Here is a 72,089-nt window from a genome sequence, read left to right as displayed (position 1 = left end):
TCCCTAAAAGGGTATATAATATTCAAGGTGCACATAGGGTCATTCAGAATAACTTCACACACCCGCTACTGTGCATTTCCAATCTAATTCTGTCACTAAACCCATACCTGTCACCCAGCGCCTAAATACTAGGCCTCAAATTTATATCCCGCTGAATTTGAATACAATACATTGGGCCAAATAATATATTTGTTGTTGTGGTGAACCATAACAATGAGAAAAACATCTAGTAAGGGACGCGGACGTGGACATGGTCGTGGTGGTGTTAGTGGACCCTCTGGTGCTGGGAGAGGACGTGGCCGTTCTGCCACATCCACACGTCCTAGTGTACCAACTACCTCAGGTCCCAGTAGCCGCCAGAATTTACAGCGATATATGGTGGGGCCCAATGCCGTTCTAAGGATGGTAAGGCCTGAGCAGGTACAGGCATTAGTCAATTGGGTGGCCGACAGTGGATCCAGCACGTTCACATTATCTCCCACCCAGTCTTCTGCAGAAAGCGCACAGATGGCGCCTGAAAACCAACCCCATCAGTCTGTCACATCACCCCCATGCATACCAGGGAAACTGTCTCAGCCTCAAGTTATGCAGCAGTCTCTTATGCTGTTTGAAGACTCCGCTGGCAGGGTTTCCCAAGGGCATCCACCTAGCCCTTCCCCAGCGGTGAAAGACATAGAATGCACTGACGCACAACCACTTATGTTTCCTGATGATGAGGACATGGGAATACCACCTCAGCATGTCTCTGATGATGACGAAACACAGGTGCCAACTGCTGCGTCTTTCTGCAGTGTGCAGACTGAACAGGAGGTCAGGGATCAAGACTGGGTGGAAGACGATGCAGGGGACGATGAGGTCCTAGACCCCACATGGAATGAAGGTCGTGCCACTGACTTTCACAGTTCGGAGGAAGAGGCAGTGGTGAGACCGAGCCAACAGCGTAGCAAAAGAGGGAGCAGTGGGCAAAAGCAGAACACCCGCCGCCAAGAGACTCCGCCTGCTACTGACCGCCGCCATCTGGGACCGAGCACCCCAAAGGCAGCTTCAAGGAGTTCCCTGGCATGGCACTTCTTCAAACAATGTGCTGACGACAAGACCCGAGTGGTTTGCACGCTGTGCCATCAGAGCCTGAAGCGAGGCATTAACGTTCTGAACCTGAGCACAACCTGCATGACCAGGCACCTGCATGCAAAGCATGAACTGCAGTGTAGTAAACACCTTAAAACCAAGGAAGTCACTCAGGCTCCCCCTGCTACCTCTTCTGCTGCTGCCGCCTCGGCCTATTCTGCTGCTGCCGCCTCGGCCTCTTCCTCCGCCTCTGGAGGAACGTTGGCACCTGCCGCCCAGCAAACAGGGGATGTACCACCAACACCACCACCACCACCTCCGTCACCAAGCGTCTCAACCATGTCACACGCCAGCGTTCAGCTCTCCATCTCACAAACATTTGATAGAAAGCGTAAATTCCCACCTAGCCACCCTCGATCCCTGGCCCTGAATGCCAGCATTTCTAAACTACTGGCCTATGAAATGCTGTCATTTAGGCTGGTGGACACAGACAGCTTCAAACAGCTCATGTCGCTTGCTGTCCCACAGTATGTTGTTCCCAGCCGGCACTACTTCTCCAAGAGAGCCGTGCCTTCCCTGCACAACCAAGTATCCGATAAAATCAAGTGTGCACTGCGCAACGCCATCTGTGGCAAGGTCCACCTAACCACAGATACGTGGACCAGTAAGCACGGCCAGGGACGCTATATCTCCCTAACTGCACACTGGGTAAATGTAGTGGCAGCTGGGCCCCAGGCGGAGAGCTGTTTGGCGCACGTCCTTCCGCCGCCAAGGATCGCAGGGCAACATTCTTTGCCTCCTGTTGCCACCTCCTCCTTCTCGGCTTCCTCCTCCTCTTCTTCCACCTGCTCATCCAGTCAGCCACACACCTTCACCACCAACTTCAGCACAGCCCGGGGTAAACGTCAGCAGGCCATTCTGAAACTCATATGTTTGGGGGACAGGCCCCACACCGCACAGGAGTTGTGGCGGGGTATAGAACAACAGACCGACGAGTGGTTGCTGCCGGTGAGCCTCAAGCCCGGCCTGGTGGTGTGTGATAATGGGCGAAATCTCGTTGCAGCTCTGGGACTAGCCAATTTGACGCACATCCCTTGCTTGGCGCATGTGCTGAATTTGGTGGTGCAGAAGTTCATTCACAACTACCCCGACATGTCAGAGCTGCTGCATAAAGTGCGGGCCGTCTGTTCGCGCTTCCGGCGTTCACATCCTGCTGCTGCTCGCCTGTCTGCGCTACAGCGTAACTTCGGCCTTCCCGCTCACCGCCTCATATGCGACGTGCCCACCAGGTGGAACTCCACCTTGCACATGCTGGACAGACTGTGCGAGCAGCAGCAGGCCATAGTGGAGTTTCAGCTGCAGCACGCACGGGTCAGTCGCACTACAGAACAGCACCACTTCACCACCAATGACTGGGCCTCCATGCGAGACCTGTGTGCCCTGTTGCGCTGTTTCGAGTACTCCACCAACATGGCCAGTGGCGATGACACCGTTATCAGCGTTACAATACCACTTCTATGTCTCCTTGAGAAAACACTTAGGGCGATGATGGAAGAGGAGGTGGCCCAGGAGGAGGAGGAGGAGGAGGAGGAAGAGGGGTCATTTTTAGCACTTTCAGGCCAGTCTCTTCGAAGTGACTCAGAGGGAGGTTTTTGGCAACAGCAGAGGCCAGGTACAAATGTGGCCAGCCAGGGCCCACTACTGGAGGACGAGGAGGACGAGGATGAGGAGGAGGTGGAGGAGGATGAGGATGAAGCATGGTCACAGCGGGGTGGCACCCAACGCAGCTCGGGTCCATCACTGGTGCGTGGCTGGGGGGAAAGGCAGGACGATGACGATACGCCTCCCACAGAGGACAGCTTGTCCTTACCCCTGGGCAGCCTGGCACACATGAGCGACTACATGCTGCAGTGCCTGCGCAACGACAGCAGAGTTGCCCACATTTTAACCTGTGCGGACTACTGGGTTGCCACCCTGCTGGATCCACGCTACAAAGACAATGTGCCCACCTTACTTCCTGCACTGGAGCGTGATAGGAAGATGCGCGAGTACAAGCGCACGTTGGTAGACGCGCTACTGAGAGCATTCCCAAATGTCACAGGGGAACAAGTGGAAGCCCAAGGCCAAGGCAGAGGAGGAGCAAGAGGTCGCCAAGGCAGCTGTGTCACGGCCAGCTCCTCTGAGGGCAGGGTTAGCATGGCAGAGATGTGGAAAACTTTTGTCAACACGCCACAGCTAACTGCACCACCACCTGATACGCAACGTGTTAGCAGGAGGCAACATTTCACTAACATGGTGGAACAGTACGTGTGCACACCCCTCCACGTACTGACTGATGGTTCGGCCCCATTCAACTTCTGGGTCTCTAAATTGTCCACGTGGCCAGAGCTAGCCTTTTATGCCTTGGAGGTGCTGGCCTGCCCGGCAGCCAGCGTTTTGTCTGAACGTGTATTCAGCACGGCAGGGGGCGTCATTACAGACAAACGCAGCCGCCTGTCTACAGCCAATGTGGACAAGCTGACGTTCATAAAAATGAACCAGGCATGGATCCCACAGGACCTGTCCGTCCCTTGTCCAGATTAGACATTAACTACCTCCCCATAACCATATATTATTGGACTCCAGGGCACTTCCTCATTCAATCCTATTTTTATTTTCATTTTACCATTATATTGCGAGGCTACCCAAAGTTGAATGAACCTCTCCTCTGCCTGTGTGCTAGGCCTAAATATATGCCAATGGACTGTTGCAGTGGTGGCTGACGTGAAGCCTCATTCTCTGCTATGACATGCAGACTGATTCTCTGCTGACATGAAGACAGATTCTCTGTTACGGGACCTCCCTCCTCTGCCTGGGTGCTGGGCCTAAATATATGCCAATGGACTGTTGCAGTGGTGGCTGACATGAAGCCTGATTCTCTGCTATGACATGCAGACTAATTCTCTGCTGACATGAAGCCAGATTGTCTGTTACGGGACCTCTCTCCTCTGCCTGGGTGCTGGGCCTAAATTTATGACAATGGACTGTTGCAGTGGTGGCTGACGTGAAGCCTGATTCTCTGCTATGACATGCAGACTGATTCTCTGCTGACATGAAGCCAGATTGTCTGTTACGGGACCTCTCTGCTCTGCCTGTGTGCTAGGCCTAAATATATGCCAATGGACTGTTGCAGTGGTGGCTGACGTGAAGCCTCATTCTCTGCTATGACATGCAGACTGATTCTCTGCTGACATGAAGCCAGATTGTCTGTTACGGGACCTCTCTGCTCTGCCTGTGTGCTAGGCCTAAATATATGCCAATGGACTGTTGCAGTGGTGGCTGACGTGAAGCCTGATTGTCTGCTATGACATGCAGACTGATTCTCTGCTGACATGAAGCCAGATTGTCTGTTACGGGACCTCTCTGCTCTGCCTGTGTGCTAGGCCTAAATTTATGACAATGGACTGTTGCAGTGGTGGCTGACGTGAAGCCTGATTCTCTGCTATGACATGCAGACTGATTCTCTGCTGACATGAAGCCAGATTGTCTGTTACGGGACCTCTCTGCTCTGCCTGTGTGCTAGGCCTAAATATATGCCAATGGACTGTTGCAGTGGTGGCTGACGTGAAGCCTCATTCTCTGCTATGACATGCAGACTGATTCTCTGCTGACATGAAGCCAGATTGTCTGTTACGGGACCTCTCTGCTCTGCCTGTGTGCTAGGCCTAAATATATGCCAATGGACTGTTGCAGTGGTGGCTGACGTGAAGCCTGATTCTCTGCTATGACATGCAGACTGATTCTCTGCTGACATGAAGCCAGATTGTCTGTTACGGGACCTCTCTGCTCTGCCTGTGTGCTAGGCCTAAATATATGCCAATGGACTGTTGCAGTGGTGGGTGACGTGAAGCCTCATTCTCTGCTATGACATGCAGACTGATTCTCTGCTGACATGAAGACAGATTCTCTGTTACGGGACCTCCCTCCTCTGCCTGGGTGCTGGGCCTAAATATATGCCAATGGACTGTTGCAGTGGTGGCTGACATGAAGCCTGATTCTCTGCTATGACATGCAGACTAATTCTCTGCTGACATGAAGCCAGATTGTCTGTTACGGGACCTCTCTCCTCTGCCTGGGTGCTGGGCCTAAATTTATGACAATGGACTGTTGCAGTGGTGGCTGACGTGAAGCCTGATTCTCTGCTATGACATGCAGACTGATTCTCTGCTGACATGAAGCTAGATTGTCTGTTACGGGACCTCTCTGCTCTGCCTGTGTGCTAGGCCTAAATATATGCCAATGGACTGTTGCAGTGGTGGGTGACGTGAAGCCTCATTCTCTGCTATGACATGCAGACTGATTCTCTGCTGACATGAAGCCAGATTGTCTGTTACGGGACCTCTCTGCTCTGCCTGTGTGCTAGGCCTAAATATATGCCAATGGACTGTTGCAGTGGTGGGTGACGTGAAGCCTCATTCTCTGCTATGACATGCAGACTCATTCTCTGCTGACATGAAGCCAGATTCTCTGTTACGGGACCTCTCTCCTCTGCCTGTGTGTGTGCTGGGCCTAAATATATGCCAATGGACTGTTGCAGTGGTGGCTGACGTGAAGCCTCATTCTCTGCTATGACATGCAGACTGATTCTCTGCTGACATGAAGCCAGATTGTCTGTTACGGGACCTCTCTCCTCTGCCTGTGTGTGTGCTGGGCCTAAATATATGCCAATGGACTGTTGCAGTGGTGGCTGACGTGAAGCCTCATTCTCTGCTATGACATGCAGACTAATTCTCTGCTGACATGAAGACAGATTCTCTGTTACGGGACCTCTCTCCTCTGCCTGGGTGCCGGGGCCTAAATATCTGAGAATGGACTGTTCCAGTGGTGGGTGACGGGAAGCCAGATTCTCTGCTATGGAACCTCTCTCCAATTGATTTTGGTTAATTTTTATTTATTTAATTTTTATTTTAATTCATTTCCCTATCCACATTTGTTTGCAGGGGATTTACCTACATGTTGCTGCCTTTTGCAGCCCTCTAGCTCTTTCCTGGGCTGTTTTACAGCCTTTTTAGTGCCGAAAAGTTCGGGTCCCCATTGACTTCAATGGGGTTCGGGTTCGGGACGAAGTTCGGATCGGGTTCGGATCCCGAACCCGAACATTTCCGGGATGTTCGGCCGAACTTCTCGAACCCGAACATCCAGGTGTTCGCTCAACTCTAATCATAACCAACAGTAGGAATTGAGATAGACATTCTCGTTTCTCATCACGTTGGATGAAAGTCACGTGATCCAGGCAAATTCGAAACACTGCTTCAATTCCCGCGAGATTCCAGGTAAGTTGGCTCGAGGAGTGCGCAGCGAGACGCCGACTCTGTCCCGCGCCACCCGACCCTCGCCAAACCAAACAGAGGCACGTAAGAATAAAAAGAAGGTAAGAGAGATATTACAAAAGCCTGTAAACCACTGGCACAAGACTAAACAAATGCAGTATATGATCGACCATATTACCTACTAACAGTCTCTTTATGAAGACAAAGGGAACTTTACTATATTATATGGAGTAGGCTACTATTTAAGGCTACTTGCAAATGAGAGATCAGACTGGACATTTCCCTCTCTTATATATTTGAGCTTATACAACTACAGAGCACTTTACCACTCTGTAGCAGCAGAGAATCTCTCAGTGAATTTGTGGACATAAGGGACTATTCCCACCTGCGATTTTATAAATTGTAAATTCATGTGGATTGTATTTTATGTGAATTGTATTTTATTTATGCCATACACGTGTCAATTTTATGCCATATAATTATTATTTTTCTGAAGTTTGATTAAACCTTTATTATCAAGACCAAATGCAGAGTGCTCACCCATTTCCTTGATTTTCCATAATATGTACAATTAGAGGGTGGGTGTCCCTCCATTTTGGGTTTTGTAGCACCTAATCCATAATCTCGCCCAGAGTGAGCCACCGTTCTTAAAGTTGTTACCCATATACTATCTGTTAGGAGCCTGTATATTGTCATCTGATGTAATTTATATTATGTCCTTACAAATGTGCGTATAAAACCATGTTAAATTCCATTGTTCTGTAATTTTCCAGGTTCACCAGCAGGTGGCAGCAATGCATTGGCCAGGTACAAGTCCTAGTTTAGTGTATCTAAGCTGGAATGGTTTATTCCAGCTTAGCTTCCCCTCTGTGAGCAGAGTGGGCTGTTCCCACATCCTGCAGCTTGGGTGGTAAAGGAATTTAGAGTCAGTGTAGCCCACCCCCTGCTAGGGGTAGACTGTGTGTGTGTGTGAGGAGTTCCCCTGCATAGGGAAGACAGCAAGGATCTTGTCTCGGCTGAGACCTGATCATATTCCCAGACTGAGCACCTGCAGCCTCAGCTGGATGAAAAGAAGCAGAAACTACAACTTCCAGAGTTCCAGGAAGAAAGCATCCCCTGAGAAATCATCTGTGAGTTAAGTCCAGTGACCTAGGAGAAGCCATTCCTCTTAACCCAGTCTGTCCCCTTACAGCAGAAGTTACAGAAAAGTGAAGAAGATTAATTCCTGCCACAGTTACAGAGCTACCAAGCAGACTTATCCTGCAAGCTCACATTAACCACCTCCCGACCGCTGTACGCACCGATGCGTCCGGGAGGTGGTTGATTAGTTCCTCCTGGACGCATCGGCGCGTCTTCTCGCGAGATTACGTCACAGCCGGCCCGCGCATGCGCATCGCGGGCCGGCATTTCACTGCAGAGTATTTCGTCAGCAGCCTGCCGGCCACGATCATTGGCTGGCAGGTTGCTGATTTTCAAAAAAACCAATCAGCAGCCATTTAACCCCACATATTAGTAAATATGATGGGGTTATATGGCTGCTGTGCTCCTCTGCTCCTTCTTTTGGTCGGTTGGTTCCAGCAGAGGAGCAGAGGAACACATCATTACTGTGAGTACCCACTACACCACACTTAGCCCCCAGATCACCCCAATTAACCCTTTGATCACCCCTTTTATCCCCCCTGTCAATCACTAGTGAAAGGAAAAAAGTGATCAGTGCAAACTGTCACTTTTTTTTTTCACTGGTATTGACCGTTAGGTTTCAGTATAGTTTAGGCCCCTTGGTTAGGTAGTTTAGGGATCGGTTAGCGCCCAGCCCACCGCACCGCAGTCCGTTATTCGCTGATTAGCGTATCGCTAATCAGCATTTGTACTTTTATAGTATCTGGAAGTGATCAAAACTGATCACGGTCAGATCTATAATTGTACTAGTGTCACTTTAGTTCGCCCTCCACCCAAAACGCAGTGTTTGCCCGATCAGGCCTGATCGGTCGCCCACACGTGCGTACACCCACGCCCGCCCCACCGCAGTGACAAAAAAAAATTATTTTTTTTTGATCGCTGCACATTCACTTTACACGCACTGCGGCGATAAAAAAATCAGTTTTGATATTTTTTATCAACCGCAGCAGCCTCCGGTACTTCGCTAGCCTCCCATTTGTAAGACAGGCTTGCTTTTTTTTTCTTGGGTAGTCTCAGGGAATACCTCAAAATTTAGTTGCCCACATGTCTAACAGGGGGTATTCTTCTGAAGAGGCCTACAGGCTTCTGACCCAGTCGGATGAGGAGTGGGAACCCTCATCTGATGAATCCAGCGGGTCAGAATACGAACCTGTAGAAAGCAGTGGCTCTCTGACCCAAAGTTCGGACGAGGAGGCTGAGGTCCCTGATAGCACCAGGCGTACCAGGCCCCGTGTCGCTAGACCGCAGGTTGCGCAGGATCCGCTTCAAGAGCAGCAGAGTGCTGTCGGATTACGTGGTGAGGCATACACCAGCAGCCCAGCCCTTCCTGGACCTAGTACCAGCACTGCCGTACAACCTGGTGAAGTAGTGAGCACCAGAAGGGCAGTTGAAGCTGGTACGGTGGCACGTGCAGTAGTGACCCCGTCGCAGCCACCGCAAAGACGTGCCCGTAGAGCCCCTAGAATCCCAGAGGTGCTGGCAAACCCTGATTGGCAGTCCCCAACTTCAGCCGCACCCGTAGTTTTCCCTTTCACCGCCCAGTCTGGAGTTCGGGTTGAGACAGCTCAGATCGATTCGGCCCTTTTTGAGCTGTTCTTGACTGCGGAGCTTTTAGACTTAGTCGTGGCAGAGACAAACAGGTATGCCACACAATTTATCACCGCTAACCCGGAAAGCTTTTATGCCCAGCCTTTCCGGTGGAAACCAGTCCAAGTTTCCGAATTTAAAACTTTTCTGGGCCTCCTCCTCAACATGGGCCTGACAAAAAAGCATGAATTGCGGTCATATTGGTCCACGAACCCGATTCATCACATGCCCATGTTCTCTGCTGCTATGTCCAGGACACGATTTGAGGTCATCCTGCGTTTCCTGCACTTTAGTGACAACACCGCCTCCCGTCCCAGGGGCCACCCTGCTTTTGACCGGCTCCACAAAATTCGGCCCCTCATAGACCATTTCAACCAGAAATTTGCAGATTTGTATACCCCTGAGCAAAACATCTGCATAGACGAGTCCCTGATACATTTTACCGGGCGCCTTGGCTTCAAACAATACATCCCAAGCAAGCGCGCCCGGTATGGGGTCAAATTGTATAAGCTCTGTGAAAGGGCCACAGGCTATACCCACAAATTTCGGGTCTATGAGGGAAAAGATCAGACCCTGGAGCCGGTCGGTTGCCCTGACTACCTGGGGAGCAGTGGGAAGACAGTTTGGGACTTGGTGTCACCCTTATTCGGCAAGGGGTACCATCTTTATGTGGACAATTTCTACACAAGTGTGGCCCTCTTTAGGCATTTGTTTCTAGAACGGATTGGCGCCTGTGGTACCGCGCGAACTAGTCGCGCGGGCTTCCCCCAACGGCTCGTTAGCACCCGTCTTGCAAGGGGGCAGAGGGCCGCACTGTGTAACGAAGAACTGCTCGCGGTGAAATGGAGAGACAAGCGTGACGTTTACATGCTCTCCTCCATTCACGCAGACACGACAATACAAATTGAGCGAGCAACCCGTGTCATTGAAAAGCCCCTCTCAGTCCACGACTATAACCTCCACATGGGAGGGGTCGACTTCAATGACCAGATGTTGGCTCCGTATTTAGTTTCCCGACGCACCAGACGCTGGTATAAGAAGGTGTCTGTATATTTAATTCAATTGGCTCTGTACAATAGTTTTGTTCTCTACAGTAAGGCTGGGAGAACTGGATCCTTCCTCAAATTTCAGGAAGAGATCATCGCGAACCTCCTGTATCCAGGAGGTTCCGTGGCCCCAACCACCAGTGTAGTTAGCCGTCTACACGAGCGACACTTCCCCAGTGTCGTTGCTGGTACCTCAAACCGACCGCCACCCCGAAAAAAATGTCGTGTCTGTAGCAGGAGTGGAATAAGGCGTGACACCCGCTATTTCTGTCCTGACTGTCCCGACCACCCTGCCCTATGCTTAGGGGAGTGTTTCCGAAAGTACCACACACAGGTACACCTAGCATAGGGATTGCGTCACACAGGACAGGCACACAGGGCTATTAGGGCCCATTCACTCACAGCTGCTGCAAACGTCTCCTTTCACCTGGGATAAAGTGCATAACGCACTTCGCCACATCTTTTTAGGGGCCCTAAAGCGTGAGAAGAAGTCTGGGATCCAAATGTCTAAAAATGCCCTCCTAAAAGGAATTTGGGCACCTTTGCGCATCTAGGCTGCAAAAAAGTGTGACACATCTGGTATCGCCGTACTCAGAAGAAGTTGGGGAATGTGTTTTGGGGTGTCATTTTACATATACCCATGCTGGGTGAGATAAATATCTTGGTCAAAAAAATGGGAAAAGTTGTCTTTTGCCAACATATTTCTCTCACCCAGCATGGGTATATGTAAAATGGCACCCCAAAACACATTCCCCAACTTCTCCTGAGTACGGCGATACCAGATGTGTGACACTTTTTTGATGCCAAGGTGGGCAAAGGGGCACATATTCCAAAGTGCACCTTTCGGATTTTGCAGGCCATTTTTTACACATTTTGATTGCAAAGTACTTCTCACACATATGGGCCCCTAAATTGCCAGAGCAGTATAACTACCCCACAAGTGACCCCATTTTGGAAAGAAGACACCCCAAGGTATTCTGTGAGGGGCATGGTGAGTTCCTAGAATTTTTTATTTTTTGTCGCAAGTTAGTGGAATATGAGACTTTGTAAGAAAAAAAAAAAAAAAAAAAAACATCATCATTTTCCGCTAACTTGTGACAAAAAATAAATAAATTCTAGGAACTCGCAGTGCCCCTCACGGAATACCTTAGGGTGTCTTCTTTCCAAAATGGGGTCACTTGTGGCGTAGTTATACTGCCCTGACAATTTAGGGGCCCAAATGTGTGAGAAGAACTTTGCAATCAAAATGTGTAAAAAATGGCCTGCAAAATCCGAAAGGTGCACTTTGGAATATGTGCCCCTTTGCCCACCTTGGCAGCAAAAAAGTGTGACACATCTGGTATTGCCGTACTCAGGAGAAGTTGGGGAATGTGTTTTGGGGTGTCATTTTACATATACCCATGCTGGGTGAGAAAAATATCTTGGTCAAATGCCAACTTTGTATAAAAAAATGGGAAAAGTTGTCGTTTGCCAAGATATTTCTCTCACCCAGCATGGGTATATGTAAAATGACACCCCAAAACACATTCCCCAACTTCTCCTGAGTACAGCGATACCAGATGTGTGACACTTTTTTGATGCCAAGGTGGGCAAAGGGGCGCATATTCCAAAGTGCACCTTTCGGATTTCACCGGTCATTTTTTACAGATTTTGATTGCAAAGTACTTCTCACACATATGGGCCCCTAAATTGCCAGGGCAGTATAACTACGCCACAAGTGACCCCATTTTGGAAAGAAGACACCCCAAGGTATTCCGTGAGGGGCATGGCGAGTTCCTAGAATTTTTTATTTTTTGTCGCAAGTTAGTGGAATATGAGACTTTGTAAGGAAAAAAGAGAAGAAAAAAAAAATCATCATTTTCCGCTAACTTGTGACAAAAAATAAAAAATTCTAGGAACTCGCAGTGCCCCTCACGGAATACCTTGGGATGTCTTCTTTCCAAAATGGGGTCACTTGTGGCGTAGTTATACTGCCCTGGCAATTTAGGGGCCCATATGTGTGAGAAGTACTTTGCAATCAAAATCTGTAAAAAATGACCGGTGAAATCCGAAAGGTGCACTTTGGAATATGCGCCCCTTTGCCCACCTTGGCATCAAAAAAGTGTCACACATGTGGTATCGCCGTACTCAGGAGAAGTTGGGGAATGTGTTTTGGGGTGTCATTTTACATATACCCATGCTGGGTGAGAAAAATATCTTGGTCAAATGCCAACTTTGTATAAAAAAATGGGAAAAGTTGTCTTTTGCCAAGATATTTCTCTCACCCAGCATGGGTATATGTAAAATGACACCCCAAAACACATTCCCCAACTTCTCCTGAGTACGGCGATACCACATGTGTGACACTTTTTTGCTGCCAAGGTGGGCAAAGGGGCGCATATTCCAAAGTGCACCTTTCGGATTTCACCGGTCATTTCTTACACATTTTGATTGCAAAGTTCTTCTCACACATTTGGGCCCCTAAATTGCCAGGGCAGTATAACTACCCCACAAGTGACCCCATTTTGGAAAGAAGACACCCCAAGGTATTCTGTGAGGGGCATGGCGAGTTCCTATAATTTTTTTATTTTTTGTCGCAAGTTAATGCAATATGAGACTTTGTAAGAAAAAAAATAAAATAAAAAATCATCATCATTTTCCGCTAACTTGTGACAAAAAATAAAAAGTTCTATGAACTCACTATGCCCATCAGCGAATACCTTAGGGTGTCTACTTTCCGAAATGGGGTCATTTGTGGGGTAGTTATACTGTTTGGGCATTGTAGAACCTCAGGAATCATGACAGGTGCTCAGAAAATCAGAGCCGTTTCAAAAAGCGGAAATTCACATTTTTGTACCATAGTTTGTAAATGCTATAACTTTTACCCAAACCATTTTTTTTTTGCCCAAACATTTTTTTTTTATCAAAGACATGTAGAACTATAAATTTATTGAAAAATTTATATATGGATGTCGGTTTTTTTGCAAAATTTCACAGCTGAAAGTGAAAAATGTCATTTTTTTGCAAAAAAATTGTTACATTTTGATTAATAACAAAAAAAGTAAAAATGTCAGCAGCAATAAAATACCACCAAATGAAAGCTCCATTAGTGAGAAGAAAAGGAGGTAAAATTCATTTGGGTGGTAAGTTGCATGACCGAGCGATAAACGGTGAAAGGAGTGTAGTGCCGAAGTGTAAAAAGTGGCCTGGTCATGAAGGGGGTTTCACCTAGCGGGGCTGAAGTGGTTAAAGCAGAAGTATTTATTCCTGCCAATGACTGCCAAAATCTGCTGGGACCAGAGACCGAAGCTGTATACTGCTTGGATACAAGTTAACTTCAGTAAAGAAACGTTTGAACTTTATCTAAAGGTCTGGACCTCATTTCTGCTGCAAAATTCCTCTATTACTCCTACTATCACTACACTCAAATTTATTGCAAGTGAGCTAGGAGCCAAGCCGTACCCAGGTAGGAGACGCCGTTGACATTATTATCACCACCCTATAGAGACATTATAGGCCATTACACCACTCTGGCATTCCTACTCTGGGATGTGCGTTATAACACATTGCAAGGGCCCTGGGGTAGTACCCTGTGCACGCTGCAGTTGACATCACGATAAAAACAGACTATTATCCACCCCGTTCCTGGTCACTCCAAATGTAATTACATTGCCAGCCAGAAAATAAAGAATAACATACATTACAATTCAATAAGTAGCGTGTCTATAACCGGGGGAGCAATTACTCCGCATGCGGTCCGCAGACAATGGCAATCCCCAGCAAAAAATGCGTACAATGGAGGATGCCAGGGCGGACCGCATGCACCACAAGAACATCTTACACAAAAAGATACATTGTGGCGATGAAAAAATATACATACACAAATCACTGCAAAAAATTGACCAAAATGATACGCAACTGACAATACTAGATAATTCCTCAGGCAGTGATGTGTAAAAGCGAGTAAAGCTTTTATTTTCTTTCATCTTGTTCCAACTCTTACCGGATCTCTGCTTGTCTCTACTTCCTGGTCCCGCCTTGGCACACAGGAAATGTCTGCCAGACCAATCACTGGCCGCAGTGATGGCTCTCCTTAGCCATTCATTGGCTGAGCGGGCATTTCCTGTGTGTCGAGACAGGACCGCGAAGACCAGAGGGGACCAAGTAAGCATCAGAACAAGAATGACAGGAGGATTCATGAGGGGAGTATATTTTTTGTTGTTTTATTTTGGTGTTTTATTAAAATGCCATACTGTAATAGTGTGTGAGCAAAATAACTGTTACATAAGGCTACTTTCACACTAGCGTTTTTCTTTTCCGGCGCTGAGTTCCGATCTAGGGTCTCAAATCCGGAAAATAACTAATCAGTTTTATACTAATGCATTCTGAATGGAGAGTAATCCGTTCAGGATGCATCAGGATGTCTTCAGTTCAGTCTTTTTGACTGATCAGGCTTTTCAGAAAACCGTAGCATGTTGTATTTTTACCTCCGGCCAAAAATCCTGAACACTTTGACTGAACGCCGGATCCGGTCTTTTTCCCATTGACTTGCATTAACTCCTGATCCGGCGCAGTGTGTTCAGTCAAACCGGATACGGCTTTTGCATGTTAAACCCAAAGTCCATAAATGGCGGATCCGTTTTTCCAATGCATTTTTTCATTGTGATCAAAATCCTGATCAGGATTCAAATGTAATCCGTTTTCACACGTTTTTCCAGATCCGGCGGGCAGTTCCGGTGTCGGAATTGAACGCCGGATTTAAACAACATTAGTGTGAAAGTAGCCTAAAAGAGCTACTGCAAAACTACTTCTGAGAAGGATAAGACAAGTCAATAGATTACAGGTCTTATTTATAGCACATCGGCTTTGAAGCTTGTGAATACCATGCAGCCCACAATTAATATTAGCAATAATAATTCCCCATATCTTAACCGCTGCCCAGGTTCCATAGGGCTCATCAAATGTTTACTTTGGTCTCTGAATATCATTCTATGTGCGTCTTTCATTTACTTGGCAAACAGAGAGGTAAGAGCTAACAAGGCACTGTATACAGGGTATGCGGCGGTTTAGTTTCAGCCTTTTATGGCCTTTTTCAAACTGGTGCCGCTGGTAAGGAAATTGATCAAAGAATGCGTGCTCAGTCGGGTAAATGTGCATCTGCACTGTAGTGTATCTTACATGCCCTTCCATCATTTTTATGCCTTTTCTCCCTAATAATTTTATGGATCACACCCTCCAAGATCTTCTTCAGACTGACAGCTCAGGGGGCATGTTCTTTTTGCAGCAGATGGCTCCTTGTAAATATCAAAGCTTTTAACAGTAGATATGTGTCACGCTTCAGTGTGGGAGGGAAACACCACACCGAGCATAGGAGGGAAGTGGGAAACAGGGAATCAGGCCTGAGAACTAGGGAAGGAAGATGGACACCTCCTAGTGAAAGCCCTAACCAAAATCCTGACTGACTTCTAGTATGAACAGAACCCAAAGGTAGGTGAGTACATACGCAGGAATACCTTGTCCTATCAAGCCCTATAGAACCCTGGTACTAGTGATGAGCGGCATAGGTAATATTAGTTTTTTGCATAATATTTGCAATAAATTTGCGAATTTTAGAATTCGTGATATCGTCATTATTTTCGCGATTGCCAAATCGGCACTAATGATGCACATATTTTTGCGCAATACATGCAACTTCACATTTTATCAGGTCTGAGTAGATATTACTAATTGGTGCACTAAGTATTGTTGTGACATCACAGCACTATGTCTGTAGCATGTATGTATGGACAGCGGAGAAACAGTAATTCCTATCACACTACCTAACACCCTGCACTGGAACCTATCAGCTACACTATATCACTATCTAACCTAAACTGACTATCTCCCACTAACTGTCTGTATTATATATATGAGCTAACTAACTATCTAATGTAATTGGTTAAGGAATAGGATCCCAATGAAAGCACATTGCACAGCAATGACACTGCTCTCTCTCTCTCTCTCTCTCTCTCTCTCAGAACTGCAAAAAACTGCAGAAAATGGCTGCTGGGGAGGTTCTTATATATCAAGGGGTAGGCAACTTTCCTATTGGTTCCTAGGAAAGTTTCTAAGCTCTGACAAAGATATTGCAGCCTTCTCATTGGCCCACAAGCAAGAAGGGAGGTTACTGATGAATACAAAATGTAAAATATTGTCGATTAGATAGCACTATATTCTACATCTTCGTGAATTCTCAAAGTGCTGATATTCGCGATAAAAATTTGCAAATTAGAATATTCGCGATCAACACTACCTGGTACTAATGGCAGGGACGAGACTACATGTTCCTCTAAAAGGAAGGACGAACCGAAGTCACCTTCAGGCCTAATACAAACAATAGGGAAATGCAACACACAGAACCCAAACAAAATACAAAAGGGGAAAGGAAAGAATTCGCTTCACAGGAGCAATGGAAGCACCAGGATCTCAGACGAGATCCAGCCACAATCTATCCATAGGTCCAAACAGAAGCTATAAACCGCACAGCATTGTGGGAGAAGCAACTATAAATAGACAAGGTTAAAGGAAACCTGTCATCAACTTTATGCTGACCTCGATGAGGGCAGCATAAATTAGTGACAGAAATTCTGATATCAGCGGTGTGTCACTTATGAGCTAAAAGTAAGTGGTTGCTGAGAAACAGCATCATAATCATTGCAGCCCAGGCCCTGAAAAGAGTCAAATCTACCTGAGAAAAGTCCTGGTTATTCATAATCTCCTGCTCTCTCGTCCATCTGCTGATGATTGGCAGTTCTCTCCTAGAGAGGAAGGGAGAAAACTAGGTAGAAGACTGTCAGTCATCAGCAGGTGGGCAGGAATAACCAGGACTCTTCTCAGGAGGCTGTGACTCTTTTCCAGGCCTAGTCTGCAATGATTGTGATGTTGATTCTCGGCAACCACTTACTTTTTACTTATAAATGACAGATGCTGCTGTTAGTATGGGCAGCATAAAGTTGATGACAGGTTTCCTTTAAATATCCCTAATAGTCACACCTGGGGAAAGAAGATGTGGCAAGCACCAGAAACAACACAGACGTCATTTGATCCAAACGGAAAACATGTCAGATCAAACCACGTGTTGCCAGCCTCACCGATCTCCTTCCACCTGTCGCAGGAACGTCCATGACAATATGGCCAGTGACAGTTAAAGGATGGAACTGAGCATCTGTCACCACCGCAGTAGGGGGATGTGCACATTACTATGCAAATTAAACACAAAGGGGCACCATTATAAAAAAGTAAAGAGAATATCAATTGGATCATTTTTGTAACAGAAAAAAGTAAATTTATTTTTTATGTTGAATTATATTAACATAACTTTTAATGGTGGCACAGCTACAAGTCAATGTAAATGTTCCTTTTGTGATTGGGTTATGATAGGTTCATGTGTTGTAACCAATAGAAAAAAAAGTCAATTTATATCAACCTGTATCATGAGTAGTTGGTGATAGAGGATGTTTGTACCGGGAAAAGACGTAGGGGGTCATTTGTAACGACCGGCGTTTTAGATGCTGGTCTTAAAGCCTCATTGTTGGTGGTAAATTGCTGAAATTATGAAGAGGCGCCGGACTCTCCATAACTTCAGCACATTCAGCTCCGCTTCTAAATGTAAGACAGTTTCCGAGCTGTCTTACATCTAGACCATTTTCTAGACCATTTTCTAGATGTGTTCGGTGGTGCACTCTGACCCGGGCCGGGGCTCGACGCAAATAATTATAGTCTTAACAGTTGTGGTTTTATTGAGCTTTTTACTGTTTTTAACTGGTTTAATGTTTTCTAGTACCTTCCCGATTAACTACCTTTGTTATATTTCAGAAACCTGAAAAAGTTACAGAAAAAAGATAATAATGCACTTAATAAAATAGATGCAAGCATTATATATGGACCAAGCCCTCACTCTGATGTAATAAAATCTGAGACACTTAGCCAATATATTTTGATCTAAACACATCTGTGCCCGCCTACCAAGAGCCAAGGTGGTCTCAGGTCAGGCGGGTCCTATGCTAAACCTACCTAAGCCGTTGGGCTTCTATGTTCAGGAGCATCAAGCAACTGATGGGAGAAGGAGCAAGCACACCTATATGTACACCTAATCAAGGTGGTCTATTAGATAGGAAGGGCAAAAGTGCAAAGGAATGCTACTCCCAAGATAAAATAGGAGCGCATTCACATTTGAAGATGCCACTCCCTCAAGCCTATACTACATAAACTGAAAAATCACAGAAAAAAACTAAGATAAAAACATTCTGCACTATATGATAGATAAATGTGCAGATATCCCTGGCCACATTCATGAAAAAAATGACAGAAAAAAGATAATAATGCACTTAATAATATAGATGCAAGCATTATATTTGGACCAAGCCCTTAGTCTGATGTAATAAAATCTGAGACATTTAGCCAATATATTTTGATCAAAACACATCTGTGCCCGCCTAAGTTAATTATTTAAAGAGAATCTGTTATCAGATTTTAGCATATTAAGCTGTTACCATTGCAATGTTCAATAAACTACCATCTTTCCAGCAAGGATCTTCTTTCTTTTTTTCATGTTGTCATTTAGATAAAAAAAGCGATTTTTTCCCCGGTTATGCTAATGAATCTTCAAGGTGCCCAGAGGGGCGTTATTCCTCTCCTCTAGAGCCCAGTAACGCCCCCCTGTAGGACCCAGCACGCCTCCTCATAAATACATTTCCTCCCACAGCCGAGCTGAACGGCGCCTCCCCCTCCGCTACGTCATATATGTCACTGGGCTCGGCGCATGCCCAGTGACACTATTGAGGCTGTTGCCCTCAGGAGCCGTAGGATTGGACAGGCGCAGGCCATACTGCCATACTGCGGCCATACTGCGGCCGCGCGAGATTTCATGCGCAAGAAAGGATGAAGCAAGGTTCGTATGTTGAATAAATTATATGACTTAGCGGAGGGGGCAGCGCCGTTCAGCTCGGCTGTGGGAGGAAATTTATTTATGAGGAAGCGTGCTGGGCTTGAAATTAAGGTGGGCTGGGCACTGCAGGGGGGCGTTACTGGGCTCTAGAGGAGAGGAATAACGCCCCTCTGGGCACCTTGCAGGGGGGCAATACAGGAAACGCCTGCCAGACCAATGACTGGCCGCAGTCGTGGCTCTCCTCAGCCACAAAATGGGATATCTTTGAAAACATCCTAAAATCTCATTGTGAGAGGTACATACCGTATGGGAATAAAAGGTTAAGGAACAAAAAGAAACCAATGTGGATAAATAGAAATGTAAAGAAAGCAATAAATGACAAAAAGAAAGCATATCATTCACTGAAACAGGAGGGGAGCACGGAAGCACTGAAAAACTATAAGGAAAAAAATAGAACATGTAAAAAACTAATAAAAGTGGCCAAACTAAAGACCAAGAGATTAATTGCCAAAGAGAGTAACCCTAAAATGTTCTTCAATTATATAAATGTTAAAAAGTATAAATCTGAAGGTGTCGGCCCTTTAAAGAGTAATGAGGGGGAGTCGCAGAGAGCGACGAGAAGAAAGCAAAGCTGTTAAAAAAAAAATTCTCCAATGTATTCACTGAGGAAAATAAACTGTCAGATGACATGCAGAATGTAAAAATAAATTCCCCATTAAAAGTGTCCTGTCTGACCGAGGAAGAAGTACATCAGCGACTTAAAAAGATTAAAATAGACAAATCGCCAGGCCCGGATGGCATACACCCCTCGTATCCTAAGGGAATTAAGTAATGTCATAGCCAGACCCTTATTTCTGATATTTGCAGACTCTATACTGACAGGGAATGTCCCACAGGATTGGCGCATGGCAAATGTGGTGCCAATATTCAAAAAGGGTCCAAAAACAGAGCCTGGAAACTATAGGCCGGTAAGTTTAACATCTGTTGTGGGTAAACACTAATACTAAAGTAATAACTGGAATGGGGCAACTACAGTACCCTGAAAGATTATTAAAATTAGGGCTATTCACTTTAGAAAAAAGACGACTGAGGGGAGATCTAATTAATATGTATAAATATATCAGGGGTCAGTACAGAGATCTCTCCCATCATCTATTTATCCCCGTGACTGTGACGAGGGGACATCCTCTGCGTCTGGAGGAAAGAAGGTTTGTACACAAACATAGAAGAGGATTCTTTACGGTAAGAGCAGTGAGACTATGGAACTCTCTGCCTGAGGAGGTGGTGATGGTGAGTACAATAAAGGAATTCAAGAGGGGCCTGGATGTATTTCTGGAGCGTAATAATATTACAGGCTATAGCTACTAGAGAGGGGTCATTGATCCAGGGAGTTATTCTGATTGCCTGATTGGAGTCGGGAAGAATTTCTTATTCCCCTAAAGTGGGGAAAATTGGCTTCTACCTCACAGTTTTTTTTTTTTGCCTTCCTCTGGATCAACTCGCAGTATAACTGGCCAAACTGGATGGACAAATGTCTTTTTTCGGCCTTATGTACTATGTTATTCATTGGCTGAGCAGGCATTTCCTGTGTGTCGAGTCAGGACCACGAAGACCAGAGGGGACCCAGTTACCAAAAATGAGAAAACACACATATAATGTGAGCCATTTTCTATGCGTAAATGAGGCGTTGAAAATGGTGAATGAGACTGCCGGCCATCCCTGCCAACACCACACCCACTTTTTTATACCTGGCGTGAGTAGGGAAAAGTTGCAGATTGCGCCACAGTCTGCACCTGAAATATGCGTAATATAGGTGTATTTCAGGTTAATAAATGGCCTTAGACTGGGTAAAAGCGAGTAAAGCTTTTATTTTCTTTCATCTCATTCCAACGCTTACTTGATCTCTGCTTGTCTCTACTACCTGGTCCCGCCTTGGCACACAGGAAATACCTGCCAGACCAATCACTGGCCGCAGTGGTGGCTCTCCTCAGCCATTCATTGGCTGAGTGGGCATTTCCTGTGTGTCGAGACAGGACCACGAAGACCAGAGGGGACCCAGTAAGCATCAGAACAAGAATGACAGGAGGATTCATGAGGGGAGTATTTTTTGTTGTTTTATTTTGGTGTTTCAATTAAAATGGCATACCGCAATAGTGTGTGAGCAAAAGAACTGTCACATAAAAGACCTACTGCAAAACTACTTCTGAGAAGGATAAGGCAAGTCAATAGATTACAGGTCTTATTTATAGCACATCGGCTTTGATGCTTGTGAATACCATACAGCCCACAATTAATATTTGCAATAATAATTCCCCATATCTTAACTGCTGCCCAGGTTCCATAGGGCTCATCAAATGTTTACTTTGGTCTCTGAATATCATTCTATCTGCGTCTTTCATTTACTTGGCAAACAGAGAGGTAAGAGCTAACACGGCACTGTATACAGGGTATGCGGCGGTTTAGTTTCAGCCTTTTATGGCCTTTTTCAAACTGGTGCCGCTGGTAAGGAAATTGATCAAAGAATGCATGCTCAGTCGGGTAAATGTGCATCTGCACTGTAGTGTATCTTACATGCCCTTCCATAATTTTTATGCCTTTTCTCCCTAATTACACCACGCAGCAAATAAAAAATTTTCGTCTGCTACTGGGCAGAAACCATTTGTCCTATACTAAAACGAGTGTGCGGATTACAAATCAGAATTGTTGTAAAAAGTCCCGAAATTTTTCTATGCATAAGTATGCCTAAATGAATTAAGCACTTGGAAAGCATAATCATTTTGAACAGAACGATTTTTACTCCAACAATTACCTGATCTACATCAAAGTTTCAGTAGTAAACAGTGTATGAAAATGTAATGGAATAACAAAATTTCAAAAAGTCTTGTTTTTTAGTTTAAAAGCCTTACTTGAGCAAGGCCCAATACTGTTAAACGTGTTTCAGGCATCTGCTTTTGCGTTTGTCATATTTTCCTGTTGCAAAAACCAGCAGTAGTCCACCATCATATTGGGATTCCAGCAGCCTTGATACCTGTTCTCCATTGTAGAAATATCTTTATGGAACCTCCATGTTCGTCACTTACGTGTCCCAAATTTGGTGGGAAAAAGGTCAAGATGGGAATGTAAGAAATGCACTTTCAAAGACATTCAGCAGCCAAGTTGTTCATATGCTGTAAGCATGTTGTCTACTAATTCAGCATAGTTTGCAGCTCGTCTGTTCCCAAGGTTCTGCACTACTAGCACAAATGCATCCCAAGCTGCAAGACGCACTCGCTTTGTCAGATTCTTGCGCTGATCGTAAGTAGTGTATTTGCCACATATGTACCAGAAATTGTCTGGATCGTTAACACATTTGCGTTTATCCATCTTAAGTTTCAAAACTGATAGCACTATAACAGATCACTTTATCAAAATCTGTCCAGCTTGCCTCATATACTTACTGCTGACATCAGCCTGAGTGCGTCTGAACAGGTCTGAAAAATTATGCAAATGTGGTATCGTTGTAACCGTACTGACCTGGAGAATGAAGATAACAGGTCAATTTTACCGCATAGTGTACAGTGTAAAAAATAAAAAATAAAAACCTTTATCAGAATTGCGTTTTTTCATAATTCTACCCCATTTGGATTTGGATTTTTTTTCCTGCTTCCTACTACATGGTATGCAACCGTAAAAGGTCCCATTAGAAAGTACAACTTGTTCCGCAAAAAATAAGCCTTCATCAGGCTACGTGAATGGGAAAAATAAAAGAGCTAGGACTATGGGAAGGCGGCGAGTGAAAAACGAAAACACAAAAATGGAAAATCCCATTGTCCTTAAGGGGTTAAAATCTAGACGTGTCAGGCAAATTCCGAGTTCATATTTGGAATCAGCGTGCTCATTTTAATATAAATCATGTTTTTCTCTCAGTAGCAAAATCGTTGTTGCGCGGTGTAAAATTATATGGATCATCATACAACTTCATGACATTGCTTACAGTACAATCTTCATTGTAATAGTTTATTTATTACCCTCCTCTCCTCTTATTTACACCTCTATATGCATCTGCCCTGTGCCCAATCATAGTTACACACTTAGTCCTACTATGCGCTCCACTGACTAATACATACATAGTGCATCTCAAAAAGAGGCTTGACACGCGGCTCACGGCGCATGTGAGCACTGGACCCAGAGACAGTGCGCTCTTAAATAGAACGCTGACCGCGGTTACATGTTGCTCATATCCACAAACGCAGGCAATAAATTTGAAGTATATTTGGATGTGTATAGAGGTATATGAGAAAATTTAATATTCAAAAATATATAATCAATGCCTTGAATCAAAGAATGGAACCAGATATGCATACGCACCCTACTCTAAGAAATAAGTCTACGTTTTATCCTAAGAATAGGGAAAATGATTGTATAGAGGCATTCCAAAGGGGAGTTTTGAAGGGACTGGAAGATATCAATGTAAAAATAAAGGATCTAAACCTGACTAGAAAAGAAAGAGAAGCTTTAAAAAATCTTGAGAAAAACGACGCGATTATAATAAAACTGGCGGATAAGGGGGAGGCATAGTAGTCTATGACCGGAAACATTATGATGTAGAGATGCTGAAAATACTGAAGGATGAGTCTACATATAAACAACTAAGGGGCAATCCCATTATGAATTATAAAAGAGAACTGGTAGTTCTGTTGGAAAAAGGCCTTAGACAAAAAACAAATAACAAAAAAGAATATGATTATCTAAATAACACGCATTCCAACGCACCGGTCACATACTTTCTGCCGAAGATACATAAGAACCTTTTTTTTTTTTTTATAAAACCGATGCCAGTGCTTTTATACCGCAACCCATATTCAAATGTGGAAGGCGGGAGTGATGTATGGTAACATAAATACTAACCATTTTAACAAAGGAAGTAGACGCCCCTGATGAAGTGGAGCGAAACCTAGGTCGGGCAGGAGTTTGTTTTACACGCAATACCATGTCTGTAAGTAGAATAAATTGTTTTATTTTAACTCTAGTAGTGGGTCTGCGCTATGTCTATGTTATCTTTAAAGGTCTGACAAAGAGGACCCTTTTTCTGCCCGTGGGTTAAGAGATACGGAAACGATTCTGGCGTGGGAAGGAGAAAGGAGATGTGAATAAGGCCTCATGCACATGGCCGTTGTTTGGGTCCGCATCCGAGCCGCCGTTTTGGCGGCTCAGATGTGGACCCATTCACTTCAATGGGGCCGCAAAAGATGCGGACAGCACTTCTTGTGCTGTCCACATCAATGGCTCTGTTCCGCGGCCCCGCTAAAAAAATATAACATGTCCTATTCTTGACTGCGCTTTGCGGACAAGAATAGGCATTTATATTGCCGGCGCCCATTCCATTCCGCAAATTGCGGAAGGCAACGCGGACGGCTTCCGTTTTTTGCGGACCGCAAAAAACGGCACAGCCGTGTGCATGAGGCCTAAGGGAGATGAGCAGTGAGGAGAAGAAACACGCCACCATCTTTATGTACTAACTGTTCACTGAGCGCCGATGAAAACAGTTTGTGGACTTTGTATAGAAAAGGAGGATCTGATCCTTCTCCTCTACAAATCCTGCTGCTATTGCAGAGATATAACACATACTTTCTATACAGCATTTTATAATTTCCATGAAATGACAGCTTAGTGGTGGTGTGGTGTTTAAAATAAAAATTGAAATGCACCCCAAAAAATACATGTAAGGGTGGTGTCACACACAGTTTTTTTTTTTGTGCTAGGTTTGTGGAAGTTTTTTGAGCTAATGCCAGAAGTGGGTTGGAAAGGAATGAGAAGTATAAAAACTTATCTGCCACAAAAACTGCAACTCTGCACCCTCTGCTGCACTCTTTGCACTTTGACAGGTCCAGGCAGAGTAAACGCGATAACACCTGGCCCTGTCTTCTTCTAAAGTCAAAGTGCAGAGGGTGCAGCAGTTGCAGAAAGAGCAGAACTTCTAGGTGTAATGGCAACGCCCCTATTGCTCCTAGAGGCTCATTTGCATATAGTAAAACATCATTTTTCTCAGCAATGCGGGCAAATATGAACATGGGACAACACAGGTGCCTTCAGCTGACAAGAGCATATACAACAGGTCGTCCAGTTTTATAGGTACAAATCTGCGACAGATGCCCTTTAAATCAAGTTTTTACATTAATAATATATATATTTTTTATTTCTTTTAAAGGTGTTGTCTCATGTGAGATGTTGGAGCCATAGTAATAGGTATGGGTTCCGCCTCTGAGACCCACATCTTTCTCCGGAACAAACCCCCCAAAGTAATCAGAGAGCTGCAGTGCGCAGAGCGGTGGCTATATCCCACGGTCCCATACAAATTCATTTCTATGGGACTTCCAAAAATAACTGAGCTCGCTTGCTTGACTTTTTTCGGAACTCCCATAGAAATAAATGGAGAGCACGCCGTGCATTTGCAGTGTGCTCTCCTTCACTTTTGGGGACCCGTTTTGGAGATAGGTATGGTTCTTACAGGTGGGACCCGTACCTCTCTAACTTTGATGATGTATCCTAGTGATATGCCATCAAAGTTCCAGATGACAACATTTCTTTAAGCATCGCCTGTCTATTGTGTCTAAGGTGTAAAGCAGCTCAGGAAAGATGTCCACCCCACAATTTTGCATAGAAATTATACTAAACTATGAGAAGAAAAAAAAATCACTGAAATGGTTGCAAATGCTCAGTTTCATCCTTCAACTGCCCTCCTGAGGGAGAGCATGGACACGCCTTCTGAGCTGTGATAGGGAGAGTATGGACATGCCCCCTTAGCTGTGATAGGGAGAGCATGGGCACGCCCCCTTAGCTGTGATAGGGAGAGCATGGACACGCCTCCCGAGCTGTGATAGGGAGAGAATGGACACGCCCCCTGAGCTACAGCAGAGAAGAGACTCCCCTTGAGCTGCCAGCTTGACATAAATCTAGCAGAGCAATGAATGGGGAGATCTCTGGATCCATGTGAGGTACAAGGCTGGTTCTAGCTTTTTTTAGAAAGAGATTGTCATGTACTATATGATTACTTTACATTAGTCATTGGATAACCCCTTTAAATGCAAACCACTTGGACTTTTATAGTCTGCGCGGTCTTCAAGTGGCTAAAGGCTTTTTCTGAGTGTGCAATATTTTTTACCTAGTCTTAGGCTAGATCAAAAAAAAAAATGTTTTGAAGAGGCAGAGGTGCTCAGGTGAGCGCTGCGGACTCTTCCTAGGCAAGTGATGTCCCTTCTTCTGTCACATGGCCTACGTGCAACCCAGTCTCATTCAATTGAATGGGGCTGAGCTGCAATACCAAGCACAGCCACTATACAGCGCTGTGCTTGGTATGGTGTGAGGTGGCCGCACTGATCAAATAAGGAAAAGTGATCAATATTGTACTCTCGGAAAACCCCTGCCTGCAAAGTAGCTTAATTTTTTTCTTTATTGTAGATGCACTGGAACAATAAATGGCAAGGTTATAATGGTGGGAACATGCGATAAGTAACATACAATCCCATAAGATATACATAATAGAGTTATTATTGAGATTACTGCCCTTAGCAGAAGGAATGTGGAATATCTCAGCCTCCCTTCTATTGTCATGTCAATCTATTTGAAGGCTAATGCCTCCCACTTGGTCTCATAATATCTCAGTTCTTAGTGAATCTGGAGCCTACCTCCTGCAATAGATTCCAGAAACCTCATATGCAGTTTTTAAAGTCTACCTATTGTTTAGTATTCAGACAGAAGAAGAATAAATGCATTACCCCAGAACAGGGTGAGACTAGTTTTGCACATGTGAAATTCGTCATGCTGTCCCAGCAGAGAACAGCCTGCTGGAGTTCTCTGGATCCGGCATAGCCAGACCTCATTGTCTATAATGGGATACAGTGGGGATCCGGCTGCTCCTTGGCATATATACTGGGAATAGTGTGCAGCAATTTTTGTCCGTCCGAATCCCAGCTGATATGCTGGAGAGGGGACGGATCCATGCTGCATTCCATTAAAGTCAATGAGGTGTGATGTCAAACGGCACTATCCAACTATGCCATATTGGAAGAACTTCGGCAGGCTGTTCTCTGCCAAAACAGCCTGCTGTTACATGTGTCAAAGTAACCTAACTGCAAAGGGTTTGTTGTCATGATAATTTAATGTAATGTTCTGACTTACTGTATTGCATCCTGGATAGTTCCATATAGATATGTTAGGGTTAACTATCCTGACTTATCCCTTTTTATGAAGCTAGGAGATGGACTTAGGTCTGCCTCTTGTTCAGTGTGTTCAGAGAGAGTGTTGGGTACTACAGTAGCTGAGGAAGGCAGACAAGCCACATGTACTTACTACTCAGAAAACTAGGCCTGAGTCCCAGAGAACTATAATCTGAAACATTCACAGCACGAAAGTCATTGCTCCATTAAAGTAGGGAGAGGAAAGAAAGGACTAGAATGTCTAAAATCTATAAGGGCGAGCACTGTAGTCAGTCAGCAAAGTATTGTGCTTGTTTGAGGCTGATAGAAACTTTGCTGTTGTGAACGGGAACATTGGCTACCCGTATCTTAATCCTGTACCCCGCAGCCTGGGAATTACAGACAAGTTTGCAAGAACCTTATTGCCAGCCTTAGATTCTGTGAGACAATCTGGAAATATAGCAGCAAAAAGTACAGTACACATCCCCATCATTGCTGCTATCCGTACATTGCTGTTGGGGAAGATTTGCAAAAAACACAATTCCTCCATCGTTTTACGGGTTTTGTTCCCACGGCGTTCCATTTGCGGCAAAACTGACCTGTGCCCTTCATTCTCTGGGTCAGTACGATAATTAATAAATTACAAAAAAAGAAAAATAGCAATACATTTTAAACTTACATAATAAAAACATCAAGCATCAGCCAGCGAGGGGTGAGAGTAATTAAAACAAGTACATACAGTCATGTGAAAAAATTAGGACACCCTTTGAAAGCATGTGGTTTTTTGTAACATTTTTAATAAAAGGTTATTTCATCTCCGTTTCAACAATACAGAGAGATTAAAGTAATCCAACTAAACAAAGAAAACTGAAGAAAAGTCTTTTCAAGATCTTCTGTAAATGTCATTCTACAAAAATGCCTATTCTAACTGAGGAAAAAGATAGGACACCCTTGCCCCTAATAGCGAGTGTTACCTCCTTTGGCTGAAATAACTGCAGTGAGACGGTTCTTGTAGCCATCTACCAGTCTTCGACATCGGTCTGAGGAAATTTTACCCCACTCCTCAATGCAGAACTTTTTCAGCTGTGAGATGTTTGTGGGGTTTCTTGCACGTACAGCCCTTTTCAAGTCACCCCACAGCATCTCAATGGGATTCAAATCTGGACTTTGACTTGGCCATTCCAGGACTCTCCATTTCTTCTTTTTCAGCCAATCTTTGGTTGATTTACTAGTATGTTTTGGGTCATTGTCATGTTGCATGGTCCAGTTCCGCTTCAGCTTTAATTTTCTAACTGATGGTCTCACATGTTCTTCAAGCACCTTCTGATACACAGTAGAATTCATCGTGGATTCTATGATGGTGAGCTGACCAGGTCCTGCTGCAGCAAAGCAGCCCCAAACCATGACACTTCCACCTCCATGCTTCACAGTTGGTATGAGGTTCTTTTCTTGGAATGCTGTGTTTGGTTTACGCCAAACATGTCCTCTGCTGTTGTGTCCAAATAATTCAATTTTGGACTCATCTGTCCAAAGAACATTATTCCAGAAGTCCTGGTCTTTGTCAACTTTATCTCTGGCAAATGTCAGTCTGGCCTCGATGTTTCTTTTGGAAAGCAAAGGTTTCCTCCTTGCACACCTCCCATGCAAGTTAAACTTGTACAGTCTCTTTCTGATTGTAGAGGCATGTACTTCTACATCAACAGTAGCCAGAGCCTGCTGTAGTTCTCGAGATGACACTTTAGGGTTTTTGGAGACCGCTTTTAGCATCTTGCGGTCTGCTCTTGGGGTGAACTTGCTGGGGCGACCAGTCCTGGGCATGTTGGCAGTTGTTTTGAAAGCCCTCCACTTGTAGACTATCTTCCGGACAGTGGAATGGCTGATTTCAAAATCTTTTGAGATCTTTTTAAATCCCTTCCCAGACTCATAGGCTGCTACAATCTTTTTTCTGAAGTCCTCTGACAGCTCTTTTGCTCTCACCATGGTGCTCACTCTCACTTCAACAGTCAGGAGCACACCAAACTAAATGTCTGAGGTTTAAATAGGGCAAGCCTCATTCAACATGCAGAGTAACGATCTACTAATTATGTGCACCTGGTGTGATATACCTGTGTGAGATCTGAGCCAATTTAAGAGGGAATACATGTGAGGGTGTCCTATCTTTTTCCTCAGTTAGAATAGGCATTTTTGTAGAATGACATTTACAGAAGATCTTGAAAAGACTTTTCTTCAGTTTTCTTTGTTTAGTTGGATTACTTTAATCTCTCTGTATTGTTGAAACGGAGATGAAATAACCTTTTATTAAAAATGTTACAAAAAACCACATGCTTTCAAAGGGTGTCCTAATTTTTTCACATGACTGTAAATAGGAGTAGTAGGGCATCCATTCCCCTCCCACTTAAATACCCTCTACATGGGAATACTTGACCTATCCAGTACATTACAATAAGTATCACATTGCTTATCTTGCCTTTAACCCTTTATTCCTTCTTCCCAATTCACAGAGTGAAATACTTTATGCGCATCTAATGATAGAATAGAACATTGATCTTTATTATTCTCTGTGAACTGGATATTTGCAAAGACCCTAAACAAGCCCAGTGTTGTAGACCTATCCGGAATGAATCCATTTTGGTCCTTATGAATCAAGTGTACTATGACCTTCCTCAGCCTTTTTGCCAAAATCCTAGCCAGAGTTTTACAATCATTATTCATAAGTGAACTTGGGCGATACGAGGTGGGGTCCAATCGATCCTTATCTTTTTTGGGGATTAAAATAATTGTTGCGTCTCCTATAGACTCTGATAGACATCCTGTACATTTTGAATATTCAAATACTTCCATTAGTCTATTTGCCCAAAATTCTTTATCTCTTTTATATAATTCATTTGGAATACCATCCGGGCCTGATGTCTTACCAAGTGGTGCTTCATTTATTGCTACTAATATCTCATTTAAGGATATAGGCCGATCTATTGCTGCCTGTTGGTCAGCGTTACGTTTTGGAGTTCCTATTTCTCGCAGATATTTTGCCATCTCTTCTCTATGTATCTGGGTTTTTCCTGAATACAAGTCTTTATAAAAGGTCTTAAATATATCCCGTATATTTTCCTGATCATTATATAATAGGCCATCTTTTCCTCTAATTACGGCGATATTCTCAACCTCATCCATGTTCTTAATTATCTTAGATAAGACTTTACCCGGTTTGCCTCCTTCCCAATAATTCCTAGTTTTGACAAATAATTCTTTATTCTGCGCCTTTGCCTTGATGTAATTATCGTAATTATTAACCGCTTTTAACCACTCATTTTTGATTTCCGGTGTGTTCTTGCTTATCATCTGTGCCTTCTTATTTGTCATTATAGTTCTTAAATCTTCCTCTTTTTTCTTATATCCTTTTTTAAGCTCAATAATCTTTTTATTTATCAGTCCTCTTAAGTAGGCCTTAGCAGTGTCCCAGACCACATTCGCTTCAGCTGTATCCCTATTAATTTGAAAAAAATATGTCAAATACTTTATTATTTGATCTTCTTTACCTATTAAATTGAGCCATATGGGATTTATCATGTAGTTTTTACGTTTCACTTTCAAATACTTGACTTTCAAACTCACCTTTACCAATACTGGGGAATGATTCGAGATACATCTCGGTTCATACATTACCTCTATGTTTTTTTGTAGTGTTAACTGATTACCAAACATCAAGTCTATTCTTGACAGGGAATCGTAACTTTTACTATAACATGAGTTCTGTTTTGCTTCTGGATTCTGAATCCTCCATATATCTCACCAGCCAAGTTCTTGAGCTAGTTTTTTCAGCGCAGTATTTATTATTTTTTTCTCATTTTTTGTTACTCTATCTACGTCATTATTCATTGTGCAGTTGAAGTATTAATAAAGTAGTATTAATAAAGAGTCGCTTTTGTCTAGCAAGAACTCATATAGTTTTAAGAGCACCTCGTGTCTATAAGGTGGAGGGATGTATACCCCAGCTAACACACATTTTACATTTTCAAAATAACCATATAGAAATATATACCGTCCCTCCACATCAATGTTCTTCGAGATTATAGAACACATAATATCCTTATGAATAACAATGCTAACCCCTCTGCTATACCCATTGAATACAGAGTGGGATTGATGAGCTATCCATTTTCTTTTAAACAAGTTTAATCTGTCTTTAACCATATGAGTCTCTACCAAACAAACCAGCGCGGTAAGATATCTCCCAATGATATCAAATACTGCAAAAAAAAAATCTCCCCAAGACCTCTCACATTTCAAAATAAAATTTTAGTATTGATCATATTTTTTTCCTCTCATATTATATATCCAAGGACCAATAATGGAGAAAAAATAAATAAAACCTCTATATCCCCCCAACCCCCCCCCCCCCTCACATGATGTCCTTGAACCGTATGGGACTTGAACATCCTACCCAACTGGCGTATACTCCGTATCCCCAAACCCCCTCCCTCTCCCCCCCCAACCACCATCAACAAGTTACAATGTGCCATTTATATTATAATGTTATCATAAACCCATAGTTTCCAACCATTTCTGTACTTCTTGTGAGGAAGAAAAGAAATTAGCTTTATCTTTATATACCACTCTGAGTTTTGCTGGATACAGAAGGGAATATTTAATCTCAGTGTGGCGTAATCTTTTTTTCACTTCTATAAATTTTCCTCGTTCTCTTTGCGTTGTTACAGAATAGTCTGGTTATATTGAAACCCATGAACATTTAATTTCAACCAATTCTAATACTCTTATTCTCCTCATAACCATTTCTTTATCCTTCAATGGAAACATTTTTGCAATAATAATTCTAGGTAGGTTTCCTGGTATATTTTTCCCTGGAATTCTATGTGCTCTCTCAATTATAAATTGGCTAGACAAGTTTTCCCTTCCTACCACTTCAGTAATCCAATTCTGGATATATTGTGCACAGTTCGTACCCTCCTCTTTCTCTGGTATAATGATAAGCCGGATATTACTTCTCCTATCCCTGTCTTCTAGGTCAGTGATCTTCTTATTTAAATCTGTGTTTGCTATTTTCAGATTTGGACTTTGAGATGAGTTCTAATTAAAAATATTTTTTCTTGTTTTCCTCCTATATATACACTCACCTAAAGAATTATTAGGAACACTTGTTCTATTTCTCATTAATGCGATTATCTAGTCAACCAATCACATGGCAGTTGCTTCAATGCATGTAGGATTGCGGTCCTGGTCAAGACAATCTCCTGAACTCCAAACTGAATGTTAGAATGGGAAAGAAAGGTGATTTAAGCAATTTTGAGCGTGGCATGGTTGTTGGTGCCAGACGGGCCGGTCTGAGTATTTCACAATCTGCTCAGTTACTGGGATTTTCACGCACAACCATTTCTAGGGTTTACAAAGAATGGTGTGAAAAGGGAAAAACATCCAGTATGCGGCAGTCCTGTGGGCGAAAATGCCTTGTTGATGCTAGAGGTCAGAGGAGAATGGGCCGACTGATTCAAGCTGATAGAAGAGCAATGTTGACTGAAATAACCACTCGTTACAACCGAGGTATGCAGCAAAGCATTTGTGAAGCCACAACACGCACAACCTTGAGGAGGATGGCCTACAACAGCAGAAGACCCCACCGGGTACCACTCATCTCCACTACAAATAGGAAAAAGAGGCTACAATTTAGGTGCAAAACAATACAGGCAAGGCATAGGGCTGGCTTCTCCAGTCTCCGCGCTGGCAGAAGAAAGGTTTTATACTAGGAAAGGCCTGGTAACCTGGTTAAAGTCTGGAGACCCCCGGTCTGTAGCTCAGTAGTCCGGGTGGCTCCTTGATTAAAGGGCTGGTGGCTCAGCATCCCCATCTCAGTGTCTCCTCCTGGTCACTCATGCAGATTGGCAGAGTCTCCTCTTCTAAGCACTAACTGCAGAACATTAGGGGCTCTGACTGCTCTCCTTATATACAGTTTCTAACTAAATTAGAACTATCTAGTGGGAGGGGTGGAGTGGAGAAACTCAGCACAAACAGTTACAATGTTACAACTCCCGTATCTCGTAGACCTACATTAGAGCTTCAATGATACTCAATGGTAATGACACAGCAGTTTTTCCAGACAAAAACAAGTTTCCAGACATAACAACATACCTAAAACCAAACATTCAAAAGGTCAGTCTGTCTGGTTTTGGTGGTATATAAGTCTGGCTTTTTCCCTCCAAAATATGGTCTTCTTTAAACCTTATGATAGTTGTGGAAAATTACCAGCTTCTCATTCAAAGTTCCAAAAGTCTTTCCACAGAGCCTCGCAAATACAGTGAAAATGAACAGGGTATATATCACAACATACCGTAAAGTGGAGGAAAAATGCCCCTGCATTTTGTGGGGCGAATACTAATTAGCACTTCTATTATGAAAGCACTCATCAGTACCGGAGGACCAGGAAGTGGTGAAGATTCTGTACTCACCACTTCCTGGTCCTCTGCTGTCGGCTGTGCAGTGGCTGCACATAGCGTGAGGGCACTCTGTGACCTCATGCTGTGCACGCCAGTTCACAGCACAGCCGACAGCAGGAGGAAGAAGATCGCGGACACTGAGGAGCAGCGGCGTCCAGGAGCAGGAGAGGTAAGTGTTTTTTATTTTATAAAACATGAAGCTGCTGGGGGCTGATCTGAGGCAATGGGGTTGATGAGAAGCATAATGGCTGATAATGGGGACTGATGAGAGGCATAAGGGATGATAATGGGGTCTGATGAGAGGCATAGGGGCTGATGAGAGGCATGGGGGCTGATATAGGGGTGATGAGAGACATAAGTGCTTATATGGGGGTTGATTAGAGGCATGGGGCTCTTAACTGAGGTCTGATTGGGTGTCATTTACATTGGGGTCTGAGCTGAGGTCTGATTGGGGGTCTGATCTTAGGTATTATTGGGGTCTTATTAACATTGGGGGTCTGATTGGGGCTGTCAGCTGAGGTCTGATTAACATTGGGGGTCTAATTGGAGTCCGATTGGTGCTCTGACCTGAGGTGTAATAAAAATATTTTTTCTTATTGTCCTCCTCTAAAACCTAGGTGCGTCTTATGGGCAGGTGTGTCTTATAGGGCGTAAAATACGCTACATATAAAATGCCGTCATTATTCATTAACCCTTTCCACAGAGCCTCGCAAATACAGCACAAATGAACAGGATACTGTATATATCACATATATAACATACATATAAGGCTACTTTCACACTAGCGTTCGGGCGGATCCGTTCTGAACGGATCCGCTCATAATAATGCAGACGGAGGCTCCGTTCAGAACGGATCCGTCTGCATTATTCTTAGCATATAACAGCTAAGTGTGAAAATAGCCTCGTACGGATCCGTCCAGACTTTCAATGTAAAGTCAATGGGGGACGGATCCGCTTGAAGATTGAGCCACATTGTGGCATCTTCAAACGGATCCGTCCCCATTGACTTACATTGTAAGTCTGGACGGATCCGCACGGATCCGCACGCCTCCGCACGGCCAGGCGGACACCCGAACGCTGCAAGCAGCGTTCAGCTGTCCGCCTGTCCGTGCGGAGGCGAGCGGAGCGGAGGCTGAACGCCGCCAGACTGATGCAGTCTGAGCGGATCCGCTCCATTCAGACTGCATCAGGGCTGGACGGCTGCGTTCGGGTCCGCTCGTGAGCTCCTTCAAACGGAGCTCACGAGCGGACACCCGAACGCTAGTGTGAAAGGAGCCTAAAATGATTTAAAAAAATGAGACAGAAAGGAGACCCCAGAGTGCCATACACATATTTTCTGACCAATTGCAACATTTTCTATTTGGGCCAAATTTATTTGCACCCAAATTGAACCTTCCGACCAATTTGTTAGAAGCAAACTTGAAATTAATATTAAGAAATTCCCTCATCTCTACTTGTAGATTATCAGAAGATATGGTTTCACTATTTGTTTTTGTAATGATATAAAAAAAAAGTAAGTCATCAGTAAATGTAGTTAGCATCAACTTACAGTGTGGCAACCAAGGAAAGCATAGTCCAATCAAAGAATAAGTGATACACAGTAGATCATGGTCAACATTATCAATAAAGAAGACATGGGAGCTAGGAGGCAATAGTTGGAGTTGATTTCCTGGTGGGAAAGCATTTTGTTTGTCCTTTCTGTATACAGTAGATGTATTTGGTAAACTATGACATATATAAATGATACAGCAATTTATTGTATTGTTAGGTTAGCACTCTTGTTTCTGGGTTTGATAACAGGTGGACAACCCATTCAATGGGCTGCATTTTTGTAGGGAATTTACACAAGGAAATGCGTGTGAATTCTTAGGAGTGATATCTGGTGACAGGTGGTTTTCTTTTGAAGGTTTATAAAAGGAGTTCATACCGAGCTCCAGTGTTCCACAGCTGAGGCAAAAGACGTCTTACATTGAGTAGACCTCGCTGTATACACCAACAGTTGAGCCAATGGCTAACATAGCCATGTATCCACTGTATCTGACCTTCATCTTTCAACTCATTGCAAGAGGTGAGTGCAAAATGTGGAAATTTGTTAGCAACTCAAAGATTTAAGATGTTACATCTGTCACCTTATTGTATCCATACTATACAGGTATAATGGCACAAACACTACCTGAAACTGCAGACTCACACAGCTATAGTAAGTATACAATCTATGAAGAAGATCTGCAAATGACCTGTATATTTATATTCAAGGCTTTTAAAATTATCGAAAGAGATGGAGAGATTCAGAAGTGTAACTTGAAGCTACTGGACCCTAATGCAAAATCTGTGACAGGGCACTAACCTGCCATGGTCTACTTAGAAGCAAATGTCTACTTATGGCTTTCGGTCCCCTCAGGCACCACGGCCGGTTGCGACTGATACTTCTGTCTTCATTTGCTCCATATCCTTAGATATGCAGACAGATGTGTGTGTCCTTTGAGATTTACTAGTATCAAATTTGATAGGGAATTTTTTTTATTCTTGTAATTCTGAGGCATTGTATGTACTGGATATTGTTTCTATATCACCATTATATTTCCATTTTTACAGGTACTCGTGTTGGAAAGATTTGCGCTGAGCACACAGGTAAGAATCGCTTTTGGTTGTTTGGTATTCACACATTTTGTAATGAAAGTAATATGTGTAGAGATACACCACATGGTTGCAGAGTTGTCTGTCTTAAATTCTGTACTAAATATAAGCAAATTGATTCTACCAGTTACTGAATTGTTCCAAATATCTAAAAAAAAACTTGAATTCAGAGAGACAGACTGTCACACATTATAAAGAGAATTATTACTACTGGGGGCATTATGGTGAGCGTTATTACAACTGGGGGACTATGGGGAACATGAATACTAGTATGGGCACTATGGGAGCAATATTACTTCTGGGGAACAGTGGGGATATTATTACTGTTGGGGGCACTGTAGAGGCACAGTTACTACTAAGTGCACTCTGGCAGAGAATTATTACTATTGGTGGGACTTTGGAGAGCACTATTCCTGTTGGGGGCACAAGAACCAAGCTCATTACATAAATACAGCACCAGAAACAAGCCCATTACATAAATACATCCAGATGTCTTCAGCTTCTCGCTTCAACACATCCACACCCTATATACTAACACAGACACCTGCCATATACCGTGCCCTGATTATAGCGGCATACACTGTGCTTCGTAGTGCCCCCTATAGACAGTGCCACACAGTCTGTGCCTCCATACTGTGCTAGATTGCCTGTGCTCCCATACTGTGTCACATGTTCTGTGCCCCAATATATAGTGCCACATGCTCTGTGCCTCCATACATAGTACCACATGCTCTACCTGTGCACCCATACATAGTTCAACATGCTTTGTGCCTCCATACTGTGCTACTTGCTCTGTGCCCCAAAACATTGTTCCACATGCTCTGTGCCCCCATAGTGCCACATGCTCTGTGCCCCTTTATATAGCGCTATATGCTCTATGCCCCATGATATAGTGCTCCCTTCTTCTGTGCCCTTATGCTCTCTGTGCCCCATGCTATGTATGTACCCCCATGCTCTTGGTGCCCCATGCTCTGTCAGAACCCCAATGATCTGTGTACCACAATGCTCTGTGTGCCCTCTGCTCTGTCTGTGCCTCCATGCTCCGTGTATCCCCATAACCTCTGTGCCCCCATGCTTTCTGTGCCCCCTGCTCTGTCTGTGCCTCAATTTTCTCTGTGCCTTCATGCTCTTTGTGCCCCCTGCTCTCAATGCTTTCTCTGGGTCTCCATGTTCAATGTGCCCCATGCTATCAGTGCTCCTATGATTTCTTTGAGCCCCCATTCTTAATGTGCCCCCATGCTCTTTCTGTGCACCATATAATACTGACTTTCTCTAATCCCCCAAAGTTTGCCCGTGACACAGTCCTGGTCTCTTCAGGATAGGCCTGCATTTGCGGAACGTCGCTGGTGGCTCGATGCACACGAACGTATATTGCTTCCTTGTCCGTTCAGTTTTTTGGGCGGATAGAATGCAGACCCATTCATTTCAATAGGTCCAGAAAAAAATGCGGAGAGCACACCGTGTGCTGTCCGCATCAGAATGTGTTCTGTAGCCCAGCAAAAAGATAGAACATGTCCTATTCTTGCCCCTTTTGCAGACGAGGTAAGGCATTATTACAATGGATGCGTAAAAAAAAAAAAAACGGATGCAACACAGACGTCATCCGTATTTTTGCGGATCTGCAATTTGTGGACCGCAAAACACATATGGTTGTGTGAATGTAGCCTTAAAAGGGTTTTGCCACTTCAGCAAATAGCATTCATTAAGCAGAGAAAGTTTCCATGGTTAAGACCACCCTGCAGTCCAGCAGCGGTGGCTGTGCTTGCACACTATAGAAAAAAGCACCAGCCTAAGTGAGCTCCCACAGTCCTGGCCACCAGAGAGGCTAGCATTTTTTCTTATAGTGTGCAACCATGACCACCATTGATGGATTGCAGGATGGTCGTAACTCCTGGATATGAGCAGTGTATAATGTGGTGGAAAAATGAACCAAGCCAGAAAAGCAGACAATATGGACGATCATAATACATTAGTAAGTGCCTTGTATTAACTTTCTCTACATGATAAATGCCACTTGCTGAAGTTAGACAACCCTTTAAGACCGTCCACAGTCAACTATCAGTGACTGAGAGCTGTGTACACAGGTATACACACTTAGGAAAAGGAGCGGAGAACCAGCGACAGGAAGTGGGTAAGTAAGTTATAGGATAGAAACAAACCAGAGTGATTGGTTTACATGGTGAAACAGGTCAGGGAGAAAGATGTACATGAAGTAAGCAACTATGTGAGCATACGGTATCTGTTAAACACAAAAAAGAGTCCTGGACATCACCTAAAGAAAGTCATGTTCTAACTTAGATGAGCCCCCCCCTTTTTTGTTTGTTTATCCTCTTACCTGGAAACCCCTTTAAGATCCCCAAGACTTTGACGAGGGGACATCCTCTGCGTCAGGAGGAAAGAAGGTTTGTACACAAACATAGAAGAGGATTCTTTATGGTAAGAGCAGTGAGACTATGGAGCTCTCTGCCTGAGGAGGTGGTGATGGTGAGTTCACTAAAAGAGTTCAAGAGGGGCCTGGATGTATTTCTGGAGTGTAATAATATTGCAGGATATAGCTACTAGAGAGGGGTCGTTGATCCAGGGAGTTATTCTGATTGCCTGATTGGAGTCGGGAAGGAATTTTTTTCCCCCTAAAGTGAGGAAAATTGGCTTCTACCTCACAGTTGTTTTTTTTTGCCTTCCTCTGGATCAACATGCAGGATAACAGGCCGAACTGGATGGACAGATGTCTTTTTTCAGCCTTTCAAACTATGTTACTATGTTATCTAGATCTATATTGTGTATTTTGTAGTATGAACTTGCTATTACGTTCCTTTGTCTCTCCTAGAATCCTCATCCCTCACATATCTGGTGGACACAACAGGGTCAATGTCTGATGATTTTCAACAGTTGAAGGTTGTAAATAGTTGGCTACTGGAGCGTGTGACTGCCAGGTTCCCATGCGGTGTTCGTCAGTATACCATGGTGGAGTTCAATGATCCATGTATGTTATCATGACTGTCCCTGGTTTTACATTATATTGCACTGATGGACTTACTGTACATTCTGCTTGCAGATCAAATATGAACAGGTCATTGCAGTACCGTCATGAAAATATTTAAACCAAACTGAACATATCCCAATTAAAACAAAAGGGGGGAATCCATAGCCGAGCAGATTCAAGACACGAGCATACTCAATAGACAGTTGGCCAGCCTTGCCGAAACTGGCGGGTTAGATTTTTTTACTTTTAATACGTATAGGCATTTTTAACAGCTTCCTGACATCCCCCGTACATGTTCGGCGAATGTAGGGTCTTAAAGATGGCGTTCATTCAGGAGCTAAGTAGGCTCCATACATTTTTTCCAGCTTCCCACTACAGTACATAATATTAAATGGTGCCATTAGAAAATACAACTCGAACACTTCGAAGGAAATATGTCATCAGAAAATGACCTATTGTTTAAATCACATTTTTATGTTTAACATATTTTTTAAGAATTTTTTGATGATGTTATTTTTAATTTTCCATGTCACTATCTATATTCAAACAAAACCCATAAATTCCTGCAGTTTTCCCACTGGCCACTAAGCCTAATAATAGGAGCCACTTCTTGGTCTGTACTGGTTACTTTACTGCAGTTATCTGCTTATCTATACACAGAGGTGATATCATTACATGCAGGATTAGAATGACAGATACAAGCATAGAGCATGCCTAGAAAATTCTGCCATAGAGGTCAATAGGGCCAGCTCCAGACCATTGTGTCTATGGCCCATGGGGCTGCCGTAAAGCAATTCTTTCAATTCTTTCAATGCTGTTAAGAACATCTCAGGCAAAATTTCCGCCCCCATAATCATGTTCAAGAAATAGAATGAAAAAAATCTGTAATCAGAAAAGAAAAACACATTAGAAAAAAGGAGATCTGAGACTATCTGGTTTTAACTGGTAGAAAACATAATTAATGACACATTTCCTTTAAGGTTCTCTAGGTGGGTTTCCTCTAGGTGCTACATTTGTACTATGAATAATCAAAGACGTCCAGAATGTGAATAATGAAAAAAAATAATTGGAGGTATGCTGATGGTGGATAGGCGACAATTGGTTGGGCAATCAACTGTAGCAGGTTCTTCTCAGATCCCTAATGATAAGGAAAAGATAATAAGTAGAGATGAGTGAATCAAATCCACCAAAGTGAAATTCGATGCGCTGCAAAGCTGAATTTCCTGGTGCTTCGTGGTAGCAAATTTTTTAACCTGAAATAGTGTAAAAAACAAAAATAAATAGATTTACCTCCTCCATTTGCTTGCGATCGGCCGGCCACCGCGATCTTGATTGAAGATCTTGGCCGAAATCCCTGCCGATGTGACGCACGCCAGATCTTTGAGCAGGATAGGGGTGGCCGGCCTGTCGCGAGCAAATGGAGGCGGTAAGTATGATTTAATTATTTTTTTCTGTTAATTTTACACTGTTTTTACACTCAGGTGCCACCATCACGTATGAACGCGGCATCTGAGAGGTACAATGACTGGGGCGGCGCTATCGCAGCCACCTGTCATTACATCCACTACTTACAAAAAAATGATCTTCGAGATGAAGTAATAAGCACCAATATCCAGGTAAGGTAGAAACCTGAGGACTAAAGCCATGGCAAAAACCAGAGATATTTATATAACCTCTATCCTTAACACACAATTGGGATAAAACCATGGAAAAGACTGCACATCCTATCTGCCCTGTTTCTGTGCCAAATCCTCTTAAGTGACAGAGAGCCTTAAAATAAATCAGGAACAAAAATTAAAAGGTGGGGAATCCTCTTGAACGATATCATGAATGTTTTTGCTTAATTTCACAGCTGTTGGGCCCATTAGGATAACCGAATCAAAGCGGCAATTTAGTGATTTCTTCAACAACCTCATGATCTATGGAGGTGGTGATTGTCCAGAGCTGGCAATGCAAGGACTTGAACTGGCTTTGCAAAATTCTCCACCCAATTCTTTCATCCTGGTGTTAACAGACGCATCTGCTAAAGATTACTGGAATACATATCTGGTCAACAATATTTACTCACTAATCGCATCCACAAAATCCCAGGTATGATCATGATATAGTTATCAGTTATCAATGTCACACAACACAGATGAATGGAGCCAGGGGCGGAACTTAAAGTGGCACTGGAAAAAATACTAAAAGTGGCCCCATTTTGTAGTTGGGTCCAAATTGATGGAAAGCAGGGCCAGAAATACCATATTGTGGCTCATTATAGCACCCCAACAGAGCCAAATACCACAGTTCATCACAAGATACTGCCAGCAGCACAAAATACATCCCCAAAAACTTCCACTGGCCAGCCATGAGGAGGGCCCAGGTGGCCCCCTGTGCATCTGCCCACTGGGAAATGTTCCTGTAAGATCTATGGCTAATCCGCCCCTGAATAGAGCAGAGGTCATGCACATGCAATGTGGCCCCATTCAAAGTCTATAGAACTGGCAGGGACAGACAAGTGCATTGCTCAGTTGTATCTATCAACTCCTTAGACGTTCAATGAAACAGGACACATATTCACTTGACACTCCATTTAAACTCATCACTGTGGTCATGCTGTGAGGAAGAATGGGGGCTCAGGACTCATGTTCTAATGATTGCAAGTACTAGAGTAGCACAAGGATTAAGTCCTAAATGGGTACAGACTTAAAGGGGTTCCGACCCCCTGATTCTAACATTAGCAAACATTAGAAGCAGCAGTCCAAAATTCTTGTGGAAGTATAGTTTATTAACCCATGGAATAGAGCAACAGTTCAGTTCCTCACTGGAATCATTCTCAATCAGAAAGTCAGACAGTCGCTAAATGTAGAGATATGGCAGAGCTCTCAGGGCACCATGTCAAATCATGGAAAACTGGCGCATGCACACCAAACTTAATGCTAAACACAGGTGTAATAACCCTACAGGGCAAATACATGGTATATATTCAGCAGTAAAAGTAAAACTATAACTCCGGGATATGCTCGGGGATTGGTGGGGGCCCCAGTGATCAGACATTTATCCATGGAAGTGTGTTAGATGCCTTGGCACCACTGACTCTCTCTCTCCTGGATCATCTCATTCCTCACAGACTTGATATCTCATGTCTTCCATTCACACACCACCTCCTCGCTCGTCCCCTTTCTGTTTGTGTCCCTCAAGGCTCTGTCCTGGGACTCCTACTCTCCCAAAATTTTATAGAATAGACTATAGAATTTATTACCTTTTCTCAATCTCACTCAGCACCCCTAACAGACCTATCTATTACAGCCGATGACTCCCTGCTCTCCCCAGTCCTACAAGTTGGGTGGTTTATGATAACCTTCAATTCTGCTCTGTCCTTCAAACCACATATCCAGGTCCTTTCCTCTGCTTGCCGCTCATAAATATCTCTTGTATCTGCGCTTTTCTCAACCATGAGTCTGTTAAAATTTTTGTACATGCTCTCATCAGCTTCGGCCTAGACTACTGCAACATCCTGCCCTGTGGCCAGTCCATCCTCAACTTTGCTGCTCAGCAAATCCACCTCTGCACCATTAGTCCTCTCCTCTCTTGTGATCCCTTAATTGGCTCCAGATTGCCCAGATAATCCAATACAAAGTATTTACTATGACAAACAAGGCCATTCACAACCTGTCCCCTCCATACATCTGAGACCTGATCTCCTGGTACCTTTCCACATGGAATCTCTGATCCTCACAAGACCACCTTCTCTACTCTCCTCTTATCTGCTCTTCCCACAATCACCTCTAAAATTTCTCCTGTGCATAGCCCATAGCCTGGAATTCTCTTCCCCCACGGGTGGATTGGCCACAGACCTTACAGGGAAATTTCCCAGGGGGGCGCCCAAGCCTTCCTCTCTGCCACTGGCTGGGTACATAATAAGCGATCAGTGGTAATTAACTGTGAGAATCAGGGACCCGGCCAGCGACATGCCCTCCTAAATTCAACTATGTCCCACATCTCACCTCCTAAGCGCCCTGCTCCATATCTTAATCAGAGAGAACTCGAAGAGTTGGAGAGAAAATGGACTCTATTGATGGCCAACTCAGAAGGACAGCTTTTGGGTCAATATATTTTGCGGCACTGTGGTATGTGGTATCTTGCGTTATGGTATTGCTGACCCCCCCTACTTTTGTTGCCCTGCTTCCTGTCAATTTAGACCCTCCTACAATATGGGGCCACTTTTAGGTATTTTTTTCCAGGGCCACTTTAGGTTTCCAATCTGCCCCATCAGTCTCTCACCTACAATGCAAACCTTCAAAAGAAACCTGAAAACCCATCTCTTCAGACAAGCCTACTGTAACCTGGCTGTCACTATACCGTCATATGAGCAGCTTTACCCTCACCTAGGCAAGGGTCATCAATGTTGACTAGTCACCACTGTAAATGGGCAGCATTTACTTTTCCGGGACATGTTTCTGATGATGTGCATTTACTGTATAAGACATGCCATTGATCAAGATCAATGATAAATTGTAGTGTTCTACCGATGAGCCATGAATATTAAAGGGGTTTTCCAGGAGTAGAATATTGATGGCCTACCCATAGGACAGATCATCAGTATCAGATTGGGTCCTCCATCAAGCTGTTTGAAAAAGATGCAGTGCTCCAGTAATGGCCAGTAATGTTACATTCATTGGTCCCATGGTCTACAATATGTGCAACCCAGTCCCATTTAAGTGAATGAGCCTGGGCTGCAGTACCAAGCACAGCCACTATACAATGTACGGTGCTGTCAATTAACACAAAAGGCATTGAAAAAGTCAACATTTAAAGTTTGCTACAACTGTATATTTAGTAGATTAAGTGTCAAGTTAACATTTGCTGTATCTGTACTTTTTCCCTTTCATCCTCAGGTTTTCTTCCTGATTACCGGCCTCTGTGGAAGCATAAGTAATCCAGATTTCCTAATCTACCGAGATATTGCTGCAGCCAGTTTTGGACATGTCTTTCAAGTTTCCCTTTCAGATCTGAATAAAGTAATTGACCCAGTTTTTACTTATATTCTATAGGGGTAACTATACATTGATCAGGAAGTCATAAAAGGTGCATTAATACTGGTGTGGCGTTTGGAAGCTGAGTACGGGATGATTCACATGATAACATAGTTGTCAACTGTCCTGAATTTGCAGGGACTGTCCTTGATTTTCAGAGACAGTTCTGACAAATTTGGGCTTTCCCAGGCCAGAAATGGGCGGGGCTAACATTAATGCTACCCATAAGTGGGCATTTCTTGGTGGTGTTGAGTGTTCCAAGACTTGACTTTGGATGTGTGTTATGACCATATGTCTGTACTGATTTTTATCATCAACCCATCAACACCTCATTGAAGGTCGCCCTCCCAGAATCTTGTGGTTGGTTAGTATTCATGGTGCAGCTCCAGTCCCAGGGCTATCTGGGACACTGCTGCAGAGATGTCATTTGATAACACAGTCTACAAGGGCAGAGGTACAATATAAGTTATTGTGGAAATCCACCGAATCTGAGTTTTAGCATTTTGGGTGGAGTTCTCCTTTAACAAAGTCCTATTTACCTTCTAAAACGGGTTGGTTAAGCTGCTTGTTATATGCATGTGATTTCACCCTATAATGTACCTCATTTTCAGGTCTTTAAATACTTGGACTTCACTCTTTCGAGACCCTCAAACACTTCTGCGCGACTTTTCTCTGGCGAGTATACTGAAGGCACTAACTCTGGGAACTTTGAGGTTGCAGATAATTTTACTGCCCTGATAATAACCACAGATGGGGTGATCTACTCCATACAAGTACTGGGGCCTGACTGTAAGTACCCTGACTATGCAAATAATACTTACCCCGCCTGCATTAGGTAAACTTACTTATCTATTTCTATTTTGTGCAGCTGTTGAGCTTCAACTAAAACAGATTGTTTCAGAAATTTGGGGCTCAATGTATCTGCTGAAAAACCCTGGACATGGATTATGGACTATACATATATATGCTGGAAGTCGATATTCTTTAAGAGTGGAGGGATTCACAGGTATTTTACTACTGACAAACATCTATCTATCTATCTATCTATCTATCTATCTATCTATCTATCTACAAACGAGGACAACAAGTAGTAGCACACTGCCATGTGCAAAGACACTGGCAAACACTGGAAACATGAATAAATGTAAATTGCATTATTGCTACTATATACTTACTATATGAAAATTAAAAGCTCTTTCCGCACATTTTTTATCAAAATTGTGTTGGGCCCATCTACCAACGACAGGGTGGCTTCTAACAGACGGGACTTAAACTAACAAACTTGCATCTCCTTGGCCTAAGTGTACAAAATTCAGGGCAATGTAGAATCCAACTATTTGATACTCTACTTAGAATCCCCAGGCAGATGAGCGGGAGTGCAAAATACCTCTTTTTTATGCATAGTTTGGAGATGCTGGTCTTTCTTTTACATTGTACCTTTGGGGGAGTGGCTGCCCCCTTTAGGACAGTGCACTCCAATCGATCTCCCCATGGATTCTGATCAGAGTATATCACATAACTGGATTCTTTATTGACTCGGAATTTTGTACTCTTAGGCCCAGGACAGGCAGGTCTATTAGTGCAAGTCCCTTCTGTTAGAAGCCACCCTGTCACTGGTTGATATGCCCAACACAACTTTAATTAAAATGTGTGCAAAGAGCTTCTAACTTTCATATAGTAATTATAGCAGCAAAGCAATTTCTATTACATATTCATGTTTCCAATGGTTGCATGTGTCTTTGTGCATGCAGAAGTGTGCTGCTACTTGTAGTTCTTGTTTGCTTTTACATTGCAGCCATGGTAGCTTGTACCTAAGCCCCTTATTTATGCATAGTTTGGAGGTGCTGCATACTTACCAATGTTTAGATTGGTAGAAATCAGGACATTGAAAACCCCACTCCCTGGGGACACCATTTATGGGCATTTCCAGCATGACAGCCTGAATTTCCCAGGACTGTCTCAGAAAACCAGGGACAGCCCCTGCAAATTCGGGACAGTTGGCAACTATGGTGCTGGTCTAACATTCGTTTAGACTATCTATCTATCTATCTATCTATCTATCTATCCATCTGTCTATCTATCTCTCATATCTCTCTGTCTATCTATTATGTGGACTTACTGGAGTAGTTGTTTAGAAAAAAAACACCTTTTTCCTCTAGAAACGGCACCACTCTTGTCCATGTGCTATATTTCAGATCAGCCCCATTTAAATTTAAGGGGTTGTCCAGAGAGGTTTAAAATTTTTTTTAAAAAAATTGATACTCACTCTAACCAATCCCTACCCTCTTCTATTTTGACACTTACCAGGCCATACTGGTCTGTCCTTCCTGGTCCGGTCTTGTCATGTAGGAAAGACTAACTTAGTCAATAACTAGCAGCAAGAGTAATTTTAGACTTTTTTCCAGTGTCCATGAAAATGAGTTTCATGCATCTTTGATGCTATTATTTTGAGAATAGCTGTGCTTTACCAGGTTGGTTTACAGCTCAAAGTTAATCCTGGTAATGAGGTATCAGTATTTTGACCTACAGTGGCATGCAAAAGTTTGGTCACCCCTTGTCAAAATAACTGTGAACAATAAAGCAAGTTGAACATGATCTTGTCTTTTAAGCAAAGCACATTTTTTTATTTTCATATTTTACATTTTCAAAATAACAAAAGAAAAAGGCCCAAAGCTTAACTTTGGGCACTCTGCATGGTTAGTACCTAGTAGCACCAGTATCACAGCTTGTAAACGCTTTTTGTGGCCAACCAAGAGACTTTCAATTCTTCTTTGAGAGATTTTCATCCATTCCTTCTTGAAAAAGTCCTCCAATTCTGTGAGATTTCTCTGCCGTCTTGCATGCTTTCTTAGGTCTATCATCAGATTTTCAATGATGGTCAGATCAGGAAATTGTGAGTGCCACGGTTAAACCTTCAGCTTGCTCTTTTTGATGTAGTCTATTGTGGATTTTGAGGGGTGTTTAGGATCATTATACATTTGTAGAAGCTATCCTCTTTTCAACTTTAGCTTTTTTACAGTTGGTATTATGTTTGTTTCCAGAATTTGATGGAATTTCACTGAATCCATTGTTCCCTCTACCCGTGAAATATTCACCATCCCATTGGCTGCAACACAACCCCAAAGCATGATTAATCCACCCACATGTTTAATGATTGAAGATGTGATCTTTTCATGAAATTCTGTGGCCTTTTTTTCTCTAAACATACCTTTGCTCATTGCTGCCAAAGAGTTTTATTTTAACCTCATCGATCCGCAGGATGTGTTTCCAAAAAGCATTAGGCTTGTTTATATGTTATTTTGCAAACTCCTGACGCAAAATTTTGTGGTGAGGACACAGGAGAACATTTCTTCTGATGACTCTTCCATTAAAGGGGTTGTCCGGGTTTAGAGCTGAACCCAGACATATCCCCGTTTTCACCCAGGCAGCCCCTTTAATTTCTGGGCTGTATCGCACGGGGCAAGGACTGTTTGTTTATATTTTTTACACTTCTAGACGGAGGCTTCCACTTAGCAGTGTTTTTGGTAACGTCACCAGCACTAATAGGTGGGCTTTAGTGCTACTCTAGCCGTTTTACAGGTTAGGGCAGCACTAAAGCTCATCCAATTAGTGCCGGTGACGTCACTGGGCTCACTGCTATGTGGAATCACCCTAGCTTAGCCATGGAGAGCCCGGTAAGTCACCGGATCTCCATAAAAAGCCTTTGCCCTGTGCGATTCAGCCATTGTCAAAGGAGATCATTTGAGAATGAAATTCTCCAATGCTTATATCAGAGGGCCTGTCTCTATGAAAACAGGGATATGTCGCCTTGACACCCTGACAACCCCTTTAAGGCTAATTTGTGCAGGTGTTGCTGAACAGTAGAACAATGTACCATAACTCAAGAGTCTGCTAAATCTTCCTGAAGCTCTTTGCAGTCAAGCGGGGGTTCTGATTTGCTTTTCTAGCAATCCTACGAGCAGCTGTCTCTGAAATTCTCTTGAAGACCTTCTCTTGACCTCCAATATTCCTTTTTACTGCTATTTCTTAATTACATTTAGAACTGATAAAATGGTAACCTGAAACCCCCTTTGATATCTTCTTCTAACCTTCTCCTGCTTTTTGGGCCTCAACCATTTTTATTTTCAGAGTGTTAGGCAGCTGCTTAGAAGAACACATGGCTGCTGTTTTTTGGGACAAGGTTAGAGGAGTCTTGGTATTTATAGAGCTTTGAAATCTGCATCACCTTCCTTATGATGATTGTGAACAAGCCTTAACCCTAACAGACTATATAAGGTCTAAGACCTTAGTCAAAGTTATCTGAGCGCCCAAATCTCCTTGGTTTCCCATACTTTTACATGTTACTCCTTTTCTTTATTCACTCTAAAATTGTACAAAATCAAAATAATACACTAATACTGCTTAAAATGTTGACAATTGTGTTTCATCTTTACCTTTACGCCTTTTATAGATCGTTTCATCTTCAACTTGCTTAACTGTTTAAGTAACAGTAACTTTGACTAGGGCTGCCCAAACTTTTGCATGCCACTGTACTTATGATTAGAGATGGTCTTGAGGTTCACCCGGCAGTCATTTCGCGCCAAACTTTGCATGTTCGCGATTTGCTGAACATGCGAACATATGGCGATATTTGCGCACGCCATATTCTTTTACATTGTAAAGAACTTTGACCCATGACACATCCATCAGGTGGTACAGGACAGTCAATTGAGATCTTTTAGCACATGGACACACCTCCACCCTCAAAAAAAAAAAAAGAGCTGGCAGACATTTTACATTCAGTCTTTTGCCAGTGTGGGGAGAGGTTGCTGTGTGGGGCAGGGACATGCTGTTAGGGACACCAAACGCTAGCTAATAGGGCCACAAAAGTCCTTTCAAGGACTGGTATAAGTGTGCTATCGATAGGTGTGATACACAGAGTGGTGTGATATACTTATAATATACTTTCTAACATATAAAGTATATTATAGTGCATTTGTATTGTGCAGCAGTGGTGAGCGGTTCTGCTGCGATACTGCAGCTACACAGAGTGCCAAACGCTATTGGAACCAATCATTTCTACTGGTGTGATATACCAGTTGCCCCCCAAAAAAACAGATTGAGGCAGGGGTGTGATATACCTTTTTCTACAAATACTGCTCTTCTATAGGAACTTTTGTTACAGGGTCATGTTGAAAATGACAGGCGCCTATTTTGAGCACGCGCATACGCGAAAATCACATTGCCGATATTTTGCATTGAAAAAAATTATGAATGGAGATCGCAAATTCGAATAATACATCTGGTATGTCACTGTACATGTTGTGGGACTATTTGTGCACTTCTAGTAATTATTTGGTGGCTGAAAATATGACCTGAAGGTTTTTCCGGTTTGCCTGTCATTTAAGTCTATGGGGCCCACTGCAACCACACGGCTCGCAAACATTTGATCGCGTTCGCGAACTGTCCCGGCCAATGTTCGTCCATCACTACTTAAGATCCTCATTATTCATCCTGACGTTTCAATTTTTATGTAAAAAATGTTGGCTGTCAGAAATCAGTCTGGCATTTCTGACTACAATACCAGACATAGCCAATGGACAAGGGCCGCACTATTCGTGGAAAAAAGGTGATTTTTTTTTCTAAGACAACGCGTTTGCATGTTTGCCATCTATATAGATATAAACTAGGGAAACTTGCCAAAGCTCTGCCATTTTTCATGGATATTTACTATGTTACCATCATTAATTATGATTTGATATACTCAATTTTGTTCTTTTTGCTTTTTTTTCAGCCGTGAATATGTCATGTAAGTATCAGATAAAGTGACCTTGTGAATAAGAACGTTGGAGGGAGGATTCGGGACAGGAGGGGAATGGAGTAAGAAGGAGTAAGGAGGGTGTATAGAGTGTATGATTGCTTTGGTGAACATTAGTATTGAGCTAAATCCATCCGAATTTCAGGGAAAATCCGATTCGCTGTGAAGCTGAATTTCTGCGCGCTTTGTGGTAACGAATCGATTTTCCCTGAAATGGTGTAAAAAAGCATTAAAAAAAACATACTTACCTCATCCATTTGCTCAGGATTGGGCTGGCCGCTGCCATCTTGATTGAAGATCTCGCATGTAATCCCGTACGCGGTAATGTATGATGTCATCACGGGTCGCGCGAGATTTCAGACCAGATCTTCAATCAGGCTGCAAATGGATGAGATAGGTATGATTTTGTTAATTTTTAAAAACATTTTACACTGTATTATTATATTCAGATGCCACAATCAGCTATGAACGTGGCATCTGAGGGGTACGGTGAGCTGCGCAATCGCCGCTTCCAGTCATCGCACCCACTACTTACAATGAAATGCGCTTCGTGGCAAAGTAATTCGTCACAAAGCAAATACTTTGCTCATCTCTAGCGTATATAAGTGCACTACAATGGTTGGCTACAAATTTGTACAAAATATCCTTTTTTTTTAATCACAGCTGGAGGAGATTGCTCAGAATGTCATCCAAATGCTACCTGTGATGAATACGTTGACTTCGTGGAATGCAATTGCAAGGATGGTTTCATCGGAGATGGTTTTACCTGTTCTGATATAAATGAATGCGCCTACTCCTGGTCTAATAATTGCTCTTTTGGCATTTGTCAAAATACTTTTGGCTCGTACACTTGTCTCTGTCCAAGCGGTTTTTCCTCCAGCTCAGATGGCGTCTGTATTGATATCGATGAATGTGCCAGCCCTTATCTACACAGTTGCTATTCATCTGCGGCATGTATTAACTACAATGGCTTCTATTCCTGTGTCTGCCCCTATGGTTATATTGGAGATGGTTACCATTGTGAAATGAATGAATGCATCCATGGAGCTTGTGGCCTAGAAAATGAGTGCATCAAATCACTTGGGTATTACAGCTGTTCCGATCCATGTTCAAACCACACAGTTCTCGATGAACCCTGGAGAAGTACATCCAATGTGTATAGTTATCGATATAATTGTGACAATACCAAATACGGATGGTATCGCTTTATTGGCAATGGGGGTGTTCGCATGCCAGAAAAGTGTTCACCAGAATCTGGTTGTGGTACAGTGGCCTCAGTGTGGTTGAATGGCATACATCCAATGCTAAGTGATGGTATTGTGAATCGCACCACTTGTACCAGTTGGGGTGGATCCTGCTGTTTATGGTCATCTACTGTCCAGATAAAAGCCTGTCCTGGAGGATATCATGTATATAAATTGGAAGGAACCCCATATGGAATTTGTTCTTTGTCCTATTGCACAGGTAGGTAATAGCCTAATATGCCATACAAACTATTAGTTCTTGTTAGAACCTAATGCTGGCCAGATGCATGAGATATATGTTGATGTGACAAGCCAACCAATCCTCCGATGGCAGATTTCAGGGGCAATAAGGATCGGGCAAGTTCTGAGAACACATGCCTGCTTGGCCGAGTCAAGTAGGCATGTATATGAGGGGATTAGCTGCCAGCTGAGTATTTGGCCATACAGCTTTCATATGTATATGGCCAGCCCATTTCCAATGCTTCCCCCCCTCACAGTAATCAAGGTTGACATATGGCAAGTTATTTTTTGCATGGTCCTCACCAGGGTCAGACTGTCCCAATCAGGTTACCAGAGGATCCACCGGTGGGCTCTGACTGATACCATAGTGGATTCCAAAGGTCCTGGAGAAAAAAAATATTTGGAGCTAACTTTGTTGCTAATAACCTGCCACTAGGGTCCATTTCTTTGACTTATTAGGCTGTATTAATGATCTAATGGTTGGGCCCTGAGAATAACGTATTCTGGTGGGCCCAAGGAACCCCCTTCTGGCACTGGTCCTCATACTGCAGAGCTAATAATCACCAACAACTCTTTTCTTCTGACAAAATAGTTTTTCTCCAGGGTCAAAAATCCAATACTGACTCTTTAAAAGAACAACAAATCTAAAATGAAGTATATCAGAACCTAGTTTGGGTGTAATCTGTGGGATTTACAGCATGTTCCTGAAACAAAACTGGGCCTGATTTATCTTATTTTTTTTGCCACACATTGTGTTTGTGTGTTTTAAAGCACTTGTGAAAAATTTTTGTGCAAGTGCCGTTTCTCTACAGACTTCGCTGCTTTCCCAAGAAAGGGGAGTGGCAAGGGAGGGGCGGGACCAGTGGCCCTGCCACACATCTTATTTTAAGGCAATTTTTGGGTGTAAAAAAGAAAGAAGTGTACACAAGCAAGGGGCAGGAGTAGATATCAGTTTAGGCACACAGACTGCAGGTGCTATGCCTAATTTATGTCCTCATCATCATCCGGCTGCCCATAGTGTTATCATAGACCGGCATACGCTGCTGATCTATGATAAATCAGGCCTAATATCTTGGAAAAATCCTACAGATAAGGGTATTTTCACACTCGCGGCAGAGGATTCCGGCAGGCAGTTCCGTCGCCAGAACTGGCTACCGGATCCGTCAAAACGCATGCAAACTGATGGCATTTGTCAGACGGATCAGGATCCTGATCTGTATGACAAATTCATTGAAATGCCAGATCCGTCTCTCCGGTGTCATGCTGAAAAATGGATCCGGCATTTTTTTCCCCCACATTTTATGCGGTCTGAGCATGCGCAGACCGCAATGCTGGATCCGTTTTGCCGGAACACTCAGGGCCGGATCCGGCATTAATGCATGTCAATGGGAAAAAATGCCTGATCCGCATTCCGGTAAGTGTTCCGGAATTTTGGATGTAGGTAAAACCGCAGCATGCTGCGGTATTATCTCTGTCCTGAAAAGTCAAAATGACTGAACTGAAGACATCCTGACGCATCCTGAACGGATTGCTCTCCATTCAGACTGATCAGTTCTTTTCCGGTATTGTGCCCCAAGGACAGAACTCAATACCGGAAAAGAATAACGGATCATAATCCTTCTGATCCATTTTTGACTTGCAGTCAGGGCAGGGGGGATGGATTCAGTGCAGTCAGTTTTACAACCAGACTTGATTGTGAGAAGCATTAGGGGGCACGACTGACCTCCTGGGATACAGAGGAGAACATTTCATAAATTTCTCACTTTTGATTGCTAGGGTAGAGTAGGATCATGGGAAAGGATAATACTATGATAGGAATTGCTATCATCTTTTTTCTCCTTTTTGTTTTTGCATTTTGTATGTTTACTGTTCCTTTAACCCTAAAGAGCCACCATTTCTTAGCCATCTTAAAGGCAATTTGTCATCAGAAAATGACCTATTGTTTATGTTAAACATATTTTATAAATATTGAATTTAATATTTAATTTTACATTTCATTATATAGGTATATAGTTAAAAAAAAGTCCTTCAAACTGGCCACAGCACAATGACTTCTGCACAGGTCACAGGGCATGCCCACAACACTCTCCCATTGAAGTCAATGAATCATCTGTAGACCAAAGGTTTTATATCCATGTGGCTGATGTAAAGCAAATCTGTAGATGCTGTTATCAGCTTGGGCAACATGGCTGTTCCCATAATCATGTACAGAAGATAGGAAAAAAATTCCAATAAAAAATAGTAGTAGAAAAAAATATATTCTTATCAGTATCTGCTTTTACTAAGTAAAAAATAAAAATTAGCAATTATTTTTAAAGAGTACAATTTCATATATCTCCACCCAGCAGGAAATGTTGAGGGAAGCATACTTACTTGCTCCCCGACGCTCATTTTCAGCTCTGTAGAACTCTGGCATGAAGGGGGTCATGTGTGTTGCTGTAGTCAACGACTGGCCGCAGCAGTATCTCACCAAACGGGAGCCCATCCATGCCGAAGTTTACATGTGTAGACTGAAGTGCCGTGAAGACTGCAGGTGACCTTTTCAGCATTGGAGACCAGGTAAGTATGCTTCACATGTCCTGCTGGGTGGGGGATTTAAAAAGCTGTATGAACTTGGAAAACCCCTTTAAGAAAATAAAATCACCTGTCCCCATTCTCTCTTCAGTGTGAGGACCCGGTCCCTACCAAACACTTCACTATATCTTTGTATGCTAAATTCCTAAAGTTGGTCATACCCATAAGAGAAAACAATTCGGATCAATACCCCTCAATATTGTCAGGATTTAATAGCAAAAATCAGAGGAAGGAAAGAAGGATCAGGCATGGTGGATTCCAGAATTCTTGATCTTTTGTTACAGCAGGAGAGAAGCAACTACCAGAAACTTCTAGCAGCTGCACCTTATTCCCCTCTTCCCGTTGAAATGACCATGCAGGCTTGGCTGTGCATGAACGCCCAGTAGTAGGCTACACTACTATTGCTACAAAAAACACAGGAAACCCAACAGACCTGGTGCTGTGCTCGGGTAAACTTATAACTGATCATCATGATGGGAATTAGACCCTACATAAAGATATAGGAGATTATTTATTAAGACCGGCGTTTTAGACGGCGGTCTTAATAACCCCCTGCGCCGGTGGTGGATCTGCCGAAGTTATGAAGAGGCGCCGGCCTCTACATAACTTTGGCGCATCCACCGCTGGTCTAAATGTAAGCCAGCTTCCTTCTATGTAATTGGACTGCCACATATGGATTAAAGGAACACTTCTTGTCAACATTATCTTTTTGGGTGCTGCCTTCATTTTTGATCTCTGACGGAGCATTGGACATTGGTCCAATTGGGGGATGCACCTATTTCTCCCTTAGTGGGTGCTGTGTTTATCCTATTTTTTCTCTCTCTTGTTTTTAGATCCGTCCACAGCATCTGAGTCATGTGCAGCAGATGAGGAATTGAAACTAAAGGACGGAACTTACAATTGTTACTGCAAAGACAAATATGAAGTCGCTGGTACGTCTGTCATTTAAATTACGATACTTGTGTCTCTTGAATAAGTGGCAGCCCCTCCATAAGAACCACTGATATAATTAACACAATGACAAAATGCTTTCTTAAAAGATAATAAAAAATAATATTGAATTCTACTAATCCTACCTAAGGACTTACCTCTAGGAAACCCTCCATACAACACTAAATGCTAGGCGTTCATCCCATGCCATGTCTAGCCAATCAATATCTCAGGTAGCGTATAAATAATATTCAGTAAACCATTTTGTCTCAAACCTTCAAATAAACATATATACCTCCTGACAATACACATACAGTATTATATGACCACAACAGTGAGGGTAGATGGGGCTGCTTACAATTTAGGAAAATATGTTAACTGCTTATTGCTTACTTACAGTGGTGGATAAAGTAAACCATAGGCTCTGGGATGTCCCTAAAGCTAGACCGCTCCTTTACCATTACTGGCCTGCCACGCTGTGTCTATAGACATCACCTCCTTTCTGTGCTAGCATTGACTACCGGTTGCTGTCATTCCCCTTGTCAAAGAGCGTTGCCTCTACACACTGACAGTGTCCAATCATTACTGACAGTATCAGACTGTAAAGTCAACCTGCTGACAAGGGCAATGGTAACACCCAGTTGCCAATTACAGCTGAGCTATACAGACTTTTTGTATACTTTTTGCGTAATACAAGTATTTACTAAAACAGACATGTCACTAAAGGTGACAGATCCCTTATATATTCATTGACTCACAGTTGATGGCTTCTCTGATTGTGGATGTTCTCTTTCTTTTTCTTCTCCATCCAACCCAAGCTGCAATGATGACCTCTCTTGATGACCACAGAGTTTGCTGCATAGACATCTTTGGCCACTCTCTTCCGCAGCCATCCCCAGTCTCTACAGCAGCATATATAAACACAGACTCCAGACTATAACCCTAACTGCAGACCCCAGTTCAGACCCTAGAATAAATGCCGACCTTCACACATATGTTCATAAAACCAGAATGAGCATCAAAACCTTGTCCTATTTGGTCAACAGTGGTCTGCCCAAAACTGATCATATTATAATCTGAAACGGCATACTTCCACACTTACACTGTTCACTGAGTTCCTTAGCTCTACATCACGGACCAGCTCATCCGGATCTCCCACTACGTCCCCAATGCTCCATTGCATGTGCTACGGAAACATTCCCACTTTGTATGCACTTTATACAATTTATTTTCATAAGGATAACAGGGTGACTGTAGGTAAATAAAGAGTGCTTCTTCTATTGCTGGGTCCTCTAGAGAATAAGATATTTCTTGTAGACCTTCACCCCTCTACCATATAGATGACGGTGTGGAGCCGGGGGGTGAAATGTGTCTTCATACTAGACAATCCTTAGAAGCATATATTAATGTAGTAATAATAATTGCCAACAGTGTGCAATAGATACATCTGGGTGTTACCAGTTTGGAAGAGGGGGGGGGGTATCCCTGCACAGTCTGGCACTGGCAGCCCTTATTGGATAGTGTCAGACTGTGCGGGGACACACCCCCAACTAGTAACACCCAGCTGGATCTTTAGCAGTCTTTTGGGAATTCATTCATAGAGTTCTAGTAGAAATAACAGAAGAATGGCACACCATGGAGATATAAGAAAGTATGATCCACAGTTGCTATTTCATGGAGAATACAAGAAATTACTAAACCAGACATGTCAGGAATAGTGACAGGTCATCTTTAGGTTTACTTTCCCTTTATTGTTTTTTATTTTCCTTCAGTTTTTTCCCCATTCCTTCTACTTTAAGATCCTTCCAGCCTCCAGGTTCTGAATATATGATTTCAGGTCATTATACTGTTTGACTATAAGCAGGGTGCACCACCAATGAGGCCAGGTGAGGCGATCGCCTCAGGCAGCACCAGGTAGAAGCAAGAGGGGGGGGGGGGGGGGGAGCGGAAGGGCCATGGGCAATAAGCGATTTAATTGTGGCAAAGGGGTTAGGTTAAGAAATTGGCATGGGGGGGGGGGGGGGCGCTGTTTCAGTTCTCGCCTCAGGCAGCAGAAAGGCTAGGTGCACCCCTGACTATAAGGAGCCTCTTTGCTGCATTGACAAGTAAGTCTGTTTTTAATGGCTGATTGGAAAATGTATAATGTTTGCATTTCATATCGCAGATATCGCAGACATACGTCCTGAGCTGACATGTGATGTCTTTGACATGAAGGCCACTTTTCATAAGTGTCAGCTGAAGAGTCTGAACTTCAGTACCAGCTCCATTACTCTGAAAGACAGCAGCTGCCTTGGATTTCATGATGAACTGAGCACAAACACAATAACTATTAAGGCTCCACTTCAAGCAGGAAGCTGCGGACTTCAGATAATAGTAAGTTATATAGTTGGCAAGTTTGAAAAAAAGACATAGATCCATCAAGTCCAACCTATAATCCTACTGTGTTGATCCAGGAGAAGGCAAAATCCCCCTGCCAATAGCCCCATTTTAAAGGGATTGTTCACCCCTGGGGACCTTTTCTACAACACCCCCAGTGTGGCCAGACCTGCAGTGGTAATCACACTTACCTGACCCCACCGCTGGGTTCCGGCTCCAGATCTCTTCAACATCCGGCCACGTGAACGTCATAGCTAATGACTGGCAGCACCAATGACATGTCACCCATGCGCAGCAAGCCCCTGGGAACTTAAAGTGGCCCTGGAAAAAATAAAATATAAGTGGCCCCATATTGTAGGGGTGTCCAAATTGACAGAAGGCAGGGCAACACAAATAGGCAGGGTCAGCAATACCATAACACAAAATAATGTCCCAGCAGAGACATATACCCCAGAGCAGCACAATATACTGGCTCAAAAGCTGGTCTTCTGTTGTGGCCATCATTAGATGTCTTTTTCTGTCCTCCTCTAGTTTTCTCTGATGAAGATATGGAGCAGGGGGCTTAGGAGGTGAGATGTGGGCCACAGCAGTTGAATTCAGGAGGGCATGTGTGGTTGCTGGTGGGGTACATGAGTTTCTGATTCTCACAGAGTTAATTACCGCTGAGAACACATTATGTACCTGGCCAGCGGCAGAGAGGAGGGCTTGGGTGGCCCCATGGGCATCGGTCCACCGAGAAATTTCACTGTAAGGTCTATGGCCAACCCGCCCCTGCTGTGTAGAGAATGGGAGTGGTAGTGGTCCTGATGTAGTGTTGTTGTGTCAAAGTGTCCTACCTCAGGCCATTTCTCCATGCGGTTCGATGCAGTGAAAGGGATGATGATGATGATGAAAGGAACCAGGGAGAGATGGATGAACAAATAACAGCTTCCTTTACTAAGTGCAAAAACAGATAGCAGGACATTCAGCAGCAGTTTGTACAAAGTTCACTCGCTCTCCTCCCAGATGATGGGGTTATGGTGGCTGGCAATGCGACAAAGATGTAACTGAGAAACTTGCTAGCTGATGCTGATCTCTCTACGTTCCCCTACGGCTTTACACTGGCACCTGTGACTGCAGGTGTCCACTGTATGATGCAGGCTTCTAGCGAGGCCTGTCCTGACTCTCATGATGGTGTCTTAATGTGTTTCCCACCACTTTTGGCAGCAGACTATTGATAGCTCAGTTGCTTGATCACTCTGCTGACTAATGCAGCGTAGCTTGCTAATACAGATGAACAAAGTATAGAAAAATTCACAAAGTAGACTTTGATTCGCTCAACACTATTGCTAATCTTCTGTGGCCTAGGACCCTGCAGGCTCTCTGGAGTGTTGGTCCTCACAGATGAGCTGCCTCTGGGAGCCTCATAGCCAAGAGGAGCTGGAGATAGATCACATTCCCTTTCACTCTCCAACTTTAGATTGACTCTCCCTAGGGCAGTGCCACCCTTGGCAGGAAGTCGGACCAGCCCGAGAGGGGAGGAATGGAATATGTCTGTGAAGGTTCTCATTTATAGTACGTTCCATTCCTGTTACAGAACATTGCCAACCATACTCCATCTGCTGGTGAACCAAGTGCATAACATGTCTTTACATTTACATTGGTTTCTGCATTTTATATATTTCTTATGCAAAGTACAAAATAGTAATACCCCCAACTCTTGGATATTACACACATGCATCATGTGCCCCAAAATGTTCTCACCTAGACCTGTGGGTATTCTGTCATGCTTCTCCCAAGTAGTTTTAGACCCATTGGGAATGGGTCTAATAAATAAAAAGTGTATCTTTAGCAGTTAACTAATAGTTGGTTATTAATTCAGTGATTTTAGTCAAGTTTGGTTAAAGGTGTTGCACCAACATCTAAACATATGTCCTGTTCATAGGATAGGGGATGTGTCCAATTAGTGGATTTCACACCTTGGGATCCCTGCCAATCATGAGAATAGGAGACCTGTGTCACGCTGTATGAATGGACTGGTGGTCGAGCATGCTCACTGCCTCACCGTTCATTCTTTACAGCGCTTGGCCATCTCAGGAAGTCCTATGGAGATGAATTGAGAGGCAGCTGAACTTCAGGAACACAGGAAAATGCTCTTGCTATCATGGGGATTCCCAGCGATCCAACCCCCGGCAATCAATACACTGATCTGTTGATCCCAATTCCTTTAAATCTGGTTAGAGTATAACAGTCAATGTAGCAGTTTACTACTCCATCAGCCTCTGATGCACCTTGTTACAATGTATTAATTGTTTATATCTTATATTTATTTAGAAAAACTACACCCATGCAATTTATGAAAACACTCTGTATTTTACGCTGGAATCTATGGGATTAATCACAAGAGATCAAGAACTGGTTGCGACATTATCGTGCGCGTACCCACTGGACATGATCATCAGTCTGAATACAGCTGTGAATCCAATATTTAGGTAACTCATTTAGTTATATATTTTCTACCGCTAATTTATTTACCCAAAGGCCCAGGATTCGGACAATTAATGGGGCGAATGTTCATAAGAAAGCCGGTTCCCGATAATTGCCCTGTGCTACTGATCACCTAACAAGCAAAAAACCCTAATTCTTTGGGTTATTTCATCTTTCATGCGGCACATAAATTCCATGTTTGATTGTGCTGCCACCAAACCAGGAATCTGTATGGGGATAAATGAACGCAGTAGCGATTGTTCATCCCCATACTGAGGGGATAATGGTTGCATGTAAATGAAGCTATTCTATAGTCGAATGATTGGGCAATGGTCAGGAATGAACGATTCGAGCTTCAGTCTATGTAAATGACCATTGGGTGCAGTCTACTTGGTGTAAGTAAAAGTTGCCACTGTCCTAGAGGTCCACTGGAACAAGCAATTGAGCATCTTAAGCTCGCCATACCCATGCAATAGGTGTTGGCCAAATGGTCGACTGGTTGACAGCTGTTTTACTTGACTCCAACGTAAAAATGCATGCCTTAACCCAGCGCTCATGTTTATTTCAATGGGGTATGGGAAATTAGCTGCTACTTGCTCCCTCTGGTAGCGGCTTTACTCCCACAGGGAAAAAAATTGATCATGTTGATAATCGGCATGCCTAATCATTCTTTCTACGTTTGTCAGAGAATGGTCATGAGGCCCCGTACACACCAGGTTGTCAGCCAAAATAGATACGTTTGGAAGACCTTTTTGGAATGTGTATGACCAGCTTTAGGAAGGGTCTCCTTTCACAAATAAAATAAAATAAAAATGTTGATCAGGATTAGAAAAGTACCATGATCAATTGCTTTATAGCAGCTCTATCGTATTTGGCTCAGCTGCAGTACCAGACACAAAGCATGGACAAGAGGGGCGTTTTTTTTTCTAATCCATTCATTATCAGTTTGTTGCACTTTTAGAACATGGCTTACATAGTAACCATTTGCATACCTACAGCTCCACAAATATCAGCGTTGGAGGGACTGGACAATTGACTGCATACATGGCTCTTTATCAAGACAGCAGTTACTTGACTCCGCATGAAGGGTCCCAAGTTGTACTCTCCTCCAAGTCCATGCTGTACCTTGGCGTCTTCGTTGTGGGAGGAGACGCTTCTCAGTATGTTGTCGTAATGAAGAACTGTTATGCAACGCCTTCAGCAGATCCAAATGATGCCATGAAATATTACATCATCAAAGACAGGTACAGACTGATGGTATCTCAAAAAATTTGGCCAATTATGATCCCAAATAAAATAGCTTTTTGGGTGCGAAAGCTGCCAGGTGGGGCTCAGAAAGCATAAAACACCAAGGGTGTACATATCATAAGAGACATAGCATGCGGCTGCTGTGGGACTCTTGGATAAAGGGGGCCCCGGTTATTTCACCTATTTTGCTAATGGATGGTAAGAACCTGTTTAGGACCATTCCCAGAAAAACATCATATTGGCATCCAAGGCATAGGGCAGGGGTAGGCAACCTCTGGCGCTCTAGCTGTTGTAAAACCCAGAGTGCTGAAGGTTGCTGGCCCCTGGCATAGGGGCTGGCAAACATCATGCTCATACGTGCCAGGTGCCAAAATTAGGCACCATATTGGGGGAAAATTCTAATTTCGCCATTAGGTGCCTTCTGTTCTACATATGCTCATTATCTATAATTTAGAAAAACTTCCTACTGACTTTTGCATGTATTGACTATCTTAATGTGACTGGCTGTATTATTCTCCTCTTTAGCTGTCCTAACAAACAAGACTCAACCATTAGCGTCCCAGAAAATGGTGTCTCCAGAAAAGGTCGCCTGTCGCTGCAACTGTTTAAATTTGTTGGCAATTATAACTATGTCTACATTCACTGTGCTTTGAGCCTGTGTGACGTCACTGCTGGAACCTGTGTCCCTGTAAGTACAAGCTGTGCATAATCACGTTTTACATTGTTTTGCGTCCTAGGGTATGACCACATGGCGGGGTTGTCACGTTGCAGGTGCTACATGGCCATTAACAATGCAGATTGGCTAAACAGTCTGGCCCTGATTAGTTAACTGGAGCCCACTGCGGCTCCTACGGCTGATGACCACGACATGTTGGTCGTACCTCTAGCATAATATGCCTTTTACATGACTTTATAGCAAACAATTCCCTTGTAATGATATAATTCTATTATTTCAGTCATGCTCTGGAATTAGGTCCCGCAGTGCAGCAACTGAGCAAAGCTACCAGTTAAAAGTGGGTCCAATTACTCAAGCAGGTAAGAATCTCAGTTGTGTGAAGATCAGTAAAAGATCTACTGAATCCTGACATAGGCCTCTCACCCAGTTAAGCCAGTACTCTCTGCTCTACACCGATGAGGGCAATCAACCTGAAACAGCTGTTTTCAGATGAGATGCTGGCTTAGTTATTACCCAAGTCATGTCTTAAGGCCAATATAGGCAGACCACGCTGTTGCTATGGGGCCCGCGGCAGAGGGGGGCCCGGAGAGCATGGAAGGCCCCGCCTCCTACGTCTACTCTGCACAGACAGTTTATTTATAGTTAATATGGGCCGGCATTGAGGCGGCCCTCGGCCCGCCTACTTGTGTTCTCCCTCGGGGGCCCGCCCAATTGTTCTGTACAATAAAGTTTATTTAAAAAAATATCACACGCGTCTATTGGCCGCCTGGACGTCCGGTTTCCTAAGTAATGCTAAGCGCACCCGCTGGAGGCTGCTGGATGTTTAGATTCAAAGTGAGGAGCGAATGCAAGTGCGAGCGGCCGGGGGCAAGACACCAGCGGCGACCAGTGAGTGTGGAGACCGGAGAGGGTGAGGAACATGTCTGACAGGGCCCCCTGACTGCAGACCTCGGCAGTGGTCAATGATGTCTTGTGCCTCCATAGGGAGCTGGACGCATCTCCCAGAAGCCGCATGTGACGTTATGCATTTTACTATTTTAATGGTATGTTCACACCACCACCTGTCCCATGACACCATGCGGTTTCTGCTGTGGCACTGTCCCGCTCTCGATTTAGTCCGATTGAGTATGAGATCCAGCTCCTACAGGCAGGCACCCAGCTTTCCCAGGGTCCTGAGTATAAGGTCCAGCATCTAGAGGCAGGCACCTAGCTTTTCTAGGGTCCTGATTATGAGGTCCAGCTCCTAGAGGCAGGCACCCAGCTTTCCTAGGGTCCTGAGTATGAGGTCCAGCTCCTAGAGGCAGGCATCCAGCTTTCCTAGGGTCCTGAATATAATATCCAGCTCCTAGAGGCAGGCACCCAGCTTTCCCAGGGCCCTGAGTATGGGGGGGGGGGGGGGGGGAGAATCTAAAACCTTCAGGACTCCAGCTGCTTTGAAACTACAACTCCCAGCATGCCCTGACTGCTGTTCATTTTCCTATGTCACATTCAGGAGGGTGGGGGGGGGGGGGGGGTCTTTTCTTATTAAAGTACTCTATTAATCGTAAAAATATTCGGTAGAATACCGGATTGCTAAAATAATCGTTTACTGCAGCCCTACCCGCTACAGGCCAGGGATGGGTAGTGGGCGGGGTTAGGGAGCCCAATTCAGATTCTTGTTATGGGGCCCAGTGATTTCTATGTATGCCCCTGCTGGTAGGGTTGATCAGTTCAACTAGCCATAATATGGCTCCTTAAAAAAAAAAGCACATATCAGCAGGATCAATCCTACAAAACCCCACTACCCAAAAGGATCGATCCTGTTGATTAAAATGATACCTGTTCTAGGAAAATCACTTGCAGCGTTTATGCAAATAAGGGTTTCAGTGCGCTGATGGGTGTGGCCTGCAATGGAAAGCTGAGCAGCTGAGCACACTAAGGGGCTAAGCCCCACCTCTGAGTATAATGTAGTCCTCATTTGCATAGAGAATTTTAATTTTTTTTCTTGGGAACACTGCAACCGATTTTCACAAGAGAGGTATGATTTTAATTACCAGGATCAACCCTATCAGGCAGTATGTCTGGTTTAATAGGATTGCTCCTGCTGACAGGTACTCTTTTACGGAGCTGTATTATGTCTAGGTGTGAAAAACGTAGAAAAGGACAGGAAGAGAAGAGTAGAAAGGTTTCATGATTAGGGCAGATTCGTTTTATGGGGTTATGCCAATGAGGAAAACTGTAACTAAAGCACACATACCCCTGTAAATATGCAGAAGACTCAGATCCATTAATTTAAAGAAAGTGTCCACCTACCATATGTCATTTATAACACTGAAGGGAATTTAGGCACCCTCATGCATCAGGGCCCAGAGATGACTGCTACCTCTGCAGCCCCTGGAGCTCTTCCTACACCGGTCACAGCACCACCACGGGTAATGGGTTGGATGGCACTCTACTGATGGTAACCATCACATGACAGCTAAAGGAGGGCATTCCACATACGGGTCAATTGCACTATTTTTTAGTAACCATGGGGATGTCCTGTTGGGGTGTTCACATTGATTTCTCTCTAATGAAATATAATCCAGGGGAAAAAAAATCCTTAAAGGGGTTGGCCACTTAGTGGGTGCTGATGGACGGCACCCTCCGTCAGATCCCATTTTTGGAGCACATCGCCTGAAAACAGGTGAGCAGACCTTTATGTATAATTGAATTAGTCATATTAAACCATCGGACATCGGCTCTGATACTAGTTTAATAATGCCTATTACTAGAGTGCACTGTTCCCAGCCCTTGTGCAGTGAGATTGTCTTTTCAGACGCAAAGGCCTTTCAGTTCATAGGCCAGATGATTCAGTTTGTTGATATACCAGTCAGTAATTTATTTTTGACTTCTGAATGGTTAATCCACTTATGTATTGCTTTACAGAACCACAACCGGCTAGCCAAGTTGCAGGCTGTATTGGTAAGTATGGCATTCCGTCATGAATACTCATTTGAAGGGTGTGCGTACTTTTGCAACCAGTTTTTCTTTATTGCTCCAATACAGTACCTCTAGAACTAGAAAATAGATCAAGACTTCAAAGAATCCTGAAAGTTCTAACACTTTGTGTACAGAGCACCTATGCAGACCATTGTGTTTCCATGGCTACAGACTACAAACAAGCCGTTTTAGTAGTCTGATTTTGCATTAGCTTGTTAGAATCTGCCAAATTAAACTGCATACAGGGTTTGTTTGTAGACTGTAAGCAGGGAGACACATAGGCATGCAAAGGAGCTGTATACACAATATCTTAGGATGGTTTTAAACAAGAAAATTTGCTTTACAACTTTTACATTGGAGAGTAAGGGCTCTTTCACACTTGCGTTCTTTTCTTCCGGCATAGAGTTCCGTCATCAGGGCTCTATGCCGGAAGAATCCTGATCAGTTTTATCCTAATGCATTCTGAATGGAGTGAAATGCGTTCAGGATGCATCAGGACGTCTTCAGTTCCGGAACGGAACGTTTTTTGGCCGGAGAAAATACCGCAGCATGCTGCGCTTTTTGCTCCGGCCAAAAATCCTGAAGACTTGCCGCAAGGCCGGATCCGGAATTAATGCCCATTGAAAGGCATTGATCCGGATCCGGCCTTAAGCTAAACGTCGTTTCGGCGCATTGCCGGATCCGACGTTTAGCTTTTTCTCAATGGTTACCATGGCTGCCGGGACGCTAAAGTCCTGGCAGCCATGGTAAAGTGTAGCGGGGGAGCAGCATACTTACCGTCCATGGGGCTCCCGGGGCGCTCCAGAGTGACGTCAGGGCGCCCCAAGCGCATGGATCACGTGATCGCATGGCACGTCATCCATGCGCATGGGGCGCTCTGACGTCACTCTGGAGCGCCCCGGGAGCCGCGGGCACTGTAAGTATACCGCTCCCCCGCTCCCCGCTCCTACTATGGCATCCTGGGTGCCATAGTAACACTGAAAGCATTTTGAAGATGGATCCGTCTTCAAATGCTTTCAGTACACTTGCGTTTTTCCGGATCCGGCGTGTAATTCCGGCAAGTGGAGTACACGCCGGATCCGGAGAACGCAAGTGTGAAAGAGGCCTTAAAGGGTTTTTCCAGGAGTTCAATATTGGTGGGGGTCCACATCCTAACACTTCCACTGATCAGTCTTGGTGCCGTGGTGCACCTCACAGCTTACCAAGAACAGTGCCATACACTGCATAGTGGCTGTGCTTGGTATTGCAACTCAGGCTTATTCACTTGAATCGCACGTAGACCATTTGATTGATGAACGTTACATCACTGGCCTAGGGAGAGGCCTCGTCTCTCATCAGAGTGTCTGGCCTCTGCATACAGCTGATTGGTGGGGTTGCTTGGGGTCAGACCCCCACCAATCAGATATTGATGACTTATCTTAAATTCTTGTCTGACAAAATGTTCTTGTTTTACAGGTACACATGCATCATCTGCCCTCCTTGGTTTTGGCCTACTTCTGATGACCCAAGTTTTGTTTGTTTAGACCATTAGCTGAACCATTGGTCGGTGTGACACTTACATATTCCCATTATTTCTCATCTACATTTATTTTCTGTAGTAGTCACTTATATCATTGCCATGTAATAGTGACATGCAATTTATTGTGATTTTATCATTCAACCCTTTGAAGTCATCTGTGCTTGACGACAAGAGGGAAGAATACGGGTATACGTATGGTAACTCTACACGTAAAACTTTTATCTCTATTATACAAATTACCATAGCAGGTTGTGTACATAATACATTACATATGTACTGTAGTCAGGGCAGAACCGGATGGTTTTGCTCTATTAATCTATATAAATGTCATAGAGGTGGGCTCCCTGATTAGGAGCCCCCTTCCTTATATGAGCTAGAAAAGAGGGTCCTCTTCCTGCCGTGGAAAGCTTAATATTTTCCATATATTACATTCATCTGAACGGCTGCCATGTTATTCTACATATTCCCTGGAGAGGAAATGTCTAGGCCAGCTTCCACAAGCAAAATCAGCAGGGGTACCTGGAGCAAGACCAACAGATCAGAAAGGCATTGGCTCTGGTGAGACAACCACTTCAAGGTCATGGGCTGCAGACCACTGTCCTGAAGATAGGTTGATCTGACATAAAGGGCTTCTGCAGTTCTTTTAAACTGATGATCTATCCTCTGGATAGATCATCAGCATCTACAGGGAGTGCAGAATTATTAGGCAAATGAGTATTTTGACCACATCATCCTCTTTATGCATGTTGTCTTACTCCAAGCTGTATAGGCTCGAAAGCCTACTACCAATTAAGCATATTAGGTGATGTGCATCTCTGTAATGAGAAGGGGTGTGGTCTAATGACATCAACACCCTATATCAGGTGTGCATAATTATTAGGCAACTTCCTTTCCTTTGGCAAAATGGGTCAAAAGAAGGACTTGACAGGCTCAGAAAAGGCAAAAATAGTGAGATATCTTGCAGAGGGATGCAGCACTCTTAAAATTGCAAAGATTCTGAAGCGTGATCATCGAACAATCAAGCGTTTCATTCAAAATAGTCAACAGGGTCGCAAGAAGCGTGTGGAAAAACCAAGGCGCAAAATAACTGCCCATGAACTGAGAAAAGTCAAGCGTGCAGCTGCCAAGATGCCACTTGCCACCAGTTTGGCCATATTTCAGAGCTGCAACATCACTGGAGTGCCCAAAAGCACAAGGTGTGCAATACTCAGAGACATGGCCAAGGTAAGAAAGGCTGAAAGACGACCACCACTGAACAAGACACACAAGCTGAAACGTCAAGACTTGGCCAAGAAATATCTCAAGACTGATTTTTCTAAGGTTTTATGGACTGATGAAATGAGAGTGAGTCTTGATGGGCCAGATGGATGGGCCCGTGGCTGGATTGGTAAAGGGCAGAGAGCTCCAGTCCGACTCAGACGCCAGCAAGGTGGAGGTGGAGTACTGGTTTGGGCTGGTATCATCAAAGATGAGCTTGTGGGGCCTTTTCGGGTTGAGGATGGAGTCAAGCTCAACTCCCAGTCCTACTGCCAGTTTCTGGAAGACACCTTCTTCAAGCAGTGGTACAGGAAGAAGTCTGCATCCTTCAAGAAAAACATGATTTTCATGCAGGACAATGCTCCATCACACGCGTCCAAGTACTCCACAGCGTGGCTGGCAAGAAAGGGTATAAAAGAAGAAAATCTAATGACATGGCCTCCTTGTTCACCTGATCTGAACCCCATTGAGAACCTGTGGTCCATCATCAAATGTGAGATTTACAAGGAGGGAAAACAGTACACCTCTCTGAACAGTGTCTGGGAGGCTGTGGTTGCTGCTGCACGCAATGTTGATGGTGAACAGATCCAAACACTGACAGAATCCATGGATGGCAGGCTTTTGAGTGTCCTTGCAAAGAAAGGTGGCTATATTGGTCACTGATTTGTTTTTGTTTTGTTTTTGAATGTCAGAAATGTATATTTGTGAATGTTGAGATGTTATATTGGTTTCACTGGTAAAAATAAATAATTGAAATGGGTATATATTTGTTTTTTGTTAAGTTGCCTAATAATTATGCACAGTAATAGTCACCTGCACACACAGATATCCCCCTAAAATAGCTAAAACTAAAAACAAACTAAAAACTACTTCTAAAAATATTCAGCTTTGATATTAATGAGTTTTTTGGGTTCATTGAGAACATGGTTGTTGTTCAATAATAAAATTAATCCTCAAAAATACAACTTGCCTAATAATTCTGCACTCCCTGTAATCGGCGGCAGTCCGACACCCGGGACCCCCACCGATCAGCTGTTTGAGAAGGCAGCGGCGCTGGCAGTAGCTCTGCTGCCTTCTTGCTGTTTACAGCAGGCCCAGTGACGTCACGACTAGTATCACTAGCCTGGGCGGGGCTAAGCTCTGTTTACTTGAATGGAGATTAGCCCCGCCCAGTCTAGTGATACTAGTCGTGACGTCACTGGGCCTGCGGTAAACAGCGAGAAGGCTGCGGCGCTCCTGCCAGCACCACTGCCTTCTCAAACAGCTGATCGGCGGGGGTCCCGGGTGTCGGACCCCCGCAGATAAGATGCTGATGATCTATCCAGTGGGTAGATCAGTTTAAAAGAACTGCAGAACCCCTTTAACATTACATTTGAGCAGCTTTTCTCTCTTGCATTTTGTTTCCTTTTTTGCCGGCTTTGCACTTGAAGTTTATGGAATGTTGTCCCTGTGGGCCTCACTGGCCAATGACAATTGTGTAAATGGTTGGTCCCAAGCACTTTAGTGCCAAAGTGTCTCATCATCACAAGGCTAGGCTTCATATACTGTATATAATATTAAAAAGTAGAGCAGTTGCCCGTAGCAAGTAGTCATTATTTTTATTGTAAGCCCAGCATTTGCTCCTCTCTGGAGACTCTGTATTGTCAACTTTTCTTAATCTCATCCTATTAATTGAAATAAAGGCTATGCAGAAAATTATTCAATTTGTTGTCATTAATTTTACAATGAAATTTTGCTTATCTAACCCTTAAACTTTGTCTGGGTACAAGGTTTATTTTTAGACATTGACACGTCCTAAAATGTGCATACAGTAGGATCTTTGGAATTCAACATTAAAGGGATTCTATCATGAGATTTGGGACCTGGCCATATGTTTAGGTTATAGGCCTCAAATCTCATGACAGAATCCCTTTAAAGAGGTTATCCACTCCTTTACTATTGGTGGCCTATCCTTAGAATAGGCCATCAATACCAGATTAGTAGGGGTTGACACTCTTTACCCCCATGATCAGCTGCATCAAATTAGCTCTGTACACAATGGACACAGCCAAGTAGGTTAAGTTTGTTATAGAATAATAGACATAATGAGGGACACTGTAGCTGTCTGGTCAGTGCTTCATACAAAGGGAATTGTCATGGATAAGGTATGGGAGGGGACACCACACCGACAACAGGGGGGGAGGGAAAAGCCACTAGGCCTTAACGTTAGGGAAAGGGTCACCTCCTATATAATCCCTACTCCTTGCCCTGACTCCTATCTGTATGGGCACATCTTGAAGGTAGGAATACCCATACACCGTAACCTAGAGGACCTGGAGACCCTAAAGAGCCCTATGCGTATTGGCAAGGCTTGAGATGACCCGTTCCTTCTCAGGTGAAGGAACCAGCGTCTCCCTGAGGCCTAGTAACAACAGACACAGGGAGGGAAAACAACCACAAAGAAACATGACACTTAACTTCTGTAGAGAGATGGATGAGCAGGAACTCCAGAGAGGACAACACACCAACTCTTCCAAAACCAAATGAAGCTATCAACCGCATAGCCAGAAGGGTGAGGTCAGACTATATAGGGGAGGAGTAATGACCACTAAGCTACACCTGAAACAAGTAACCAAAAAGACTGTTAGATCCCTTCATGTGTAGCCAGTCTCTTCGATCTTCTGACATCTGTCATGGGTGGGACAGTGACAGAAATGTATCTTGAAGCAATAAAGAGTCAACTTCAGTCTTGTTAAGTTGGATCTCTTTCGGTAGGGTATTGCTGTATGTGGCATCTGTGGTTTCGGATATATCTCTGATTTGCATCAGTGGAGATGGGAAGGGGGAGCATTTTGAGCACAAATCATCAAGATTCCAGATTCTCCTCTTTCTGAGGTCAGGATATTGCTAACTTTAGGGAGGGGTTTGCTTTTTTTCAGAAAAGACTATCTGTCTAAGTGGGAATTGTAGAATGTCTTCCTCTATAGGGATCCATAATTTTTGAGGAGGTCTCCTGATCCAGTCAATTATCCTATTGAGGTGGACTACTTGGGTAAATATTTGTGGGGTAGGGAGATCAATACCTCCGAGGTGTCGTGGAAGTTGAAGGGTTGAGTATTTACGTGTTTTTTTAGAGTTACAGACATATTTAGAGAGGGGCTTGTTGACCATTGTGTGAAAGGAATTGTGAATATGTATAGGCAATGCCTGTAGTAAGTATATTATTTTTGGCCAAATAAGGCAAAAATGTTTTTGCAGCCTAGCCAAGACATATACAGGGAGTATGATTTATTTTTCTTGTTTTTAATCTGGGCTAGCATAAATCTATTTGGTTTATCTCCATGGGCATAATGTTTATACTTCGCATATATATAGGCTTTTGCTGAGCACAGATTAAGCGCATTTTTTAGTTCTATACATAAAGCTGTTAAGTCATCTAAGTGCGTCTTAAGTAGAGATCTCTTATGCAGACACTATAGTTTCAAGATCTTTTGCTGTAGTTCTGCTATTCCTTTTGCCTTTTCTTTATTAGTATGAATGGAGAGGGATATGAATTAATCTCTTATATGTGATTTATGAGCTTCCCAAAGCGTCTGCAGAGAGACCTCGTTATTGTCAATTATCTCAAAAAAATCCTTTGTTTCTTTATCCTTACTGGGGGGGTTTTAGCAGTAAATTATTTAGTCTCCAGCAACGGGGTAGACAACATTTCTTGTTACGGATTGTAGGTAGTGTTAAATCACTGTGCCTAATAACTGGAAAAACACCCAAAAGGAGGATTCCAGAATAGAAGGCAGCTTACCTATTGGATGAAACTAACGGTCCAGAACACTACAAACAGACTAAACAGGCACTACAGAAATCCTCAGGAACCCAGACGTACAGAGACAATGAATAGGAACATGTGCAGACTAGAAGATACTTCTGGAACCCAAACAATCCACAGAAACCAGTCCTGCAGTGATAAGTGCAGAGGCCAGTACACACGTGACAGAAGCTGCAGGAACACAAACATACTGGATAATGGCACATGCAGACATACCACACACATGACAATAGCAGCAGGAACCCATACACAAATGGCAGTAACAGGAACACTCCAGGCAAAGCTACAGGAGCAAGGCAGGCAGAACCAACCGGACCAACAATTAATGAAGCAAACATTACTAAACAGCTAGGGTCTAGACCAAAGGTGCACAACCTGTAAATTCAGCTGTGTTTCTGCCCGCAGCGCTGCGCGATGGATCATTACAGCTCCTGCCCCTGCACTGTAGCAGGAGCAGGCCGAGGAGAAGGCAGAAGCAGTTATCAGCGCTTCTGCCTTCTCCTCACACAGGTGAGCGCTATGTAGGGTGGATCCAGCTTAGGGGCAGAGGAGCGCAGAGCTGCAGTGTTAGGAGACCTGATCAGCTCTGCCTGTGTACAATGCCCCCACCGCAGGCTGGTTTCCCCTGTAACTGGGGCTCCTTT

The 72,089-nt window shown here is 43.7% G+C and overlaps 1 protein-coding gene across 1 annotated transcript; it reads left to right on the top strand.

Annotated features, from left to right (window-relative positions):
• Positions 1-39,186: 39,186 nt before the first annotated feature.
• Positions 39,187-65,064, top strand: LOC122945442 (uromodulin-like). Its single transcript, XM_044304510.1, has 14 exons — positions 39,187-39,334; positions 41,187-41,425; positions 44,215-44,337; positions 44,964-45,141; positions 45,221-45,358; positions 50,126-50,140; positions 50,813-51,613; positions 55,041-55,139; positions 57,302-57,510; positions 59,827-59,984; positions 60,978-61,223; positions 61,753-61,915; positions 62,184-62,262; positions 64,931-65,064. Exons 1-14 carry the CDS (start codon positions 39,220-39,222, stop codon positions 65,062-65,064), a joined length of 2,697 nt encoding a protein of 898 aa, XP_044160445.1. The 5' UTR covers positions 39,187-39,219.
• Positions 65,065-72,089: the final 7,025 nt, after the last annotated feature.

The sequence above is a fragment of the Bufo gargarizans genome, chromosome 8 (genome assembly GCF_014858855.1).
Source record: "Bufo gargarizans isolate SCDJY-AF-19 chromosome 8, ASM1485885v1, whole genome shotgun sequence".
Classification (NCBI taxonomy): Eukaryota; Metazoa; Chordata; class Amphibia; order Anura; family Bufonidae; genus Bufo; species Bufo gargarizans.
The sequence above is the reverse complement of the archived record's forward strand: the minus strand, read 5'-3'. Positions and strand labels throughout refer to the sequence as shown.

Bases quoted from the DNA above. Each gene is read 5' to 3' on its own strand.
- LOC122945442 (XM_044304510.1), top strand. From the start codon at position 39,220: ATGTCTGATGATTTTCAACAGTTGAAGGTTGTAAATAGTTGGCTACTG. The intron at 44,338-44,963 runs GTAATTGACCCA...CCTCATTTTCAG, and splicing joins CCCTTTCAGATCTGAATAAA to GTCTTTAAATACTTGGACTT. The intron at 45,142-45,220 runs GTAAGTACCCTG...TATTTTGTGCAG, and splicing joins ACAAGTACTGGGGCCTGACT to CTGTTGAGCTTCAACTAAAA.